The sequence below is a fragment of the Bubalus bubalis genome, chromosome 1 (assembly GCF_019923935.1).
Source record: "Bubalus bubalis isolate 160015118507 breed Murrah chromosome 1, NDDB_SH_1, whole genome shotgun sequence".
NCBI lineage: Eukaryota > Metazoa > Chordata > Mammalia > Artiodactyla > Bovidae > Bubalus > Bubalus bubalis.
Genome location: NC_059157.1, coordinates 200,670,697 through 200,742,785, shown reverse-complemented (window position 1 = coordinate 200,742,785; position 72,089 = coordinate 200,670,697).

Sequence of the window (72,089 nt, the reverse complement as noted above, 5' to 3'; positions counted from 1 at the left end):
GAAGCAAAGAGCTTCAACTTCTATTAATGGTAACTTCCTCCACTGTGGCATGTCTATCTCTGTACCCACAGATTCTGGGTCAGTACTGGTATGCGGGTTTAGCACGTAGTGTGAACTTGATGAATATTTGATGAGTGAATGGAAGGAGAAAGGAAGAAAAGAGGAAGGGAAGTAGGGAGAAAGGGAAACCCTGCCAAAGATCAGAGAACACGTAAAGATCATTTAACATCATGAGTGCATGCATGCTAAGTCACATCAGTCCTGTCCAGCTCTTTGTGACCCCATGGACTGTAGCTCGACAGATTCCTCTGTCCATGGGATTCTCCAGGCAAGAATTCTGGAGTGGGTTTCCTTGCCCTCCTCCAGGGGATCTTCCCGACCCAGGGATCGAACATGCATCTCCAATGTCTCCTGCATTGCCAGGTGGATTCTTTACCACTAGCTCCACCTAGGAAACCCTGACATCATGAGAGTCTCTGATAAAACCTAAGGACATTATGTAAATGCCTAATGACGTGAGACATGACCTCTCAATTTTTTTATGAATTTTTGAGGCACCAAATCAAACCCAGTATATCTTTTGCTCTGACATCTTCTAATTCTTCATCTTTATCCCATAGTGTAAGCAAAAGACAATCTGGTATTTGCATGTGTGAGTCAGCTTTCAGTAACAGTTGTCCGGTGCGTTTTCTGTGAATGCAGGACCCATCTGAACACTAACATGAAGGCCTGTCTACAGTCAGCCAGAACCTGCCGTCAGCTTCTGCAGGCTCTGCTTTTGTGAATTCAATCAACCACAGATTGAAAATATTGAGGGAAAAATCCCAGAAAGTTCTAAGGGCAAAACTTACATTCGTCACACCAGTAATTACTCACATAGCATAAATGTATTTGATATATAAGTAATCTGCCACTGCTGCTAAGTCGCTTCAGTCGTATCCGACTCTGTGCAACCCCATAGACATCAGCCCACCAGGCTTCCCTGTCCCTGGGATTCTCCAGGCAAGAACACTGGAGTGGGTTGCCATTTCCTTCTCCAATGCATGAAAGTGAAAAGTCAAAGTGAAGTCACTCAGTCGTGTCTGACTTTTAGAGACCCCATGGACTGCACCCTACCAGGCTCCTCCATCCATGGGATTTTCCAGGCAAAAGTACTGGAGTGGGGTGCCATTGCCTTCTCCTATAAGTAATCTAGAGATGATTTAAAGTATACAAGAGAATATACATAAGCTGTATGCAAATACTATGCCACTTCCTGGGTTGGCCAAAAAGTTGGTTTGGATTTTTCTGTAAGATTCTATATATAAAATACATATATAGGACTTGAGCATTGGCAGATTTTGATATCAGAGGGGGTCCTGGAACAAATCCCCCTTGGACATCAAGGGATGACTCTATAGAGACAAAAATAGTCAGAAAATGAAGCAAAGCAGAGATGGGCACTGTCCTCTGATAAACTGAGAAATGTTGAGGAGAAGATAGGTGTTTGGAGTCTAAACTCAGTCCAGGGCATTCGTACAGTTCACATTTACTGTGTCTGCATAGACACAACAAAGATGTCCTTCCCGCAATCAGAAAAACAGCACTTTTCATCTGCCATTGACATGTGCCCACTGCATGGTGTCAGTGGCCATTAAGAGAAGTTAGCCAGGTGGAGTTAGGTTAGACTGAATCCTTTGGGGAGAGAGGAGGAAAACCGGATTACTACAGTATGAAGGTAATTTAAAATCCATAATAAATAAAGTAATGAGATTTTCAGAGAATCACTTAAGCAGGAAGAATGGTATGAAGTTACTAAATCTATAGCAAAATAAGGGTTCTTTAAAAGTTTTGGCTCTTAATTTATTAAATAGTAATTTCATGTTTATTTCCTAATAAAAAATAAAAGATCTATCTTTCTTGGATTTGTGTAAAATCTAAATATTGTTTCATTACATGTATAAATTTACTGCTGAAATTTTAGTGTTGAGAATCTGCATAGCATGGCACATTAAATGGATATTGATCTAACATTAGAAATAAAAATACCCATTAAATTAATCAATAAGGACTTAATTCCTGATGAACTCAGCAGCCTAAGGTAGGGTATATTTGTTTGCTTTTCCCCTTTCCAAGTAAACTATTTCATGTTATAGGAAATAATCCAACATTTAAAAGATTATACTGGGGGAAAACAGCATTGGTGAAAGCTGCAGTTTGTAATTGCAAAGTTAATTATCTTTCCTAAACCATCAGTTGTCACTTAGAGAGACCAGATTCTTGCAGACTCTCCAGGGATTGCCTTTATTTCATTCCTAATGGCTTGGGACCCACCATTTTGCTGTCTCTGAACATTTGGTCACTGAATGCACCATTTATGGAGTATTGTTTAATTAAGGACAAATTAAGAGAACTGTGCACAGAATTTAATTTCATAGACTCTGTAAATTCTTGTAAAGAGGACTCTAACTATAGGCATGATAAGTTTTCATTATCCATCGCTTCTATACGGTATTGACAATTTATTGTTTGCCACAGTTCCAAGTTTTGTTTACTCTTTAGGGGATTTTTTTTGGCACCGCACTTTTTCCTGTGTGCTTTTTTCACAGTGCTTCCCAGCAATCCTATGGAGACAGCCGGCTCCTCGTTAACCCCTCCGGTTCTGAATCAGCCCAGAGGCAGAGGACCGCGTGCTTGGAAGACTGCGTCTGACTTTTGTAAAGACTAGTGATTTATGGCAAGGGTCAAATAAAAACTGACATCATTAGAACATGTGCTTAATGTTCTAGATCCTGGGATATAAAATATCTCAAGTGGATACTCATTCATTTATTCTTTCATTTGACAAATATTTATTGAGTGCCTGCTATGCACCAGGAAATATTCTAATGCAGAAAGTACCATTTACTAAGAAGTAGTTCAGTTCAGTTCAGTTGCTCAGTTGTGTCTGACTCTTTGCAACCCCATGAATCGTAGCACGCCAGGCTTCCCTGTCCATCACCAACTCCCAGAGTTCACTCAGACTCACGTCCATCGAGTCAGTGATGCCATACAGTAGAGGAGTTCTCAAATATTTTGGTTTAAACATTTTTGAGAATAAATTGTTTTTTTTTCAGGATCGCCTCTAAGAAGTCAAGTGCAAATAATGCTTTTTCTGCTGTTGCTTTGATAGAATAATTTTGTATTTGATATGAAGTGGACTCTTAGAGATCTTATTATCCAAACTCCCATATGTTACTAATGAGTAATTTGAGTTATAGAGAAGTACTTTTACCTGTCCAAGTTCATTCAACCCATTGTATCTTACCAGATACTTCAATGTTCTTGCCTGGAGAATCCCAGGGATGGGTGAGCCTGGTGGGCTGCCATCTATGGGGTCGCACAGAGTTGGACACGACTGAAGCGACTTAGCAGCAGCAGCAGCAGATACTTAAAGCCTCACATATAAAATTACTTTAAATTAACTATAATTATAATATAATAATAAATGTCTGTAATGTTAAGGCTCTTATATTTGCATATAAAAGAAGCTCAAACCAAACTCTAATCAGTGAATTTGTCATAAAGATATAGAAGCTCCAGGACAAATTGACACCAGGAATCTGATCATAAGGGTTCTCTGCAATCTTATATCTCTGCCCCTATGGACAGCTCCTTTTTTTCCTTTTTAAATATTTTCTCCTTCCATTTGGAAAACAGAGCTGCCAATAATTCCTGGATTTATGCATTATATTCTAGCAACTCAGAGACATACTCCCTCCTGTTCCAAATCAAAATTCCCAGGAATTTTTGGAAAAACTTGAGGCCAAATATCTTCTGGAACCAGTCCATCTTGAGGACACTGTGATTAATTCATGCCAGAGGTTCGATCGAGGATCAATCAGCTAACAAGAGAGTCCATCAAGTGAGTATAGCAGGGACTGGGGAAGTGTGGAGGGCCTATGTGCATCACTTTTGAAACTGGGTGCTCCTGCTAACGGAGAAGGCACTGGCACCCCACTCCAGTACTCTTGCCTGGAAAATCCCATGGATGGAGGAGCCTGGTAGGCTGCAGTCCATGGGGTCGCTAGGAGTCGGACACGACTGAGCGACTTCACTTTCACTTTTCACTTTCATGCATTGGAGAAGGAAATGGCAACCCACTCCAGTGTTCTTGCCTGGAGAATCCCAGGGACGGGGGAGCCTGGTGGGCTGCCGTCTATGGGGTTGCACAGAGTCAGACACGACTGAAGCGACTTAGCAGCAGCAGCAGCTCCTGCTAAAGTCATAGGACTTTTATTCAAAGAACTGAAAGCAATACAAATGTCCTTCAATGATAAAATAGCTAAATATGTTGCGATGTTTTGTAGACTAGCACACCACACAGCAATAAAAAATGAATGAATTGCAGCTACACACAATCATAGGCATCAGTTTCCCAAGCTTAATTCACAAATGTAAGTTTTGTGTGTGAGAAAAGCCACAGATGAAAAACATGTACCATATTATTCCTTTTATGTAAAATTTGTAAAAGAATCAAAGCTAGTGTTTAGCAGTTCACACTCAAGCAGTTGAAAGTATTAATAAAACCAAGAAGAAATTATTGAAAAATCAGGATCATATTTGGGTGGAATGATGAATGTCGGGAGGGTTTTGGGGATCTGGCAATGTTTTACATTTTGAACCGCAAGGTTTCACATAGGCATTGACTTTGTGAGGATTCACTGAGCTATGTATTTACGTCTTGTGTACTTTTATAAGCGAATTATGATTCATAGTAGAAAACAAGCCAATTTTTCTAATAAGGGTCTTGGCCCATGCACTTACCCAATCCCAGGATATTGACAAAGAAAAGGAGACAGGATAGAACCATTTAAGGGCTCTCAGAGCGGAGGGGCCTTAATCTTATTTCTGCTCTAGTTTTCCAGGTGTTAGCAAGTCTCAGCAGATGGTCTTCCTGCTCATAAATCGGGAGCGTAGGGAGGGGCGTTTGACTTTGCTGGATGGACCAGCCTAAGAGCCCTGCAGAGGCCTCTTGAGTCCCCGCCGGTCCTAAGAGAGTGTGGGGTGAGCAGCCCTTGGAGCCGCGGTGGAATTCCGGGAGACAGTCCACCGGCGGGGCGCATGGTAAGGACGTCGGAGAAGTGGTGGTGAGGCTCCTGGACTTCAGATGCCGCCTCTTGATGATATTCCACAAACCCACATCCTCACCACTCTTTCTTTAGTTATTATTATTTTATTTTGGCTGCACTGGGTCTTCATTGCTGTGCGTGGGCCTTCTCCAGTTGCGCTGAGCTGGGGGCTACTCCCGGTTGCCGCACGGCTTCTTACGGTGGTGGCCCCTCTTGCTGCTGAGCTCTGGGCCGCAGGCCTACGGCATGGGCTCAGGAGTTGTGGTGCGCGGCTTAGCTGCCCTGCAGCTTGTGAGATCTTCCTGGACCAGGTTTCGAACCCGTGTTCTCTGCACTGACAGGCAGATTTTAGCCACTGGGCTGCCAGGGAAGTCCATCCTCGCAACTCTTAATCCTCAGGGTTCATGAGACCCACAGGCCCCTCTGGACTCCCTTAAAAGAGAAAACTGCTTTTAGAGTGCAGCAGTTTCAAATCTAAACCTTCCTTCAAATCCAAACCTTCCTTCAAATCTAAACCTTCCTTCTAACCTTCCTTCCTTCAAATCTAAACCTCAGTGGATATAAGATTTTGAAGGAAACACCCAAGTAGTATATTGCAAACATCCTTATGTATCAAAGCACAGAGTTTGGTACCTACTTGAATAGAAGAATAGAGAAAAGTACAGGCAAACCAATAAGAACCACAGAAAGCTTAACTTCAAAATTATAAATTTAATATCCACAAGTGAGCTCTTTATGTAAGTTCATTTAAAGTAGTTAGAATTGGCTGATAGCAACAAATCTGACATAATAGTTGAAAGAAGTAGAGAGTTGCTGTTATTTTAGTTTGTAATAAATGTCAGAAGAAGAAAGTGTCTAGCATGGACTCAACAGTTGCACATTGCCAGGGCCTTGGGTTGGTAATTTATATTAACCTTTTCCATATAGTCACAAGGTGGTTGCTACAAATTAGCTCCTACAAACTCATTCAAGGTGGCAAGAAGGGAAAAATGCTGGGGACTGACATATCCAAGATATGACTCATGGATCTCTGCTTACAAAACTCCTGTTCAAAGCCAGGTTCACTCTTAACTGAAATAAAGAACATGGACATTTAATCAGACTCGTACTATCCCAGTTGCCAAGAAACAAGAGTGAATTGGTTGTGGAATAGGTAACCGAGAACATCTTCAGCATTGTTGTGTTCTCTTATTATTTATAAAAACAGTGTCACATCAAAGGATGATCCCTGTGGGGATAGAAATCATTTAGGAGCACTTATTGTCTACCTTATTAGAGATGAATTTTGGAAAGGCCCATGACTTTAAAAGAGGAGTCATATTCCTATCTAAAACACTGAATTTGTCAATATGCATTTGTTTTCATTTAATTTGTTTGAATAATATTATATAACTTCTGCATTTTCAAGGAAAAATTGATATACAAGAGCAAGAAAACATTTAAAGTACCTCCAATTCCTTCTGGGCTTCCCTGGTGGCTCAAATGGTGAAGAATCCCCCCACAATGTAGGAGACCTGAGTTTGATCCCTGGGTTGGGAAGATGCCCTGGAGGAGGGCATGACAACCCACTCCAGGATTCTGGCCTGGAGAATCCCCATGGAGAGAGGAGCCTGGTGTGCTGCAGCCCACAGGTCACAAAGAGTTGGACACGACTGTGCTCCAAGCACATAATTTCCTTCTGGCCCCATTTCCTATTTTCATCTATTAATAATCCCACATCATTTTCAGTATATAGAATCCTGAAGTTCTAACATCATTACAATATATGACTATTTCTTTGCTACTGAAGCAACCAATCCTTATCTGTTTTTCACCAATCTGAAAAAGTCTTTTGTAGAGATAGCATCATTCTTTACCAAGTTATCATCTATTTGGCAGCCCTTCATTCACCAGAATAAGAAATAAATATACCCATTTAAAGAAAGTAAACACATTTTAGGCAGTGTGTGTGTACCTGTGTGTCTCTGTGCAGGCGTATACACACTTATTCATAAAGTGGAGCCAAGACAGATTTTATAAAAGGCTAGATCACTGAACACAAGATCTGGGACTAAATTCTTGCAATTTGCATTTCTACCATTACAGAAGAAATAAGAGAGTAAACATTTGGGTATGGGAAAGAAAAACTTAATAAATCCATATTGAGTAGATAAAGCTCTGATATGTGCCCTCAGATTTGCAGGCAGACAAGAGGGTTTTGTTTTATCATACTTCATAAAGAATCCCCTAGCCATGAACTAAGTCCTAAAATATTTAGATAAGATGGAGTGTATACAGAGGGAGGGGAAGGAAAGAGGAGGCTTGACGGGGAAGAGAGGGCAGACTTGGAGGGGAAACACTGAAGGGCTCAGGCATGAAACATCTGAATCACAGCTAACGGATTGCTCGCACAACACTCAAATGCTATAGAAAAATTATACCAAATCCAAAACCTGTCAAAGGAGATTTAGCCACACAGTTCAGAAGTTATCCCCCATTGGGTAACTGTCTATAATCTTTCAACAAACGCCAGAAGTATGCACGGTGGTTATTCCATATGCTAAGGGTAGCATAACATTTCAGAGCTGCCAGTTTTAATTTCAGCTTTATTAATTTTACCATAAGCCCACAGACGTATATTTCAGAAGGCATATATCACTAAGATCGTAAACTCCCACAAAGAAGCTGGTGATAGTTATAGGTTATGTCACAGGTTTGATGGGAATTAGATTCATCAGGAGCCTAGTAACAGGTTTAATGTATATGTCAAAGCATGCATGAAGAAAATAGCCTGTCCACAAATTGACAGTTAGGACATGTCCAGGTGATTAAACACACTGTCCAGAGCTGTTTTTTTCTCATTAACAACACATTGTGTTACAAAAATGTGAGCTTTACAGCAAACCTAGGGGCTTGTGATGAAAGGTTTACTTTTTAAAAGAAAACTATTTTTATTTCTAAAAGTACTGCTTCTTACCTCAATATTTCTCAGTAACTTGATTATTTTTGTGAACAGGAATCAAAATTTTTATGGTGTATTAGCAAACATTTTTCTATCACTGACTGGTTGATGTCTATGGGCTTCAAAATATATATACTGAAACATATTGTGGTAAATTAAAATATTAAAATTGCTGCACATTCTTTGCCACTCGTCCAACTGAAAGAATCTGTTTCCCTCTCCTTGAATTTGGGGTAACTTTGGGACTTGTTCCATTCAGTAGAATGTGGGAAGAATCATTCTATTTAGCTTTCATGGATGATGAGTCTTAAGATATCTTGAAACAGGCTCATCTATGTGAAAGCAGTCATGAAAAATTATTAAGTTATTTATTAAAAATTGTTAAATCTCAAAGATGATCCAGTGGCAATTGCTGGGCCCTTTGATCACTGTGACATAACAGTGGAGAACCTGAGTGCTCTCACCTTCACCTCTTAGCACCTTCACTCCGGAAGCCAGCTACCACGTGAGACGTCCAACCCCCGTGCCACCTGCACGCTGTGAGGAGGCCCGAGTACTTGGAGAGAAGCTGCTGGGAGGACAGCTGCAGTCAGTGCCAGGTGCGCGAGAGAAGCGTGCTTAGACCTTCCGGCCTGGCCTTAGCAGGAGCTGAATACAGCTAAGTGAATTTTAGCTGATACCATGTAGAAGTACTGCCCAGAAGAGCACCATCTAAATTCCCAATTCACTGTATAAGCTACTGTGTCTCGAGGCAGTTTGTAGCAGGACCACCAACAGATAAGCTACATAGACGCTGCGTATGGTGTATGCGTGTGCTTGCCCTTCTATGCCGTTTGTATCTTCATGAGAGGAAACTAACCAGGGCTAGGAGCTACTCCTTCAGCCCTGGCCCCAGGCTGAAGACAAGAATACCAGACCTAGGACCAGCTGAAATGAAAAACACCAGACCCAGCTGGACCTACAGCCAGATCCAGCTGCCAGAGCTCAGCCTAGAGACGCCAGCCTCGGCCGATGCACATACGGGGAGAAGCAAATGCCTCTGGTGTCTGCTGCTGTGATTATCATGCAGCAATATCTGACTGATACCATTTCTTAGAAGATTTTGGGAGAACGGGATAAGTGGGCTTTTGAAGAGGATTTGCTGAATACTCCCTGAGTACTTGGATGGCATCCCTGACTCGATGGACATGAGTTTGAGCAAGCTCAAGGAGATGGTGAAGGACTGGGTAGGCTGGTGTGCTGCAGTCCATGGGGTCGCCAAGAGTCAGACACGACGGAGCGACTGAACAACAACAGCAACCCTGTATACAACTGAGATTTCTGGCTCCACTGGGCAAACACTAGACAGAGAGAAAATACCGTGGGGAATTGATTAAAAAAACAATCTGATGAAAGGAAAAAAAAAATCTGACTGGGGACCAGTGTAAAGGAGAAAGACAAGGTTAGAAAATGAGCAAAGGAAACTCACCGTGGACAAATGGACGTGGTCTCATCACACCCTATCAGTAGCTAGGATTGTGATGTTAATCATGGAGTCACTCACATTTCTATTACCCTTTACTCCAAAAATGAAAACCTATCTAGTATATATAATAGCACTTTTTGTTATTTGACCCTCACAATATGCAAATGAAGAAAACAGGGAAGGTATTGTTTTTATTTCATAAATTAGACAAAGCTCAGAAAGGTTAAATGCCTCATCTGCTGCAAAAAAAACTTGTCTCTGAGACTTTTCCTCTGAGATCTAGCCCTTTATACAGCAATGCTTTTCATCTCATTTTTACCAGGAAAAGCAAAAAGGCTTATCCCAACCTGGAATTCAATAGAGCACCTTGTCTAAGAACCGCAGAATGCTGCCAAGCATTAGCGGTTCTTGTCTGAGGACCTTGCCTGTGTGCTGCCATGGGTTCATTTGGTTTTGTTTGTGGTACTGATGTGCAATCCAGGTCAGTCCTTCCCTCTCCTTAGTGGTTGGCCTCCTACCTAATGGTACTGACTGAAACCGAGTCCCAGCAATGGATGAAGTCAGAAATTGGGGGGAAAAGGCACAGTGTTGGCTCCTATGTAATCGATTAAGCAGAAGCAAAATGCCAGCCGTAATTAAAAATATATCTTGCTCCTAGGTTGATATTTAGTATCTCGTCCATTAGCTTACTGGCTTGAGAGTTCATAGCCTTTGTGGTCATCCCATTTGAGGGTTCTGATTTGGGCATTGTGGTAAATTCCATAGTCAGCACTCATTGGGGCTATTAACAGTAAAATCTACAAAGTTCTTTTGTATTAGATTTTCTTGCTTTGGTGTATTCTTCCATGAGAGTAACAGAATCACTGCCTTTCTCATTAAAAATATTCTATGCTGATATTCCTTTAGCCAAACACATTATTAGTTGCTCAACTAGTTTAGCATTTTGGCTTCTCTGACTAAACGCCTGGTATTTTATTCTACAAACAAATATCGCCTGTATATGCCAGGCATTTTGGTACAGGTTAAATAATACACCTAGCGGTAAAGAACCCACCTGGCAATGCAGGAAACACAAGAGACATGGGTTTTGATCCCTGGGTCAGGGAGATCCCCTGGAGAAGGGCATGGCAAGCCACTCCAGTATTCTCGCCCAGAGAATCCCATGGACAGAGGAGCCTGGTAGGCAATAGTCAATGGAATTGCAAAGAGTCGGACACAACTGAAGTGACTTAGCATGCACATGCAAATTCCAAAAACATTTCTTTGGCTGGGATATTTGCTAATTTTTATGATAAGAAAGTAATTAAACCTTCCAAGTCCAGTTAAGTAAATTAGATTCATCTGTTTGATGATTTGTATTTTCAAGAGACTTGTAGATCACTTCCAATGAGAAAAATGTTCTAGAAGCTCATTAAGGGATCTTTTCCAATTAAAATATGGGCAGAAGGGAGACAAGATACACATGTATGTAATATATGCATGCACTGCTCTCTCCCTCATCCCACAAAGTATGCTTAGTTCATCTGAGGGGTCTTCAGATCACGTGGTGCCAGAATGCCTTCACAAGACTATTCTCCTTTCCAAAATCCCCTCCAGATCCTTCTGCAGACACTGGATCTTCTGCAGATCCATGGGAACGTTAGAAAGAGGTGTTCCTTATCCCATTGCACTGCCTCTTCACCTGGTTCCTAAGGCAAAAGTTCCCATTCCTAAGTTTCCCAAATCTCTCCATCAAAATGGCCTCAAGCTAGCCTGCACCTGTGTGATATGGTGCTATAAGAAATATATATATATATGTATATATACATATATTGGTTTCTGTTCCCAGATCCTGGACAGAGCTCCTAAAACCTATTGCAATTTCCTAAGCAATAAAGGTGCTAGATGTATCTTTTATTTTAATAGTTGATCTTGGACCCAGGTTTCTGACACAGAGCTCCTAAATTCCTTGGAATTTCCTGACTGATGGGAGGGACTTTAGCTCAAATGACTCTTGGTGGGATCCTGGATGGGGGCTGGTCACCAGAAAAACCAAGTCAGGATTAGAAGCTTGGACTTTCATTTCCATTCTCCATCCTCCAAAGAGGAGAGAAGGGTTAGGTTACGTTGACCTAATAATTGATCACAGCTTTGAGATGAAGCCTCCCTGCATAAGAAACCCTGCACTATAGGGTTTGGAGGACTTCTAGTTTGGTGGACATGCAGAAAAGGAAGGTGGGTGCCTGGAGAGGACATGGGTTTAGCCTAATACCTCTTAAACTATATCCTCTTATAACAAATGGTAATCTAGTAAGTAAACTATTTTCCTGAGTTTTGGGAGCCATTCTAGCAAATTACTGGACATGAGGCGGGGGTCATGGGGACCTGATTTGCAGCTGGTCAGTCAAAAGTACAGATGCAAACCTGGGACTTGCAAGTGGCGTCTGATGTGGGTTCAGTCTTGTGGGACTGAACCCTTAGCTTGCAACATCCGTTGCTAACACCATGTAGACTGTGTCAGAATGAACTAAACTGTAGGACACACAGCTGGCATCAGAGAATTGGTCAGTGTGAACAAAAGCCCACACATCTGCTGACGTAAGTTAGTAGAGCAGACAAGAAAATCATCAATCACCTAACGCTTATTATACAAGTACATGAGGCATCTGACAAATCCAACATAGCTTCTGAGTGTCAGACTGGACAGGATAATTAATAAAGAATTTCTTCCAACAAAAACTCACAAATATGGACATTTCCTCCAGCATCTTGAATATGGTTACATTACGAATAAAATGCATTTGAAAGTTTTCAGTTAAAAAAAAAAGAAGAAAACAGTGCATTTTTCATTGAATCCTTGCCTCTCTCATCTAGAGTCACACTGTCCAATATATGTCCACACACGGCTATTGGGCACTTGAAAAGTGACTAGTCCAAATGGAGATGTGCCTTAGTGTAAGAGACATACACTTCAAAGATTTAATATGGAAATAATGTAAAATATTTATCAATAATTTTATATTGATATGTTAAGATGATAGGATTGATAAATTGGGTTAAATACATTATTAAAATTAACTTCACCTGTGTCTTAGTATTGCTTTAATAGGCTACTAAAAATAAAGATACATGTGTGGTTTACATTAAATTCTATCAGACATCAGTGCCTCGGGCTCTCAGATCAATACCTGGGAAAAGCTCATTGATATGTATGGTCCCAGTTTTTTCCTCTTCCTCTTGTCTCTGTCTGGCAATCTCCTCCTTCAGCTTCACACAAGAATCTAATTTCTGCAAACATATCAAAGAATTAAAACAGATGTCTGGGGGGTAGGGTGGGTCCTTCGAAGTTAATTAAGGTTTAAGCAGATCGTCCTGTCTCACCTGGTGGAGGTAACCCACTGTACTAGCTTTCTGCTGCTTCCATACAAACGAACACAAACAATGGTTCAGACAAAATGTTCATTGTTTTACATTTCTGTAGTTTGAGGCTGACTCAGATCGCACAGGGTGAAATCAAGGCCCGAAAAGGCCTGTGTTCCTTCCTGTAAACCCTGGGTGGGACCTGTTTCCTTCCCTTTTCCAGCTTCAAGAAGCTGCACACCTCCCTTGACTCAGCTCCTTACTCCTTCTTCAAAGTCAACAAAAACAGACCAAGTCCACATGCCACATCCCTCTAAACTCCTCTGCCTTTCTCTTTCAGTTTAAAGCCTCTTGCAATTTCTCTGGCTGTTGCCTGAAAAATAAGTGTACAACCTGAAATTTGAGAGTTATGTTTTATTCAGTGAAAAATTTTAGGACTTCAAGCCTGGGAGGCAGCATCTCAAGTAACTCTTAGAAGACTGCTCCGAGAAGGCGAGGGGGGAGGCCAGGATGTATAGTTTTGCAACAAATGGTAGGCAGTCTGAGCATCAAAAACTTACTATTAATTAAGGAAAATCTGGTTCTCAAGGAATTTCATGCTTTTCTTTGTATAAGAAAAAGAGTCTGGGCTCACTGAAATCATTCCTTTGACATGCAGCTCACCTATCTTGGGCCAATATCCTGTTTTTACATCCTGAGTTTCCTGAGGGCTGGCTGATAGCTGCTAAATGGCAGGTATTCTTTCCTTCCTGAATTCCCTTAAGCCTCACCAACTCTCAATGATGACATCATTTGCTCACTGATATAGCAGGCCATATTCCATTTCTCAGGGCCACCCACATAATCCAGGATAATTTCCCCATGGCAAAACTTTTAACTTAATCACATGAGTAGAATCCCTTTCGCCACAGGTTCCCCAAATTAGAACATGGATATCCTTGGGAAAGTCAAGAGCAATATTCTTCCCACCACACATACCAACCTCCACTCAGCCGGAAGTGAACACAGGCTTTACTTTTGTCCACATTTCATAGGAAGGGTGTCTGCAAGGGAATGGAAGAGCTTGGGCATCTGATGGGCAAAAGGTGTCACCTTCCTGTTTGAGGAATAGATGATCTTATGAATTAGTGTAAGGTCAAACACAGGCTCAGAGGATGCTGTTTCTAGAAATCTGATCATTGTAACCTCTACTCCAGATGACTGATAACAATATCTTGTAACATATATAGGGTTTGGTTTGGTTTTAAACAGGGCTAATCATCATTCCCAGAAAACTAAATCAGGGCATCATTGCCTAGCTAAGACGCTTTAGAGCAGATTGGCACACAAAAAAATTTCAAGTAGGTTAAAAATTGTATGTGGCTTCCCATTCTTGTCTTTTTACCCTCTTATCTTGCAATGCCATATCTCTAGATTGGAGTTTCTCAAGCTTGGTGCTATCAATGTCTGGGGTCAAATAACTCTGCACTGCAGGCTGTTTAACAGTATCCCTGCCTCCATCCAGTACATGCCAATGACACACACCTCCCACCCAAGTTATGACAACCGAAAATGTCCTCAGACACTTCCAAATGTACCTGTGCAAGGTGAAATCATGCCTTGTTGAAAACTATGGTTCTGGATGAAGACTATATAAGCATACTCTAATGGAAATGGAATCTGATTCAACTACCCTATTCTTTCAAACCCTCGAAGACTAGATTTACTCTGATAGAAATTACTAGTGATTTTACTACAGTAAAATTTTGTTTTTCTAAATGATTATTATCTAAATTAACTCTCTCCTCAGAAGTCTGACTAGGTCTCTCTTCATTCTCTACAAATCATCATTTAGTAACAAACATGAGCTTGCTCCCAGGTGGTGCCAGCAGTAAGGAACCCACTTGCCAATGCAAGAGATGAGAGACAAGGGTTCAGTCCCTGTGTCCAGGAGATCCCCTGGAGAAGGGAATAGCAACACACTCCAGTATTCTTACCTGGAGAATCCCATAGACAGAGGAGCCTGGCAGGCTATAGTCCATAGGGTCGCAGAGTCAGACACAATGGAAGCAGCTTAGCATACATGCATGTATGAGTTTTAGAGTCACAGAAACTAACAGTGACCTTGCTTGACGTTTCTGAACTTTAATTACATTAAGAATGAAGTGGTTAATACATTTCCTTGTATGAAAAATATCTAGCACAGAACTCAACAGCTGTTGCTTCCTTCTCCTAGATAACTGCAACATCCTCACAGTCTGACAAAAATCTGCTAAAATAAGAAGATGCAAAGCTCCTGTAAGAGTGCAGACTATCTCACACATGTGTGTATACACAGACATACACACAGACATGAAATCTCCAAAGTCACAGGCATACACAGCTTCACTCTGCTTAAATCACAGTCTGGGTGTTCTGAGCCAAACTCGATATTATGAGACGACTACAAAGGAAAATTGAAGACCTAAATTGAAGAAAGTAGGGGAAACCATGAGACCATTCAGGTATGGCCTAAATCAAATCCCTTACGACTATACAGTGGAAGTGATGAACAGATTCAAGGGATTAGATCTGATAGAGCGCCTGAAGAACTATGGACAGAGGTTCATGACATTGTACAAAAGGCAGTGATCAAGATCATTGCCAAGAAAAAGGAATGCAAAAAGGTTGTCTGAGGAGGCCTTACAAATAGCTGTGAAAAAAGAGACGCCAAAGGCAAACGAGGAAAGGGAAGACATACCAATTTGAATGCAGAGTTCCAAAAAATAGCAAGGAAAGATAAGAAAGCCTTCCTCCGATCATTGCAAAGAAATAGAGGAAAACAATAGAATGGGAAAGACTAGAGATCTCTTCAAGAAAATTAGAGATAGCAAGGGAACTTTTCATGCAAAGATGTGCTTGATAAAGGACAGGAATGGTATGGACCTAACAGAAGCAGAAGATATTAAGAAGAGGTGGCAAGAATACACAGAAGAACTGTACAAAAAAGATCTTCATGACCCAGATAATCACCATGGTGTGATCACTCATCTAGAGCCAGACATCCTGCAGTGTGAAGTCAAGTGGGCCTTAGGAAGTATCACTACAAACAAAGCTAGTGGAAGGTGATGGAATTCCAGTTGAGCTATTTCAAATCCTAAAAGGTGATGCTGTGAAAGTGCGGCACTCAATATGCCAGCAAATTTGGACAACTCAGCAGTGGCCACAGGACTGGAAAAGGTCAGTATTCATTTCAATCCCAAAGAAAAGCAATGGCAAAGAATGCTCAAACTACTGCACAATTGCACTCATCTCACAAGTTAGCAAACTAATGCTCAAAATTCTCCAAGTCAGGCTTCAACAGTACGTGAAACATGAATTTTCAGATATTCAAGCTGAATTTAGAAAAGGCAGAGGAACCAGAGATCAAATTGCCAAATTGTTGGATCATCGAAAAAGCAAGAGAGTTCCAGAAAAACATCTATCTCTGCTTTATTGACTATGCCAAAGCTTTTGACTCTGTGGATCACAACAAACTGTGGAAAATTCTTTAAGAGAGGGGAATACCAGACAATCAGACCTGTGTCCTGAGAAATCTGTATGCAGGTCAAGAAGCAACAGTTAGAACTGGACATGGAACAACAGACTGGTTCCAAATCAGGAAAGGAGTATGTCAAGGCTGTATATTGTCACCTTGCTTATTTAACTTACATGCAGAATACATCATGAGAAATGTTGGACTGGATGAAGCACAAGCTGGAATCAAGATAGTTGGGAGAAATATCAATAACCTCAGATATGTAGATGACACCACTCTTATGGCAGAAAATGAAGAACTAAAGAGCCTCTTGATGAAAGTGAAAGAGGAGAGTGAAAAAGTTGGCTTAAAGCTTAACATTCAGAAAACGAAGATCATGGCATCTGGTCCCATCACTTCATGGCAAATAGATGGGGAAACAGTGGACAGTCCCATCACTTTATGGCAAATAGATGGGGAAACAGTGGAAATAGAGGAGACTTTATTTTCTGGGGGGCTCCAAAATCACTGTAGATTATGACTGTAGTCATGAAATTAAAAGACCCTTGCTCCTTGGAAGAAAGTTCATGACCAACCTAGACAGCACTGTAAAAAGCAGAGACATTACTTTGCTAAGAAAGGTCCATCTACTCAAGGCTATAGTTTTTGATGGATGTGAGAATTGGACTATAATAAAAGCTGAGCGCCAAAGAATTGATGATTTTGAACTGTGGTGTTGGAGAAGACTCTTGAGAGTCCCTTGAACAGCAAGAAGATCAACCAGTCCATCCTAAAAGAAATCAGTCCTGAGTGTTCATTGGAAGGACTAATGTTGAAGTTGAAACTCCAATACTTTGGCCACCTGATGCGAAGAAGTGACTCATTGGAAAAGCCCCCGATGCTGGGAAAGATTGAAGGCAGGAGAAGGGGACGACAGAGGATGAGATGGTTGGATGGCATCACTGACTCAATGGACATCAATATGAGCAAACTCCAGGAGTTGGTGATGGACAGGGAGGCCTGGCGTGCTGCTGTCCATGGGGTGGCAATGACTCAGACATGACTGAGTGACTGAATTGAACTGACTGACAATGGAAAATGCTTCAAGGCACATCTACTCCAAAGATGAGACAAATGAATACTTTGGTTTATCCTTGCAGATCATCTTGCCCAGCAGCTTTCAAACTGCAAGTAACAGGGAAGAACAAATCTGACTCCATATTGGACCTGTTCCTAGTACTTTAACCTTTGTATTCTATTGTTTTTGCTACAAGTTAATCATTAAAGTCATAGTGCCCATTTCTTAAAGTATATATAATGGACCATCCTTCAGAAGCCTTCCTCCAATGGCTGAGCTAAAATACCTTTGTTTAGCTCACTGGAGTCATTCTGACCAGGCTCACCAAGAAATGGCTGCAGTCAAAAAGAAATTAGCACCTCCCTTCCAAAGTATGGCCAGAACCAAGAAATATTTGCAACAACTTACCACTGTTTAACTCTTCCTCCTCACCTCCAGTCTGTTCTATTAATGAAATGAGCACCCAAACCCTGGCAAGGTGGTTCTTTGGGTCACGAGTCCCCCACCTTAGCAATGTGCTGGATTTCCACATAACATCTATATTCGTTGCCTCAACACCTCATCTGTTGATTTACTGGCCTATTGTGCAGCAAGCAGTACAAGCTTGGCTTTGGTAACATGTGTTCTCCTGGAGTCCTTTAGGGTTTTTTGGGTGGTGGGAGACTGGGTCAAACCCTACACTTTGAAACTTGCTTCAGTGAGAGGCAACACACTGGGGCTTGTTTTATATACACAGCTCCTACATAGAGTTTGTCTGATGGAGGCGTTCTATTGAATTTTTATTTCCAAGTCATTGGTTTAGTTCAGCCCCTCATGTATAAAAATGAAGTGAGCTGACCGTTGATGCTCCATGAACTGATGGTACCCTTTTCACCTCAGCCTGCTGCTTTTCCGGGGTTTGCCACGGCAAGAACAGAGACAGCTGGAGATCGCTGTCAGACCCAGCATCAGCTGTTCTCTAGTCAGCCAAGGGCATTGTGCTGAGAAGCCATCAATTATCCCCACTAGTCAATGAGAGTTTGCTGTTGTAAAGGGACTCAATTGAAGATAATCCATAAAAAATCAATTACATTATTATTTCTTAATTAGGGCACTTGACAATATAGCTTTCCTCAGCAAAGCTATCAATGAATAAGCACATAAATACACATGAATAAATGCTGCTTCCATCCCACCAAGCTCCTCTATAAGATCACGGTGACCTTTATCACCAAACATTCTCCCAGAAAAGAACACTTGCCTGTTTAAGAAAACTCCCAAGCTGTTTTTCTCTTTGGGATGGAAAAATGAACCCACCACAAATGCTAATAATGCTGACAATAATATTTGGAGACTATTAAAATATCATTTAATATTTGTGTAAGTGTGGTCACAGTTCACCTCCTCTCTTTGAAGCAGGAGTGAACTTAACCCTGTGCCTTGACAGGTACCAAATACACTTGCACAAGAGCCAGTAAGGATGTGCCTCAGTGTGGCACTTCCAATAGCCCTTCTCCATTTGCTGATTTTATCCCATTTCAGCTGCACTTCTTTCCAATTCTCTGTTTTGCTTGTTTTAATTTTTTATTTGGCTGCATATCAGGGTATGTGGGATCTTAGTTCCCTGACCAAGGATCAGATCTGCATTGCCTGTACTGAAAGCATGGAGTTTTAACAACTGGACCACCAGAGAAGTCCCCTCCCCCCAAAATTTCTAGTAATTACTATATCTCTCATTTGCAGCATTGAGAAAATCTTATGGACTTAGTGTTGCATTAGTTTTATTTGCTTATTCAGCCATAATTTATGGGATGTTTGATATGCAGCAGATATTCAGTTCAGTTCAGTTGCTCAGGTGTGTCCAACTCTTTGAGACCCCATGGACTGCAGCACGCCAGGCTTCCCTGTCCATCACCAATTCACAGAGCTTGCTCAAACTCATCGAGTCAGTGATGCCATCCAACCATCTCATCCTCTGTTGTCCCCTTCTCCTCCTGCCTTCAACCTTTCCCAGCATCAGGGTCTTTTCCAATGGGTCATTTTTTCACATCAGGTGACCAAAGTATTGGAGCTTTAGCTACATCACCAGTCATTCCAATAAACAATTAGGATTGATTTCCTTTAGAATTTCCTTTAGGTTTGGTCTCTTTTCTGTCCAAGGGACTCTCAAGAGTCTTCTCCAATACCAGAGTTCAAAAAATTCAATTCTTTGGTGCCCAGCTTTCTTTATGATCCAACTGTCACATGCATACATGACTACTGGAAAAGCCATAGCTTGGACTATGTGGACCTTGTTAATAAAGCAATGTCTCTGCTTTTTAATAAGCTGTCTACATTTGTCACAGCTTTTCTTCTAAGAAGCAAGCATCTTTTAATTTCATGGCTGCAGTCACCATCTGCAGTGATTTTGGAGCCCAAGAAAATAAATTCTGACACTGTTTCCATTGTTTCCCCATCTATTTGCCATGGAGTGATGAGACCAGATGCCATAATCTTAGTTTTCTGAATGTTGAGATTTAAGCCAACTTTTTCACTCTCCTCTTTCCCTTTCATCAAGAGGCTCTTTATTTACTCCTCACATTCTGTCATAAGGGTGGTGTCATCTGCATAGCTGAGGTTATTGATATTTTTCCCAGCATTCTTGATTCCAGCTTGTGCTTCATCCAGCCCAGCATTTTGCATGATGTACTCTGCATATAAGTTAAATAAACAGGGTGACAATATACAGCCTTGATGTACTCCTTTCCCAATTTGGAGCCAGTCTGTTGTTCTATGTCCCATCTAACTATAGCTTCTTCACCTGCATACAAATTTCTCAGGAGGCAGGTAAGGTGGTTTGCTATTTCTGTCTCTCTAAGAATTTTCCACAGTTTATTGTGATCTACACAGTCAAAGTCTTTAGCGTAGTCAACAAAGCAGGCGTTTTTCTGGGGTTCTCTAGCTTTTTGTATGATCCAATGGATGTTGACAATTTGATCTCTGGTTCTTCTGCCTTTTCTAAATCCAACTTGGACATCTGAGAGTTCTCAGTTCATGTACAGTTAAAGCCTCGCTTGGAGAATTTGACCATTACTTTGCCAGTGTATGAGGTAAGTGCAATTGTGTGGTAGTTTGAGCATTCTTTGGCATTGCCTTTCTTTGTGATTGGAATGAAAACTGACCTTTTCCAGTCCTGTGGCCACTGCTGAGTTTTCCAAATTTGCTGGCATATTGAGTGCAGCACTTTCACAGCATCATCTTTTAGATTTGAAATAGCTCAACTGGAATTCCATCACCTCCACTAGCTTTATTCATAGTGATGCTTCCTAAGGCGCACTTGACTTCACATTCCAGGATGTCTGGCTCTAGGTGAGTGATCACACCATTGTGGTTATTTGTGTCATTAAGGCCTTTTTTCTTGTCTTATTCTTCTGTGTATTCTTGCCACCTCTTCTTAATATCTTCTCCTTCTGTTAGGTCCATAATATTTCTGTCCTTTATTGTGCCCCTGTGCGTGTGAAATGTTCCCTTGGTATCTCTAATTTTCTTGAAGAGATCTCTAGTTTCCCATTCTTTTGTTTTCCTCTATTTCTTTTTATTGATCAGTGAGGAAGGCTTAAGGCTTTCTTATTTCTTCTTGCTATTCTTTGGAACTCTACAATCAGTTGAATATATCTTTCTTTTTCTCCTCTGCCTTTCACTTCTCTTCTTTTCTCAGCTATTTGTAAGTCCTCCTCAGACAACCATTTTCCATTTTTGCATTTCTTTTTCTTGGGGATGGTTTTTATCACTGCCTCCTGGACAATGTTACGAACCTCCAACCATTATTCTTCAGGCACTCTATCTATCAGGTCTAATCCCTTAAATATATTTGTCACTTCCACTATGTAATTGTAAGGAATTTGATTTAAGTCATAGCTGAATGGTCTAATGGTGTCCACTACTTTCTCTGATTTAAGCCTGAATTTGGCAATAAGAAGTTCATGATCTGAACCACAGTCAGCTCCTGGTCTTGTTTTTGCTGACTACATAGAGCTTCTCCATCTTTGGCTGCAAAGAATATAATCAACCTGATTTTGGTGTCGACCATCTGGTGATGTCCATGTCCAGAGTCTTCTCTTGTGTTGTTGGAAGAGGGTGTTTGCTATGATCAGTGCGTTCTCTTGACAAAACTCTATTAGCCTTTGCCCTGCTTCATTTTGTACTCCAAGGCCAAACTTGCCTGTTATCCCAGGTATCTCTTGACTTCCTACTTTTGCATTCCAGTCCCTATGATGAAAAGGACTACTTTTTTTGGTGTTAGTTCTGGAAGGTCTTGTAGGTCTTCATACAACCATTCAACTTTAGCTTCTTTGGAATTAGTGGATGGGCATAGACTTGGATTACTGTGATATTGAATGGTTTACCTTGGAAACGAATAGAGATCATTCTGTCGTTTTTGAGATTGCACCCAGGTAGTGCATTTTGGACTCTTTTGTTGACTATGAGGGCCACTCCATTTCTTCTAAGGGAGTCTTGCCCACAGTAGTAGATACAATGGTCATCTGAGTTAAATTCCCCCATTCCAGTCCATTTTAGTTCGCTGATTCCTAAGATGTTAATGTTCACTCTTGCCATCTCCTGTTTGAGCACTTTCAATGTACCTTGATTGATGGACCTAACATTCCAGGTTCCTATGCAATATTGTTCTTTACAGCATCAGACTTTACTTCCATCACCAGTCACATCCACAACTGGGCATTGTATTTGCTTTGGTTCAGACTCTTCATTCTCTTTGGAGTAATTTCTTCTCTCTTCTCCAGTAGCATATTGGGCACCTCCTGACTGGGGAGTTCACCTTTCAGTGTCGTATCTTTTTGCCTTTTCATCCTGTTCTTGTGGTTCTCAAGGCAAGAATATTGAAGTGGCTTGCCATTCCCTTTTCCAGTGGACCATGTTTTGTCAGAACTCTCCACCAAGACCTCTCTGTCTTGGGTGGCCCTACACAGCATGGCTCACAGTTTCATTGAGTTAGAAAAGGCTGTGATCCAAGTGATCAGTTTGATTAGTTTTGTGTCATTGTGGTTTCCATTCTGTCTGCCCTCTGATGGGTAGGGATAAAAGCTTGTGGAAGCTTCCTGATGGGAGGGACTGGCTGTGGCAGAATCTGGGTCTTGCTTTGAGGGGTGGGGCCATGCTCAGTAAATCTTTAATCCAATTTTCTGTTGATAGGTGGGGCTGTGTTCCCTCCCTATAGTTTTTCCTGAGGCCAAAGTATGGTAGGGGTAATGGCAATAATCGCAATCTTCTTCCAAAGGACTTGTACTAGGACTAGTGTATCCAGTGCCCCTGACCACACGGCAGGCCACTGTCGACCCACGACTCTGCCAGAGACTCCTGGACACTCACAGACCAGTTTGACTCAGTCTCTTGTGGGGTCACTGCTCCTTTCTCCTGGGTCCTGGTGCACACAAAGTTTTGTTTGTGCCCTCCAAGAGTCTGTTTCCCCAGTCCTGTGGAAGTTCTGTAGCCAAATCCCACTGGCCTCCAAAGTCAAATTCCCTGAGGGGTCTCAGTTCCTTTGCCAGATCCCCAGGTCGGGAAATCTGTTGTGGGCCCTAGAACTTCCATAACAGTGTGAGAATTTCTTTGGTAGAATTGTTCTCCAGCTCGTGGGTTGTCTGCTCGGTGGCTCCAGGTCAGGCTCACGTGCAGCGCCTTCCAGGTCTGCTGCAGCAAGAGCCCCTGGCCCTGTGGCAGGCCACTGCTGACCCATGCCTCTGCAGGAGACACTCAAACACTGAAATGCACGTCTCACTCAGCCTGTTGTTGGGTCCCTGTGTCCTGGTGGGCAGAAGGTTTTTACTGACAAGTGAGGACAATGCAGTGTAAGCACCAAAGCATTGCAAGTTTCTTGGGACTGGTGATCAAAGCACCTCACCCATCCTGAGATGAGAACAGAAGTCTTTCTAAATGAAGTACCAGATACACTGAGATTGGAAAAATGAACAGACCAGGAAGGAGTGAGCACCATGTCCAAGGGCCCAGGAATAAGAGAGACTATGGTGTAATTCCAGATCTAACAGCAGAATGAAATGACAGAAGCTCAAAATGGGATGAGAGACTTTGATTATAGCCTAATGTATAAGAGGGAGAGGAGGAGAGCGCTGGAGAAAAGGTGTTCAAGGCAGGAAGTCCAGTACATGCAGTCTCAGAGAAAAAGGAAAACCAGAATGAAACAGTTGACTACAACTGGTAAAGTATGAAGGATAATGATGAGCAATGAGGTTGGAGTCAGAATCAGACCACAGAGGGCCCTGCAAATTCTGTTAAAGGGCTCAAACTCTATTTTAAAAGCTTATCTGTATTCTCCAGAGAAACAGACCCATAAGGGAGTATATACAGTTGACCTTTGAATTACACAGGTTTGAATTTTGTGAGTCCACTTACATGCAGTTTTTTTTTTTTTTCCAATAGTAAATACTGCAGTATCCATGATTGTTTGCATCTCCAGATGTGGAAGATACAGAGGAATCATATATACTTGGAGCTGCCTACAATTTTTATACAGAATTACAAAGCAATTTATTATGAAGCAATAGATAAATGGAACAGAATCAAACTTTGATCTCCTGGCTCACCAAATAAAACACATACCAAGTGTTTTAAAATGCACATATATAAAATTACAAATGTAAGCATATTTATACTATTCTGATCATGGTGAAAAAAGTCACTTTCTTAGATGGTTGTCATGCTCCAGAAGGTTATAACATATCTTCAGATATCAGAAGAAGCAAGTACAGGGATCAAATGATATTCTTTTCTTTCCTTTTCTATTTTTTTTTCTGAGAGTCCAGGATGATACGAATAAAAAGAGTACAGGTTTTATTCTCTTGAGGACCTGCCCGCAGCAGCCAGTGTGATCCTGTCAGTTGGACTCTGTCTTAGTTCACAGTTTTTTTCTCTGACTGTGGAATGTGAGGCACATGGTCACAGTGGGAATAAAGTGCCAGTTCCACTTTCCAACACACACAGGCTCTCCTGATCAGTCCATTTGTTGTGGCACGCATCCACAAGCTGTTTAACATAAGATCATTTTCATAAAGCATTAGTTATCCCCCCCCCCCAAATTAGTTATTCTTATACAAGACTGTGAAAGCAGCATACTATAGAGCAGCGGAGCAGGAAACAGAATCACCTGGTAGTTTTGTTAAAAATCCAGATGATGAGCACACCACAGATTTTCCAGCTCAGTTGATCTGGGGTGAGGTCTAACACTCTTCATTTCTTTCTTTTTTCTTTTAAAGAGTCATATGGTTCAAATTGGTTTGTGTGTGTGTATTCTTTCATTTTTTATATTTCATTTTCTCTAGCTTAATATTGAGATGTGATTGATACATAGTGTCAGCTTAACGGGTACAAACTGATGAGTTGATAGGTGTATATATTGCAAAATGCTGACTACAGAAGTTAGTTAACAGTTCCATCATCTCAACTAGTTGCAACTGTGTATGTGTGTATGTTGGGAACTTTTGCTCCCTTAGCAACTTTCAAAAATACAATACAGTATTGTTAACTGCACGGGTCATGCTGTAATGTTGCTGTTTCTCAGTCACTAGGTTGTGTCTGACTCTTTGCAACCCATGGACTGAAGCACACCAGGCTTCTCTGTCCTTCACAATCTCCCAGAGTTTGCTCAAACTCATGTCCATTGAGCTGGTGATGTCATCCAACTATCTCATCCTCTGTCACCCCCTTCTCCTCCTGCCCTCAATCTTTCCCAGCATCAGGGTCTTTTCCAATGAGTCAGCTCTTCACATCAGGTGGCTTCAGCTTCAGAATCACTCATTCCAATGATTATGCAGGGTTGATTTCCTTTAGAATTTACTGGTTTAATCTCCTTGCAGTCCAAGGGACTCTCAAGAGTCTTCGCCAACACCACAGTTCAAAAGCATCAATTCTTCCACACTCAGCCTTCTTTATGGTCCAACTCTCACATCCATACATGACTACTGGAAAATAGCTTTGATTAGATGGACCTTTGTTGGCAAAGTGACGTTTCAGATTTTTAATAGGTTGTCTAGGTTTGTCTTAGCTTTTCCTCCAAGGAGCAAGTTTTTTAACTTCATGTCTGCGGTCACCATCTGCAGTGATTTTGGAGCCCAAGAAAATAAAGTCTGCCACTGTTTCCATTATTTCCCCATCTATTTGCCATGAAATGATGGGGCCGGATGCTATGATCTTTGTTTTTTAAATGTTGAGTTTTAAGACAGCTTTTTCACTCTCCTCTTTTACCTCCATCAAGAGGCTTTTTTGTTCCTCTTCGCTTTCTGCCATTAAGGTGTTGTCATCTGCATATCTGAGGTTATTGATATTTCTCCCAGAAATCTTGATTCCAGTTTGTGATTCATCCTGCCTGGCATGTCGCATGATGTACTCTGTATATAATTTAAATAAGCAGGGTGACAATATACAGCCTTGACATATTCCCTACAATGTATTCTTCTTGTAACTGGAGTTTGTAGCCCACCTTTACCTATAGCTCCTACCTCTAGCAACTACCAATCTCTGTTTCTATGAGTTCATTTTGTTAAGATTCTGCCTCTGAGATCATGCATTATTTGTCCTTGTCTGACTTTTTTCACTTAACACAATGCATTCAAGGTTTACTCATGTCACAAAACATCAGAAATTTTTACCACTGAATAACAGTTCATTGTATGGTGTGTATGTGTGGTGTGTATACTCACATGTATGTATGTACATGTGTATCATATATATTTATATATGTACATATACAAAACAATAAACTTCTGCCTTTCAATATATGTATATATCTCATTTTTTGTATCCAGTCATTCACCAATTAACATTTAGTTAGCTTCCATGTTTACTATGAATAATGCTCCCATGAAAAGATATATCTTCCAGACAGTGACTTCATTTCCTTCAGATATTACCCAAGACAAATTTCTGGATCTTACAGCATTTCTCTTTTTAACAAATATTACTATTTCTGTTTTTAAAATTATATGCAAACTGTTTTCCGTACTAGCTGTGTCAATTTCCACTCCCACCCAGAGTACACACAGATTTCCTTTTTTCCATGGCTTGTTAGCTCTGGTCTTCTCCTGTCTTTTTTGAAATAACAATTCTAACAGTTATGAGGTGATAGCACTTAACAGTTTTAATTTGCCTTTCTCTAAGGATTAGTGAGAGCTTCCCAGGTGGTGCCGGTGGTAAAGAACCTGCCTCCCAATGCAGGAGACATAAGAGACACAGGTTTGATCCTTGGGTTGGGAAGATCCTCTGGAGGAGGGCATGGAAACCCACTCCAGTATTCTTGCCTGGAGACTCCATGGACAGAGTAGCCTGGTGGGCTAAAGTCCATAGGGTCACAAAGAGTTGTACACAACTGAAGTGACTTAGCATGATGGCTATTGATGCTGAGTATCTTTCAATGTACCTGTTGGCCATTTGAATAGCTTCTTTGGAAAAATGTCTTTCTAGGTCTTTTGCCTGTTTTTTATATTGGATTATTTGATTTTATGTTTTTGAGTTGTATGAGTTCCTTATCTATTTTACATTATATACTTTGTGTATCAATCTCTTACCATATATGTGATTTGCAAATATTTTCCCCCATTCCATAGGTTACCTTTTATATTTGTTGATTGTTTCTTTTGTTATGTAGTAACTTTTTCTGGCATACTCCCACTTGTTCGTTTGTTTTTATTTTGCTGTGTTTTCTTTTCGTGTCATATCCAAAAATTCATTGCCAATACCAATGTCAAGGAGACTTTTCTCTCTAAGCTTTCTCTGGGAGTTCTATGGTTTCAAGTCTAACATTTAAACCTTTAAACCATTTGGAGATATTTGTTGTGAGTGATTTAAGATAGGTGTCTAGTTTCATTCTTTTGCACATGACTATCCAGTTTTCCCCAGAGAAGGCAATGGCATCCCACTCCAGTACTCTTGCCTGGAAAATCCCATGGACGGAGGAGGCTGGTAGGCTGCAGTCCATGGGGTCACTAAGAGTCAGACATGACTGAGCGACTTCACTTTGACTTTTCACTTTCATGCATTGGAGAAGGAAATGGCAACCCACTCCAGTGTTCTTGCCTGGAGAATCCTGGGGACGGGGGAGCCTGGTGGGCTGCCGTCTGTGGGGTCGCACAGAGTCGGACACGACTGAAGTGACTTAGCAGTGACTTAGCATCCGGTTTTCCCAACACCACTTATTAAAGATCCAATTCTTTACAATGAGTATGATTGCCTCCTTTGTCAAATATTAGTTGACGACATTAGTGTGGCTTTATTTCTGGCTCTCAATTCTCCTCTACTGATTGATGTCTGTATTTTTATGCCAATACCACGCTATTTTGATTACTATAGCTTTGTAATATAGTTTGGAATCAGGGAATGTGATGCCTCCTGCTTTGGCCTTCTGAGGATTGCTTTGGTTCTTTTGTAGTTTCACATGAATTTTAAGATTTTTTTTTCTATTTTTATAAAAATGCCAGTGGAATCTTGATAAAGTTTATATCAAGCCTATAGATGGCACTGGATAGTATGAGCAATTTAATCACATTAATTCTTCCAATCCAGGAACACAGGATATCTTTCCATTTGCTGTATCTTCAATTTCAGTCATTAACATCTTATAGATTTTAGAGTGCAGGTCTTTTACCTCCTTTGTTAAATTTATTTCTAAGTATTTTGTCATTTTTCGATGCTCTTGTAAAGGGCATTGTTTCTTTATTTATTCTACAGAATTCATTGTTAGTGTGTAGAAACACGGCTCCTTTATGTTGACTTTGTGTCCTGTAACTTTAATGAATTCATTAGTTGTTCAAACAGTTTTTTGATGGTCTTTGGGATTTATATTTATATATACATGTGAAAACATTGTCTACAGAAAGAGACAATTTCACTTCTTTTGTTCTGATTTGGATGTTTCTTTTTTCTTGCCTGACTGTTATAGCTAGGACGTCCAGTACTATGTTAAATGGAAGTAAGGAAAGTGGGCAATCTTGTTCTTGATCCTGGAAAAAGCTTGCAGTTTCCACCACTAGGTATGATGTTAGCTGCGGGCTCGTCAGAGTTGGCCTTTATTATGTTGAGGTATGTTCCCTCTATACCCAATTTGTTGAGAATGTTTATCATGAATGGATGTTGAATTTTGTCAAATGTTTTTTCTGTGTTTATTGAGAAGATCATATGTTTTTAACCTTTCATTCTATTCATGTGATGTTTCACACTTTTTGACGTGTGTATATTAGTTCAGTTCAGTTCAGTCACTCAGTCGTGTCCGACTCTTTGCGACCCCATGAATCGCAGCATGCCAGGCCTCCCTGTCCGTCACCAACTCCATCATGATGGAGTTCACTCAGACTCACATCCATTGAGTCGGTGATGCCATCCAGCCATCTCATCCTCTGTCATCCCCTTCTCCCCCTGCCCCCAATCCCTCCCAGCATGAGAGTCTTTTCCAATAAGTCAACTCTTGCATGAGGTGGCCAAAGTACTGGAGTTTCAGCTTTAGCATCAGTCCTTCCAAAGAAATCCAAGGGCTGATCTCCTTCAGAATGGACCAGTTGGATCTCCTTGCAGTCCAAGGGACTCTCAAGAGTCTTCTCCAACACCACAGTTCAAAAGCATCAATTCTTTGGCACTCAGCCTTCTTCACAGTCCAACTCTCACATCCATACATGACCACTGGAAAAACCATAGCCTTGACTAGACAGACCTTTGTTGGCAAAGTAATGTCTCTGCTTTTCAATATGCTATCTAGGTTGGTCATAACTTTCCTTCCAAGGAGTAAGTGTCTTTTAATTTCATGGCTGCAATCACCATCTGCAGTGATTTTGGAGCCCCAAAAAATAAAAGTCTGACACTGTTTACACTGTTTCCCCATCTATTTCCCATGAAGTGATGGACCAGATGCCATGATCTTCGTTTTATGAATGTTGAGCTTTAAGCCAACTTTTTCACTCTCCACTTTCACTTTCATCAAGAGGCTTTTGAGTACCTCTTCACTTTCTGCCATAAGGGTGGTGTCATCTGCATATCTGAGGTTATTGATATTTCTCCCGGCAATCTTGATTCCAGCTTGTGCTTCCTCCAGCCCAGCGTTTCTCATGATGTACTCTGCATATAAGTTAAATAAACAGGGTGACAATATATGGCCTTGAGGTACTCCTCTTCCTATTTGGAACCAGTCTGTTGTTCCATGTCCAGTTCTAACTGTTGCTTCCTGACCTGCATACAGATTTCTCAAGAGGCAGATCAGGTGGTCTGGTATTCCCATCTCTTTCAGAATTTTCCACAGTCTGTTGTGAGCCACACAGTCAAAGGCTTTGGCATAGTCAATAAAGCAGAAATAGATGTTTTTCTGGAACTCTCTTGCTTTTTCCATGATCCAGCGGATGTTGGCAATTTGATCTCTGGTTCCTCTGCCTTTTCTAAAACCAGCTTGAACATCAGGAAGTTCACGGTTCATATTAAACCATCCTTTAATCCCAGGGAAGAATCTGACTTGATCATGCTGGGTGGTTCTTTTAATATGCTTTGAATTAGGTTTTGCTAGTACTGTATTGAGAATTTTTGCATCTATATTCATCAGGCACATTGACCTATAGTTTTCTTTTCTTTGAGTATCCTTATCTACCTTTAGTGTCAGGGTAATGCTGGCCTCATAAGATAAGTTTAAGAGTGTTCCCACCTCTTTAATATTTGGAAGAACTTGATAAGAATTGGTATTAATTCTTTTTCGATACTTGGTGAAAACCATCAGTGAAAAGCCCATCAGGTCTTGGTCTTTTCTTTGTTGGGAGATTTTAGGTTATTGATCCAATTTGCTTAATCATTATTGGTATGGTGAGATTTTTTAGGTTGTCAAATATATTGCATATAATTGTTCACAGTATTCTCTTATGACCCCTTTATATTTCTGTGGTATCAACTGTAATATCTCCTCTTTCATTTGAAATTTCATTTATTTGATTCTTCTTTCTTGTTTTTGGTTAGTTTAGCTAAAGGTTTGTCAATTTTTTTTTTTCAAATAATCAACTCAGTTTTGTTATTTTTTTCTATTGTTTTCCTGTTAACTATTTCACTTGAGGTATAAAGTTAGGTTTTTTAACGTGAGATCTTTCTTCTTCCCTGATACATGCATTCATTACTGAAAACTTAGCTCTTAGAACTTCTTTGGCTACATCCTGTAAGTTTTGGTATTTTGTGTTTCTGTTATCATTTGTCTCAAGACATTTTTAAATTTGCCTTTTGATTTTGTCTTCTATCCATTTGTTGTTCAATGTGTGTTATTTAATTGCCATGCACTTTTTAATTTTCCAGCTTTCCTCCTGTTATAAAATCTGTGTTTCTAACAAGCTCCCAAGTTTGGCTGCTGCTTTTGTTCCAGAGCTCACACTTTGAGAAACACTATTTTATAGAATGGTGTTAAGTGGTATTGCTGCTAAAGCTGCAGATCACCTGGGTTTGAATCCTGGGTCTACCACCTACTCTTCTTTTGACATTGTGCCTATGCTTATTTGCAGCAAAGTACAGACAGTAAGAATTAACTATGTTATGGAGTTGTTGAGAATACTGAACAAGAAAATACTTGTAAAGCATTTAAAATAAATCCTGGCATATAGCAAGTAGCCAGTAAGTGCATCTTTCCTTATTGACAAACTATTTTACTCAAATTTAGGCTTTAGAAGTTATTCTGCTGTGCTTAGTCACTCAGTTGCATCCAATTCTTGCAACCCCATAGACTGTGGCCTGCCAGACTACGCTGTCCACGGGATTCTCCAGGCAAGAATACTGAGTGTGTTGTCATGCCCTCCTCAAGGGGATATTCCCAACCCAGGGATTGAACCCAGGTTGCCCACATTGCAGGCAGATTTTCTACCAACTGAGCCTCCAAGGAAGCCCTTAAAAGTTATTAACTATTAATAAAAATTAGTGTGGACATATTCAAATTTATGCCAAGTTTTTTAATGATGTTTTTAAATTTTTTCTCTGCCTTCTTTTCTGACCTCCCCTTGTTCTTGGTTTTCTTTTCAGATAGTATAACACAGTTAAAACATATTCCAGATCAGTTCAGTATTTAGCTTGCTCTTGTTGATCATTTCAAGAACAACCAAGCCCCACAGAACTGTGATTGATCATCTACTTAAAGGACATTATCTAATTTGCCACTTTTACATTTTAGTATGTTTCCTTATTACATATGAAAGACTTCATTAATCACTTTTTCTAAAAGGAACACAAGAACAAAAAGTTTTTTAAAAATAATTTCATAGGCTCAAAGTTTACTTGCTATCGCCTGAAAGATGAAGTGTTGTCAAGAGGAAATGTCAGCAGAAGCGAGAAATGTTTACATAGTAGAAATGACTCTTAGAATTCTTACAACTGCAGAGAACATTTTATTTTGGCTGACAAGGCAATCAAATATTTTCCAAATGGTTTTACTCCTTACCCTGAGCATTGCCAATGCTGATCTGTTCACCCACTTTATAATCATTTGCCCTCAATCTGGTTTCTGTTTAGATACATTTGTGCTACCCCTTTGCCTTGTTTCATTTTCCAGAGGTTTTGCCCATGAAATACCCCATGTCAATATAAATCACCAATGGAGCTTATTTAAAGTTCAACTGCCTTGGCTGATCTTGATGAATGCTGAAGCTGAAGCTCCAGTGCTTTGGTCACGTGATGTGAAGTGGTGAATCACTGCAAAAGATTGAGGGCAGGAGGAGAAGAGGGTGGCAGAGGATGAGACTGTCAGATGGCATCGTCGACTCAGTGGACCACAGGAGACAGTGAAGGACAGGGAGGCCTGGCGTGCTGTAGTCCATGGAGTCACAGAGTTGGACATGACTGAGCAACTGAACAACAGTGAAGCTGATCTTAGCAAGCCACTAACTCGGTTCAGCTCAGTCACTCAGTCATGTCCAACTCTTTGTGACCCCGTGGACTGAAGCACACCAGGCCTCCCTGTCCATCAGCAACTCCCAGAGTTTACTCAAACCCATGTCCATTGAGTTGGTGATGCCATCCAACCATCTCATCCTCTGTTGTCCCCTTCTCCTCCTGCCTTCAATCTTTCCCAGCATCAGGGTTTTTTCTAATGAGTCTAATGAATCCGGTGGCCTAAGTGTTGGAGTTTTAGCTTCAGCATCAATCCTTTCAGTGAATATTCAAGACTAATTTCCTTTAGGATTCCAACAAACTGTGGAAAATTCTTAGAGATGGGAATACCAGACCACCTTATCTGCCTGCTAAAAATTCTGTATGCAGGTCAAGAAGCAACAGTTAGAACTGGACATGGAACAACAGACTGGTTCCAAATCAGGAAAGGAGTACGTCAAGACTGTATATTGTCACCCTGCTTATTTAACTTCTATGCAGAGTACAACATGTGAAATGCTGGGCTGGATGAAGCACAATCAGGAATCAAGATGCTGGGAGAAATAACAATAACCTCAGATACGCAGATGACACCACCCTTATGGCAGAAAGGGAAGAACTAAAAAGCCACTCACTATATCTCCTTATTTAACTTTTCAGACTAACTTTGTCAAAACTGCCCCTTTCGAACAAGCTGAAGGCTGAGGAGTGTTTTAACATTTGGCTCTCTGAAGGAAAGCAGCAGCCACAGCAACACTGCTTTACGGCACCAATTTTGCCAGTGCAAACACTCCCACAGTGACCGATGGCAAGCTCCCAACACGGCATCAGTGGGTGCAAAGGCAAGAAACGATGTCAACAGTTGGCTCTTATGAGGGAGCTTGTGTGAGCTGATACCGGCACACCCCTGGCACTAACACACACACATTTCATACCATAATCACAGAAGGGGCACTAAACTCCGTGAGTACAACAGCAGTTCCTGAGCACAAAAGCCCCCCTGCCTCCGGTTATGCTGTGAACACTGCCAAAGATACCCACCCATGTGTGAACCTAGCAAACTCCTACGTAACCCCTAAGGTCCAGGAGACATGTTAAGTCTTCATAATTTCCCTGCTTCTTCTAAGAGATAAGTTAATTATCACTTTTCCCTTTTTATAAAACAACTTTTTTGAAATATCTTTGACATATAACCCTGCATATATTTAAGGTATACTTGGTGTCCTGATACACACCTACATTGTGAAAAGATCACCGCAAGCTAGGTAACTCATCCATCGCTTACACGTAGTTTTCACTGTGTGTATATGTGTGTGTCGTGAAAATATTTAATATCTATGCTCTTAGCGAATTTCAAGTATATGACGCAGCATGAATTGTCATCTCCACACTGTGCGTTAGATCTCCAGAACTCACTCTTGCATAACTGAAACTTCGTACCCTTGACACACCTCTTAACTTCCTCCTCCCACTCCCTGGCAATCTCCATGTTACTCTCTGCTTTTACGAATTTGACTATTTTAGATTGCACATGTAAGTGAGATCATGCAATATTTGCCTTTCTGTGTCTCAATTCCTCCTTTCTCTGTGTTCACTTCGGTAGTGCTTTAATTTAACACTATCACATTGCCTATGCATGTGTGCATTTGTATATGCCTGGGACAGTTCCTGGTGCCTATAAATAATCATGACATTTATATTGTATATCCAGAAAGATGCTCCAAGTAGACAGAAGTCCACGGTTTAAAAAAAAACAATGACAAAATTTTCAAATGATTAAGTCAAGGGGAAGAGCTTAAAACCTATTAAAAAATACATTACAACCCTTTGAAGGTAAAAATATTCAGGGAAGGGAATCAATCACATAGTGTTTTTATTTATAGAATATAATATTTACATATTTAAGTATATTCCTTTACTTAATTCTTACTACATTAAAAAAAAGGCTAAAAATCTAAAATATACAGAGGTAAGGTAACCTACCCCCTAAATCAGCAACCTAATTATTAACAGAGTTAAAACTTTAAATTTTTCTAATCTGCCTTTTCTACTGAAATATGAAGTCAATTTACTCTACACCCAAATGCACTATAAGCTTCCTACAGCAAGGTGCACTCAACAATCACAATAAATATTACTGACTTGACCAGCCCAAGCCTGGTGAAAAAGGAATTCAGCATTTAATTCATTTTAGTCTTTTACTCCATTTTAATCTTTCAAGTTTTGATAAACTAACATAGAAATATGACTTGAAAAACATGTTAAAATAATAAAGTGTGTGATTTTCTGATTCAGTGAGTGCTCAATTGTGTCTGACTCTGGCGACCCCATGGACTCAGCTCCTCTGTCCATGGATCTTCCAGGTAAGAATACTGGAGTGGGTTGCCATTTCCTACTCTAAGGGATCTTCCCGACCCGGGGATCGAACCCACGTCTCCTGTGTCTCCTGCATTGGCAGGAGGATTCTTCCCTGCTGTATCACGTGGGATACAATACTAACTCAGTCCTTCATCACTGCATATTGAGTGCCCACTATGAAACAAATGTGTTGTCTGCCTAATATATGCCAGGCACTGTGCTGAACACTTTGCATATATCATCTCTTTGCTCTTACAGACATTTAAGGCAGGTACTATTGTCATGTACTTTTTTTTTAAATTTTATTTTATTTTTAGACTTTACATAACTGTATTAGTTTTGTCAAATATCAAAATGAATCCGCCACAGGTATACATGTGTTCCCCATCCTGAACCCTCCTCCCTCCTCCCTCCCCATTCCATCCCTCTGGGTCGTCCCAGTGCACCAGCCCCAAGCATCCAGTATCGTGCATCGAACCTGGACTGGCAACTCATTTCATACATGATATTTTACATGTTTCAATGCCATTCTCCCAAATCTTCCCACCCCCTCCCTCTCCCACAGAGTCCATAAGACTGTTCTATACATCAGTGACTCTTTTGCTGTCTCGTACACAGGGTTATTGTTACCATCTTTCTAAATTCCATATATATGCGTTAGTATACTGTATTGGTGTTTTTCTTTCTGGCTTACTGTCATGTACATTTTTAAGATAAGGCTTGAAAGTGAAAGTCGCTCAGTCATATTGGACTCTTTGCGACCCCATGGACTATACAGTCCATGGAATTCTCCAGACCAGAATTCTAGAGTGGGTAGCCTTTCCCTTCTCATGGGGATCTTCCCAACCCTGGGATCGAACCCAAGTCTCCCACACTGCAGGCAGATTCTTTACCATCTGAGCCACCAAGGAAGCCCAGATAAGGCTTGGCAAGTTAAAATAACATGACCAAGTTCTTACAGCTGCAATGTTTGTCTCAAGTCTGATAACTGCACTCTTAACCACCATGAAAGGTTGCTCTCTTTCTGTTGTAGAAATAAATCTATTGAAGACTCTTGGCATCAACAGCAACAAATACTCTGTTTGGTTTCAGGGATTTAAGAGTCAGAGAGCTAGTCCCTGACTTCAAAAGAACTGAAGGCTGCTCAGCAAGACAGATATTGGCACAAATATATTTAGATAAAGACACTTTTGTATTTATGCATGTTTCAGAAATTCATAAAAGATGGGACTTATTGGCAACTAAGGCAGACAAATAAAGAGTGGTAGCTCAGATATGTTGAGTCTGCCAGCAATGTGGGAGACCTGGGTTTGATCCCTGGGTCAGGAAGATCCCCTGGAGAGGGAAATGAAAAACCACTCTAGTATTGTTGTCTGGAGACTCCCATGGACAGAGGAGCCAGGTGGGCTACAGTTCATGGGGTCACAGAGTTGGACACGGCTGAGCGACTTTCACTTTCAAAGCAGAAAAATAAGTGTCAAATTTGGTAGGCACCAAAGGTTGAGCAAGAAGAAAGAATGGGAGGCAAGTGTTACAATGGAGGAGAAATATCACACTTGGAAGCAGGAATGCAAGGTAATAATATGTTGTGTGTGCGTGCTAAGCCACTTCAGTCACGTCCGACTGTTTGTGACCCTATAGACTGTAGGCCACCAGCTTCCTCTGTCCTTGAGATTTTCCAAGCGAGAATACTGGAGTAGGTTTTCATGCCTTCCTCCAGAAGATCTTCCCGACCCAGGGATCAACCTCAATAATTAGGATCACCGTACCTGGATGTTTAAAGAATAAGATTGGGATCAAATGGGAGAGGGTCCTGAATATAAGGGAAAGGAAATTGAAACTTATTCTTTAAACACTATTTATAGAAGAGAGATTAGCTGACCCCAAAATGGTATTATAATTTCTCTGGTATGAATTTGTCAGATAGATTGGTGAGAGAGAAGGTCTATAATTTGGATCTAGGTGCTGAAGGCTTCCTGCATGGCTCAGCGGTAAAGAATCTGCCTGCAATGCAGGAGACACAGGAGATGAGGGTTCAATGGATCCCTGAGCCGGGAAGATGCCCTGGAGGAGGGCATGTTGACCACTCCAGTGTTCTTGCCTGGAGAACCCCATGGACAGAGGAGCCTGGTGGGCTACAGTCCATGGGGTCGCAAAGAGTTGGACATGACTGAAGACGCTGAAGATTGGAGATGGAATTGTAGTGGGAAATGCAGTTAAAAAAAAAATAGTATGCTGTAAAAGTCATGAAGACGGAAGACTCAAAATTATTTCGTGGGTTTGGATAAAGGAGCTCTAGAATTTGTAGCCCCAATATATAGGCGAACAATAAGAATGCATGGGAAAGATATACCAGTTTGTGAATATGAACAAGATCTTTGTTTGAAGATATTCTAAGTGTGATATGGTAGAAAAACTTACAAGTATAAATCACCAGTAGCCAGCCAGAATTATGTGGAAATGAAATGTAGATGAGTGTTCTAGACCTATAGTGAGAGGCTTGTCCATCTGAGTTAATAAAGTTTCAATGGAGGAACATATCTTGACTCAATACAACTACCGAAAAGTAAGATTTAAGTGTTTGAGTAAATTGACATTGAGGGGATGGGAAGGAAAGTGCTACCAATAAAGCGGAGATGAAGAAACGTCAGCAAGTGTCAAGCATGGCAGAGTGAGAACAGGTGCAGAGCCCTCCACTGACTGGCCATGTTGAGGGTGCAACAGGGTCCAAGTAGGACAAGAACTGAACAAGACTCTTGCTTTTCACACCTGGTTAAAGGATTCGTGGAGAGTCCTAACACAGTGAGATGTACAGAAATTGCATTGCTTTGAGTTAAGGACAGTGAAGAAATGAAGACAGGACATAAAGATGTGCTTCAGAGTGAGCTTAGAGAAGAAGCAGCCAGATGTGGGAAATGCTCATGTCAAGATGGAGGAGGCTTGGATAGAGCAGAGGAAGAAGACCCAAGAGTGGAGGAAGGACAGACAAAGGAAGACAGAGGGGGAAATGTCCTTGAAAAGACAAGAGTTGATAATGAAGTCCAAGGAACAGTTGGAGGAACTAACAGTGGACTGGAGGATAACCCCCTTCCCCTTCCTGGGGGACTCAAGACAGGAGACGGGGGTAGAGAAAGGACTGTGCCGTGCAGGGGAGGGGAGCGCTCCTAGGGGAAAATGTCTTTGATAATCCACTTGCATCCAGACCCAGTCTGCCTGCCAAGTTGTCACAATCATTGTTTAATGGAAAGGCTTCCCCTAAAGGGAGCAGGTGTGGTTGGAACCAGTTCAAGAGTGAAGGAGCTGGCGCTTCCTCTGGCAGCCGCCCACCTTTCTTCTCATCCTGCAGGTGCCCAGTGGCTCCCCAACTGGGGGCTGCACCCAGGCCTGCTCCCTGGGGACAATTCTTAAGACTGTGTTAATTAAAAATACAGGTCATTGTTCACGCCTGTCTAGCAAGAGATTTTTTTGATAAAATACTAGATGGCCTGGCAGCTGATATATTATTTCTTCCCCCATGTATTGTTTCCACCAAAAGATTTTCTATCAAGACCTTTGTCCAAAGAAATGAGTAGAGGAGGGACTTCCCTGGTGGTTTAAGAGTCCACCTTGCAATGCAAGGGACATGGATTGGATCCCTGGTCAGGGAACTAAGTTCCCACATGCTGTGGTGCAACCGAGTCCGCATGTCTCAACTACTGAGCTCATGCCCCACAACCAGAGAGTTTGTGCACCGTGGCAAAAGATCTCTCAGGACACAATGCAGATCCCTCTTGCTGCAGTCCAGACTCTGAGTGCTGCAACTAAGACCCTATACAGTTGAAAAGAGTCAATCAATCTATAAACAACAGCAACAAGAAAAACCCACAAAGGAATGAGTAGCGTTTCAAGTGCTGAAGCAGTGTACTTGTGGATGTTTTTTGACAGAGGATGAGGTGGTTGGATGGCATCACCAACTCAATGGACGTGAGTTTGAGCAAGCTCTGGGAGTTGGTGACGGACAGGGAAGCCTGGCATGCTGCTGGTCACAAAGAGTCGGACATGACTGAGTGGCTGAACTGAACTAATCCTGACAAGGGTCCCTTCACAACTGTATAATCCAGACTACAGAGGGGTGGTTAAATAGAGGTAGACAGCAGGGTGTAGTAATAAAGACTTGTCTGATGCCACCAGTGTTGACTAAATAATAGCCAGTATTATTCGTAATAATGAGTGTTATAAATTATTGCTGTAAGTTTTTTTCCTCTGAAGTCTGTTTTATGACAGAAAATGAATGGGAACTTTCAAGTGGGAATGGGGCGGGCTTTGGTAGTTGGTATTCTCCAGAGAAATAAAAGCAATAGAATAGAGAGATGGATAGATGATAAACTGATTATTTATTTACTTGAGGTGGCTGAGTGGTAAAGAATTCGCCTGCCCACCCAGGAGATGCAGGAGACACAGGTTTGATCCCTGGGTCAGGAAGATCCCCTGGAGGAGAAAATTGCAACCCATTCCAATGTTCTTGCCTGTAAAATTCCATGGACAGAGGAACCAGACAGGCTACAGTCTGGGGACGTCGAAAAGAGTAGGATGTGACTGAGTGACTGAGGATGCACACAGTTATTGGGTAGGGCTGGTACTCAGGCTGCAACTCCAATGTTACTGTGGTAGGAAGATCTTCTTTTTAGAAACCTCCTTTTTACTCTTAGAACTTAACAGAGTGGCTGAGGCTCTCTCACATTATTGAGGAAAATCTCACATCTACAAAATACCTTTCCAGCTATACAGCATTTGATGGAATAATAAGCCTAGCCAACTTGTAAAACACATTACAGGAAGTAAGTAACGACCTGTAGGAATAAGGATGCTGTGGGTACAGTTTTAGACTGAAGGTTGTGTTGCCCTGTTGCCATGCCTTCCACATCTGCTTTGCATAAGTGGTGCTTTAGGGAAAGCCAGGACAGGAGGTTTCTCCAGGGGTTGGTTTCTTCACTGGAGAAACATGAAGGATTTGAAAAATTCAGTAGAAGCAGGAAATAAAGTCAGTTATTTAGGAGAAATGACCAGACTCCAAGAATCCCCCTGGGGGGCTTTAATATTCACAGGGTGGTTTCCAAACTATTTTTATTTAAGCAACTAAAAAACAATGATTCCACAATACTGGAAGATTTTAGGGCACTCAGATACAGAACATAAGTTACATAGGCAGGAATGAACTTGAGTGAAATAACATTCCATCCATCTGCTATATTTAGTTCTTTTGTGTTGATTCTTTTTCTTTGCATATAAATTATTTCTTAAATTTACGATGTAAAACCAGCATTAATTGTCCTATTAATTTGTTCAACTTGGCAACCCTGAGTAAGAAACATAGCTTATTAAGAGGAGATAAAGCTAATATTGATTGTGTATTTACTACAATGCCAAGCTTGTTGTTTTTGCTCAGTCACTCAGTTGTGACCACCTCTTTGTGACCCCATGGACTGCAGCACGCCAGGCTTCCCTGTCCCTCACCATCTCGCAGAGTTGGCTCAGGTTCATGTCCACTGAGTCGGTGATGCTATCTAACTATCTCATCCTCTGCCACCCTCTTCTTCTTTTGCCTTCAATCTTTCCTTCAAGCATCACGGTCTTTTCCAATGAGTTGGTTCTTCATATCAGGTGGCCAAAGTATTAGAGCTTCAACTTCAGAATCAGTCCTTCCAATGAATAGTCAGGGTTGACCTTTAGGACTGACTGGTTTGGTCTCCTTGCAGTCTAAGGGACTCTCAAGAGTATTTTCCAACACCACATGCCAATTTTCTTACTCTCATTTTCCCCTCCAGAGAGCTCTTTTAAGTTAGATGTAATTATCAGGATTTTGCATATAAGGGAGTGGGATTAAAGAAGTTAGATTTGAAACCTATGATAAATGGAAGAGTTCAAAACACATCTAGGTCTCAGAATAGGGCCTCCAAGTCCAGACGCTTGACCAGTGAGCTACAGTGCAACTTCAAGCAGTAGGAACACGATTCTGCAGGAGTTCCTGTGTGCTTCTGTTTGCCACCAACTTGCCTTAGGGGAACTTGGGATGATCAGAAGAAAGCTTTGGATTTCAAAAATTAAGCCAGGAACCCCACTTCAGCTAGATCAGGCTCTACACTTATCAAGTATCTTTCGCTTTCCAGCACTGAAAAAAACACATAAAAACATTGTTTTGGACGATTCACTCCAGGTGTCTTTTAGATAAATTAGTGACTTCAATTTTTCTTGAATTAACATTTATGACCTAAAGGACTCAATGTGGTTTTCAGTTTGGTGATTAAGGTCCTAACACAGTACAGAGGACTCTCCCCATTTAAAACAAAGCCACTTCACTAACAGTGCCAAAGTCAGGTTAAAACAGGATAAACGTTCTCTGAATAGGAAGGCTGAAACAAGTCAAACTAATTTTTAGACTTCATTTCATCTCAGGCTGCCTATAGAAGTCCAGCCACAAATCAGGTCCTATCCTTGCTGGGTTTCTTTATAAATTAAGCAATATAAGCCTCAGCTTCCACTATCTTAGGTAGTACAATTCAAAAATCAAAACATAAAGAGTCTCCAAGTGTTATCGAATCTATTAAGTCCAAAATAGTTCATTGATGACCAATTTCCAAGTGCTTAAATGATGCAACTGCATCTTAGCTTATGTGAAAATCAATGCAAAAGCATGAATCACCAGGCAGTATGCAGAAGTCTTCCAAAGACAGCTTGTAATTAGCAAACGATTGATCCGAATAGACAGGACCCTGAAAGCTGGAGAGACCAGGCAGGTGAAAAGCCAGGGTTCCTGTCCTTTGTAATTGCTCATCACTCCTCTGCTCACTCTCAGCATTGTATAAGGGACTTCCATCCAGACTGGAATCTTGGCATTTCAGTTGGTCTGGGGGCAATAACTCAACTCTGGCACCAAAGAGAAATATACATACTATGAAAGGGAGCTCATTACATAACTTATATATGCTTCATTATAAGGCCAGCACTATCATCATTAATATTTCTCATATCTTTTTTCTACCACTCTGTATTCTGGTGACTCTTATATAAATCCAAATGAAGATTGTAATTCAGAGAATTACAGAATCTTGGAACCGAAAGGAAGCTAAGAGGTCATTTCGTCTAACCACTTCATATGCAGAGGCGATGAGACAATTTCTCTAGGGTTATAGAGTGGTAGGTATGAGGCTAGAATCATGTCTCATTCCCATCAGTGCCTTTCCCACCACATCTTATAGACTAATAGCACAAGAGGTTTAACCTGGTGGTCTTCATCTTTTATCTTAAAGTGATTGATCTAACTATTAACACCACTTTCTAAAAAAAGATCTCATCTTTTCAAGAGAATGCTCTGGTCAGGCCTGGACTCCAGCCATCAAACTGATATGCATTCATAGTTTGTAGACTAATAAAATTCCCATTTTCTTTGCTTCCATATTCAAATTGCTGTGCAGATTCTACCCGAGGCTGACCGTTCTACCGTTCACTAAGATCCAGTTTCCTTCATGGAAAACTGTGCTTCATTATCTCTTTGGAGAGAGGCAAGGTCATGATTACTTCCTGGTCCATCAGGGGCTTGTCAATGGTAGGCAGCAAAGAAAAGTGTCACATTTTGGGCCAAATCACTTAATGGTTATTGTAAGATTCTGTACCTTGCCTGTCTTTCTAATCCAGACCACACGAATCAAAGTAGATTGTCCATCAGCCTGGTTCCTGTGTAACTCGAATGAGCAGAGCTGACCACGGCTGGGCAAGCCATGTGAACCACCGAGACTTGGGGAGCTATATGTTACTGCGGAATTACCAAGCCTATCCTGACTAACACATGGACACTTGGTCGTATCAATCTTCTCTTGGTTTGTTACAGGGTTTGAAAAAAACATACACACACATTCACAGTTAAGCTAGACACAAAAATGTGGTGAATGATGCATGCTTGAGCAAGATAAGGACTTGTTCCTTTTTTGCTCTGTGTGCTTAGCTTGAAAGCACAAACTTATTTATTCATCTACCGATTTTATTGCACACTTTTGGAGACCTGCCTAGACTACTGATAATTATTTACCTGGATTGTCATGACATATATAACAAGGGTCATTAACATTTGATTTTTGCTTGTGAGTATGATATTTCTTTAAAAATCAGTTTAAGTAGTGTTGAGAGTAAAACTAATTGGGGGAGGGGGGTTCTACAATAGTTACCTGAGAAGACTAAGGGGATAATCATCATTGAGTCAGTCAAATGTTCCAGCAGCCTGGTCACAGCACGAATCAGTGCACTCCTCTGTTTTCCATATCAAGGGATCCTCTCAAAATCGTCAACATTTCTGAAGGGTGTAACTGCAGAGTGGCCTGATTTTAACACCCAAGGGGCCCGGGTAGGCTTCCATCATCACTTTGTTTCAACCCACATCTTTCTGTGAGAAGCAGAAGGAGAGAGAACTTGTAAAAACTCCGCTGCACTAGTAGAAAATAAAAATAGAAAGAAAGCTAAACACTTCTGTCTCTCTCTGTCTTCTCCACCCCTAACAATGGTACATTTTGCTACACTGGACAGATCCTGTCATTGGGGAACAATAGCAGGTATCTAATGGATGCATGTTTATCAGATTTCTTTGGCTTTGAACCCATTAATCACTGAGCTGTTTATGAAGCAGTGGTCCCATCACATCTCCGAGACCTGTGAACAGAAATCCTGGAGTTCCAGGACTTTTTCAGCAAAGCAGGAACTTCAGGTAACTGTGAATCTTCTAGAGTGTAGCACAGTGCAACTCAATGTGTGGTCCGCAGGCAGCAGCAACATCTCCTGGGAGCTTGTTGGCAATTCAAAGGCCCAAGTGGGGCACTCCAGACCTACTACATCAGAGTTCTTAGAGTCAGGTCCAGGGACCTGTGTATTTAACAAAATCTCCAACCAAAGCTGGAAAATAACTTGTGAAGAGTTTTTAATCAGCCTCCACGCGTCTCTGTGCATTTCCACTTTCGTTTAGAACTCAGATAGCATGTATCTCCAGGGCCAGCAGACACCACTGCACATTATTCAGCTGTTTTGATGCCTCTGTCCGATTAGACCCTGTTGATGGCAGTACAAATAGCAGCTTCAGCTTTGTGAGCTGAGGAGGCGCCAGGCAATTGCCTTTCCTTAGATAATTCCAAGATTAACGGGCTCGAGTGGCTCAGATGAGCAGTGATTCCCACCCTGCAGCCACTGCGAGAGGGAACACACTGTCCTCTCCGTGGGCCAAGGGGCTGGCTTCCCAGCCATCAGCTTGGGCAGGAGAGATGCTGATCAACATAAGTCACTGCCTGTTCCCAGATTGTCACCATTACCCAACCAGTGAGACATTCCATGCTGGTGCTCAAGCGAGCCTCTGCTGGCCTGCCTGGCTCACGCTGTGAGTGGGCAACGGCTGCCACCGCAATTGCAGAGGGTGTTCTGTCCAAAAGGGAGCAGGCAGACAGGGGAAATCCTTGCCACCTGATTCTGGGAGAAATATCAGTGCCGTAAAACGGTTGTTGACAGAGAGCAAGGGTGAGATGTGTTAGGATCGTCTCACGTGTTCCATGGAAAGTGCAGCTGGATCTTGAAGTACTTCCTGCGTTTCCCAGGAGGTCACAGTGCAGACCCTTGACCTGCCGGGGAGAGGGGCAGTGTAGGGAGAGATTTCCCTTCTCCTTTCTTGCATTTCACTTTTAAACTCTCTTAATTTTTATTCTGTACTATTTGGAGCTAGTGTCAGTATGTGTAAGTTGCAGGAAGCCTTCGAAAGGAAATAGGTAGATATAATGAATCTGCAGTAACAAAAATACCGGGCCACAATTTCTACCCCAAATCTCCCAGAGGCGGCGATCACAATTCAGGTGAACCCCAGTTCGGGTCTCCCTCTCTTAAAGAAAAGAACATTAAGATATTTTTACATCATCATTCTTTGAAAAGAAGGCTGCTCATTTTAAAGCCCCTGGCAATAAGATAAAATAATATCTAAGTGTTCAAATGTGCACACGTGACCCTCCTAAAATATACAACTCTGCCCACTTTTGTTCAAATGGCTTAACTCTGTCCAGCCCCATCAGATGAGATTCCGAATGGTTGTACTAGAAACAATAGCAAAAAAATGTTTTGCTACAAAACTAGCAATGACAAAAGTCTGGTTTCCTCTCCAGCTTCTCGAAAAAAAAAAACAAAAAAAACAAACGATCCCGGCTGCCCATTATAACACCTGCTGCTCACAATGAAAGCCCAAGCCAAGGGACTCATGCCCTTCCATCCAAATATCCAGTCTACCCGCAGAGAATTCAAGCTGTCCAGCCACACACCAGCTGCTTGCTTAGTCACTGCAGAAGGCTCAGCTTCCATTCCCTTCTCTCTCCTAATGTTTTTTTTCTCATTTTCCCTCTTCTCTGTCTCTTCCATGAAACAAGAGTCATTAACACAGTCTCAGAATCCCCCATGAACTCCTGAACCAAAATTCACAGTATATCCAGCAAGGATTATCAAATTTTATCCTTCTCTTTCACCCTCTGCTTCTACACCAGAATGATACAAACCAAGCATTTCTAAAAGGTGAGGCAGAAACAGCATATTCCACTCAGCGCTTAGGGTCAGTCATGGTGCTTGGAACGGACAATTCATGGAAGGGGATGAGCTGGAACCCAACCTCACTCAATTTTCCAATTTTACCTTCACCCCACTTTCCAGTTACCAGATGACGGGATGCCTCTCATGATCTCAAAAACCCCGTAAGGAACTCCCATCTTCGTTTGGCCGTATTGCTTCCTTGGGGCTTGACTCACAACACGAGTTCGCTGTCTTTGCCCAAGTCATGACTTGTCTTACCTTACAGGTGTATTTTTAAATCAACACATGCAAACCTTCAAAATTCAAACTGCATTTGCTCATGAATACGCATTTTTATTCCCAAGGCTCTTGGATTATTTCAGTGATTGATATTGGTCAGTGATTCTTAACATTTTAACTTCAAATGCATGCTACTCAGGCAGGGACCGCAAACCCAGATGCTCACAGTACCCTCAGGATTCCTCTTTATGATGTAGTGGGTGATTCTGTGATATAAATAATGACTCCCACCTGATCATGTTGGCAAGACGTGGCAGCTTCCTGGTAGTTCTAATAGCACACTGTCCCGTTTGGAACACAACCAAAGGGAAGTTTAGCACCAGGTTTGCCGGTCAAGCCAGGGAGCCCAGTGGAAGGGCATCCCTTGCGATTCAACTCTTCACAGATGGGGGTCCTTTTTAGTTCACACACAGGTTCTGTGTGCGCAGCAGTGGCCTCTGCACCCAGAACATCATTACTCGAGCCATAAGCAAATGTGGTTCCCCCACCTTTTATTTATTACTCCTCAGAGAAGCCCTCTTTGACCATTTTACTTAATCAACCTTGCTATTGTTCAGCCACAAAGTCATGTCTGAATCTTTGCCACCCAATGGACTGCAGCACACCAGGCTTCCCAGCCCTTCCATTTCCCAGAGTTTTCTCAAACTCATGCCCATTGAATAAGTGATGCCATCCAACCATTTCATCTTCTGTCACCCTCTTCTCTTTCTGTCTTCAATCTTTCCTAGCATCAGAGTCTTTTCCAATGAGTTGGTTATCCTCATCAGGTGGCCAAAGTATTGGAGGTTCAGCTTTAGCATCAGTTCTTCCAAAGAGTATTCAGGGTTGATTTCCTTTAAGATTGACTGGTTTGATCTTCTTGCTATCCAATGGACTCTCAAGAATATTCTCCAGCAACACAGTTTGAGGTGCTCAACCTTCTTTATGGTCTAGCTCTCACATCCACACATGACTACTGGAAAGACCATAGCCTTGACTATACGGACCTTTGTCGGCAAAGTGATGTCTTTGCTTTTTAACACACTGTCTGGATTTGTCATAGCTTTCCTGAAAAAAGGCAAGTGTTGTCTGATTTCATGGCTACAGTCACCATCCGCAGTGATTTTAGAGCCAGGAAGAGGGAATCTGCAACTGCTTCCACTTTTCCCCTTCGGGGATCACCACCTTGTTTTGGCGAAGGGGCTGCTGTAACTTAATGAATCTATGAGCCACGCTGTGCAGGGACACCCAAGACGATGGGTCATAGTGGAGAGTTCAGACAAATGTGATCCGCTGGCGGAGGGCGAGGCAGACCAGCCCGTATACTTGCCGTGAGAAGTATGCTTCCCATGAACTACATAAAAAACTAACCTTTCCTCACTCCAAATACATTCTCTCTCAACTCTCCTTTTAACTCTTAGCAGCAAAACAAAGCAGTGATTAAGTTAGTGGCAAATTTTAATGCTGACTCCAGTTTTTTAAGCCTTCCCAGTTTCCATGATTTTCCCCTGTAGTTTCTTCCCACTTGGTCCTTGTCCCCTTTGGTCAATAGAATGAGGAAGAAGTATGATCACAAATGCATGCTCAAGCCTCTGTTTGTGTCAGTTTCATACCATCCCATTGGCCAAAGCAAGTCACGTGTCCCTTCGTACAGTCAAGAGGGGGCTTCCCAGGTGGCCCTAGTGGTAAAGAATCAGCCTGTTAATGCAGGAGACACAAGAGATGTGGGTTCCATTCCTGGGTCAGGAAGATCCCCTGGAATAGGAAATAGCAACCCACTCCAGTACTGTTGCGTGGAGAACCCCATGGACCGAGGAGCCTGGTGGGCTACAGTCCATAGGATTGCAAAGAGTCAGACATGACTGAAGCGACTTAGCATGTGGTCAAGACAAGGGAAAGTAGGGAGAAATGCAAAATTCCTTGACAAAGGGCACAGACATAGGGAGGGACAAACACAGGAGCTAATGACTCAGTACATGGCATTGGCCAGGTTCTACCAGTTAGTTGCCTGACCTCCTGGAACACTGTGTTGGGAAGGATTCCAAAGTTTCAACTGGGCTCACTGAACGATAGGTCATGACTAATTGGGTGCATCTCTCATCCTCTATGGTATATCTGATGACATAACAGAAAGCTGAAGAATAGGAGTTAAGATCAGATCAGAGGAATCAAGAAAACATTTGTCAACAGTCCTTTGTCAACAAGACTTTAGGAAACGCCACTGGCCAGTAGCTTTGTATCCTATGCCTCCTGTTAATTTTCATACTCACTTTTCTCAGTCTGTGCTTCGGAGACCACTGGCTTTATTTGCTGTAGACAGATGTATTTGTTTCCTTCAGCTAAGAGCTGAGACCACTGGGGAGGGTAGAAAGAGGAGGACCAGTGTGGGGCACCAAATGCTGAAGTTGGACTGAAAGTAGCTTAATTTTTTGCAAGGCTAACTCTGGAATTGGTTTTCAAAAAGTCCATTGTTTTTCTCCTTTAATTTGGGCTCATCAAAGGATTTCTCCTATGTGGGCTCCTCATTAAGGTTTGTTGATAATTTGCTTAAAAGCCTAAGAAAATGATGGCGTAGACGTGTTGGCTTATACCTTTTTTTCTAACACACCATTATTTTAACACTCACATTAAATCTTATTCTCAAAATCATTTAAAAGTTTCAAATACCACCCACCTGTTTGTTTTTATTTAATAACTGTCTCACGGGAAATCTGTATAATTGGGGGATTCTGAGCTTCTGGTCTGGAGGAGCTTCTGATTCCCTCCTCACTGAGGTGGATTTTGTGTGAGATGATGCTAGCAGGCCCTTCATATTTTTGTTTTCTGAGAAAGTTATACAAGTATTTGACCAAGTATAATGGTATAGTTGCCATTACATAAGGACCAATCAGAAGGAGAAAATTAAATCAAGAAGGGTTCACATATGCATGTTATTATATCTACAAGTGATAAGTAATAAGAACTACTGTGTGGCACAGGAAACTCTACTCAAAACTCTGTAAAGACCCAAATGGGAAGAGAGTCTAAAAAAGAGTGGATATATGTATAACTAAATCACTTTGTTGTACACCTGAATCTAACACAGAATTGTAAATCAACTATACTCTAATAAACATATTTATTAAAAAAAATATATATATATAATATTTTAAAAAAGGAAAGGCACCACAAAGCTCAGAAACCATGGACATGGTCAAGGATGACTCCATATCTTTTCCCCTCCAAACCTTTTCTTCCTTTATGTTCCTCATTTCAGTGAATGCAGTCACTCTCTGCCCAGGTACCCCAGACATAACCCAAGAGTGACTCAGTGTCACTTTCTCCTCAGACCTCAGGTCCAATCAGTCACCAAGCTGAGCCAGTTCTGTTTTCTAGAGAAGTCTCACATTGGTCACGTCTCTTGCTTTCCACTCCTACCCTCTGAGTTAAGACCACTTGATCTTTCACTACATCACTGCCTAGCCTCCTATATAGTCTCCTGGTCCCCAGTCATGCCCAATTCTAATGTGTTTTCCAAACAGCCAAAGTGATTTTCTAAACACCTGTTCTGATCAAGACCCTAGACCACATGTTTCATTCTTGCCTCCATTCTGAAGATGAAGATTGACTTTCAGGACTGGACTCCCAAGATTCTATCCTGCCTCTGTGCTGGCCACTTTCTCTAAGTGACTCAGAAAGCTCTTGGTTCTCTGAACCCACCATGCTCTTTCCAGGATTTTGTTCACATTATTCCCTTTCCCTTTCTCACTTACCCATCACCTGGCTACCTTCCACCAAGTCCTGGCACAAGCTTCATTGTCCTGCAAGCTCCCCCTGGGCTCCAAGAAGGGTTATGTGACTGCTCCCTGCTTTCTGCCAGCTTCCACAATGGAGCTGGAGCTCTGACCACACTGGATCGATAATGACAGCCTACCTGCTATGTGTCCCTGCTAGACTGTGAGCTCTAGAGCAGAAGCATCTGGGTCTGACTTGTTGACAGTTGTATCTACCCATCATCCAGTAAAGTGTTTGGCTCATGTTAGACATTCAACAAATATTTTTGAATTTCATATACATGGAAGGCTGTGTATCAATTTACCTCACGTGCGGAGAACAAGCCAATAAACTGATCATCAGGTCAAGAAGATGTTAAGAGCACAAAGTCGGGTACCAAAATGCCTGGGCCTGAACCCCACGTGCACCACTTACTAGTGTGTGACCTTGAGTAAGTTGCTGAGTTACCCTAAACCTCTTAAAGTGAGTATAACAATGCTTACTTAACGGGGTTGTCAGAGATCAGTTCAGCTCAGTTCAGTCATTCAGTCATGTCCGACTCTTTGCAACCCCATGGACAGCAGCACACCAGGCCTCCCTGTCCATCACCAACTCCCGGAGTCTACCCAAACCCATGTCCACTGAGTCATTGATGCCATCCAACCATCTCATCCTCTGTCGTCCCCTTCTCCTCCTGCCCTCAATCTTTCCCATCATCAGGGTCTTTTCAAGTGAGTCAGCTCTTCGCATGACGTGTCCAAAGTATTGGAGTTTTAGCTTCAACATCAGTCCTTCCAATGAACACCCAGGATTGATCTCCTTCAGGATGGACTGGTTGGATCTCCTTGCAGTCCAAGGGACTCTCAAGAGTCTTCTTCAACACCACAGTTCAAAAGCATCAATTCTTTGGCACTCAGCCTTCTTCACAGTCCAACTCTCACATCCATACATGACCACTGGAAAAACCATAGCCTTGACTAGATGGACCTTTGTTGGCAAAGTAATGTCTCTGCTTTTGAATATGCTGTCTAGGTTGGTCATAACTTTTCTTCCAAGGAGTAAGCGTCTTTTCATTTCATGGTTGCAATCACCATCCACAGTGATTTTGGAGCCCAAAAAAAGAAAGTCAGCCACTGTTTCCACTGTTTCCCCATCTATTTGCCATGAAGTGATGGGACAGGATGCCATGATCTTCGTTTTCTGAATGTTGAGCTTTAAGCCAACTTTTTCACTCTTCACTTTCACTTTCATCAAGAGGCTTTTTAGTTCCTCTTCACTTTCTGCCTTAAGGGTGGTGTCATCTGCATATCTAGGGTTATTGATATTTCTCCCGGCAATCTTGATTCCAGCTTGTGCTTCTTCCAGCCCAGTGTTTCTCATGATGTACTCTGCATATAAGTTATATAAGCAGGGTGACAATATATAGCCTTGAGGTACTCCTTTTCCTATTTGGAACCAGTCTGTTGTTCCATGTCCAGTTCTAACTGTTGCTTCCTGACCTGTATACAGGTTTCTCAAGAGGCAGGTCAGGTGGTCTGGTATTCCCATCTCTTTCAGAATGTTCCACAGTTTACTGTGATCCACACAGTCAAAGGCTTTGGCATAGTCAATAAAGCAGAAATAGATGTTTTTCTGGAACTCTGTTGCTTTTTTGATGATCCAGCAGAAGTTGGCAATTTGATCTCTGGTTCCTATGCCTCAGGCATCCTTATAAAGCACCCAGTAAGTACAGTGTCTAGGCTGGTAGATGTTAAATAATTAACTTACCATTATCAGGAATAAAAGAGTCAGTCGGATGGAATATGCATATTGAACATGCAAAAAGTATTAAAATTTAGTAGACAGAAGGAAAGAAACTTAGAAAACTGGATGGGGGGCGGTGGATATAGGAGTGACAGCGTTGATATAGCCCTTAATCTTGTGTCGAACTTTCATATGCAACTAATGTTCTGTTTGAATTTGTTCCTTGTCCACCCTCAGAGTCAGACATGTGTGCATATCTGGAGAGTCTTTCTACTTCACTCTGGACTCTTTCAACTCATGGCAAAAGTACAACTCACATGGCTTAAGCTCTAAAATGAACTGATTGTTTCATGTAGCTTATGATATAAAGATAACCCTGACTTCAAGCAAAGCTACATCCATGGCTTTAAAATGCCATCAAAAGCCCAGTTATTTTTATATCTCACTCCAAACATGACACCAGAGGCTCTCCAAGGACACTTGCGTCTACCTTCACGTTCAACAGAGAAGTCAGAGCTTTAAGCTGAAGTCTTCGCATGCACTCTGATGGTCCCAGGAAAGGACCTGTGACAGACTCCTCCACTGAGAGCTGATATTGGGGTGCTTAACTGTCCTTTAGTCAATTCACCATGATCAGGAGATAGGCTATACTGATTTGCTTCAACTAATCTAGATCCAGCAGTGAAATTGAATTACGGTCAATCTCATCAAACTGTAAGGCTGAAAATAAGGGAGAGGAAGCTTCCAAACGTCTTAGAAGTAGTGTTCTCATTAAGAGAGGGAATGAATATCTACCAGAAAACAATGGTGCTTGAAATCAGGAAGCATCCTTGGAAAAGATCTCATCTCGCGGGAGGGAGAGACCAGACTTCTGAGCTTCTTCCAAGGACCACACCCAGTAGAAGGCAAGGGTGGAGAGTATGGCTGGTGTCCTCTTGCAGGAATATTAGAAACTCTTCCATGACAGGTGGCATGATAATTGTACCAAGAAGAAAACCAAAGATCATCCAATTTGCCCTAAAACCTCAGTTAAGGGCTCAAATCCAAAAGGTCTGACTCTAAAATCACGGGGTCTTGCAGAGCCTCATAAATCGAAGTCCCAGTTGAAATAGCCAAACTTCACAGCCTCCAGAAAGACTTTATGACTGTAGACCCCAAAGCAGGATAGGTTTGTCTAAGTACAGTACATACAGAATAAGTACCACTCTGTTTCGTGTCTTCTAACCCTTTGCACACCTGAAATCAAAGACAATAGTGGAATATTACAAATCTGTAAGCCTCAAAGCTGTCTTTCCACTAAGTGTGTAACTCTCCTTTTTGTAGCATAAAACCTTCTATTATGCATTTTTAGGTACTTTGCACCAAGCTGCTTGCATCATGTCAATGTTTGCTGTGCTAACTTTGCATCTACAAGTTATTCAACACACTGAGATATGAGAAAACACATTTTTACCTTGAAGAAGGAGTACTTGGATTCTGCAGCATGTTCTAATGTGTTAAATGTGAAAAAAAAGTACTGGGAATATAAGAATTGGGAAAGGCACTGCAGCTCTTGCCCTAGACGGCCTGTGCAGCTAAAAGATGCAGGGACGTCACGGCACAGCATTTTGGGGTCAGCCCATAGATTTCAAAGAGGAATGCAAATGGAGAGGTGAGAAAATGCATTGGTGATTGTTTACCAGGGCCTGCGGTTCACCCAGTACCAGCCATCAGCAAAAGCAGCAGCAGCCACTGAACAAAGAACCTAGCAAGGACAGGACGACACGCCGCTCTTGGTTGTCTGAGCTGAGTACCCGCGTGTGTCCCATCTCCTTTCTCGCTCGCGTCTACCCTGCAAAGGGGGAATGTTATCTCAGTCCTGCAAATGAAGGACCTGGCAATTGGGCAGATCAAGGTATTGGCTACAAGGTGACTTGTGCCATTCTCAGGCTGGTGGCACAAGGAGAGCCCCGAATCACTTATTTCTGAGCCAACTTTCCTTTCTAGACCTGAGTCAGCAGTGAGGCCTCTAGCGTCTCCCCTGGCGGGAAGTCCCTCTGTCTCCGGGTCTCCTCAGTGCTTCGAACCTTAGACAAGATGCTGTTGGAGCTTGTGTTTCGATAATGCAACATGCTGCTCATAAATCAGCAGAGAAATAAACTTGCTCTCAGTCTCCCTTATTTAAAGACTTTGAGAAAGCAATGGTGGCTTGGAGAAGGCCTGGAGCTACAGCTGTGCATTTCAGTCACTATTTCACACACACATGGAAATGGTTGTACATCACATCAAGGAAGGAGAGGGAACAAAATTGAAATTAAACTTTTAAATCCTTTCTTTGTTTAGAAGTTATATTAGCTTGCTTTTTGTGTTTATACTTAGGAGTAAAGGGTGCTTGTATTTCAGTGTCTCCAAAGAGAAAAGAATGGAGCACTATTTATTTCTGATGATAATAATAGGCGCTATTAGCCTATTATAGCTAAAATAAATTGTTGCATTACAATTACCTTATAATTTAATAATACTGTAATATAATAAATATCATTATAACAAATAAAGCCATATTTTGCATCTGGCTGCCAATTTATGACCACATACAGACATGAGACTTCAGTGCATGGGTTTGCTTTCTCATTTATAATCACAAAGCTGACAGGTAATCTTCTAGATTGGGATCTGTCAACTAAGGCCCACAGGCCGGATTCAGTCAGCTCTGTTTTTAGACTTTTATTAGAACACAGCTATAGCGGTGTATTTTTGTACAGTCTATGGAGGCTTTCAAGTTATAAGGGTAGAGTTGGGTAGCTGTGACAGGGACTCTGCAGTGTGTTGTTCAGTCGCTACGTCTTGTCCGACTCTTTGTGAACCCATGGACTGCAGCACGCTAGGCTTCCAGAGCTATGAATATTTGTCTGGTCCTTTCCAAAAAAGGTGGCCGGACTCTGATCTAGATTATGTGACAGCGTTTATTTATTTTTATTTTGACAGGTATGCCTGGCAATAATTAGCCTAGCTTATCAATATAAAAATGATAAAATGATTCTACATCCATTATTTTGCCACCTTTGCATCCTTTATTAGCTCTATAATAAACTATAAGACATTTGTTGTTTAGTCGCTATGTCTGACTCTTGTGAACCCATGGACTGTAACCTGCCAGGCTCCTCTGTCCTTGGGAGACAAGAATCCTGGAGCACGTTGCCATTTCCTCCTCCAAGGGATCTTCCTGACCCGAGGATCGAACCCTCATCTCCTGCATTGGCAGGCAGGTTCTTTACCACTGAGACACCAGGGAAGCCCACGATAAGGCCTAACAATAGAAAAAAATATATTGTTTATTATTAGAAGAAATATTGTTTTCCTTTACTCAGACCTCTTAGAGACTTGAATTAGTGTCACTGACATTTATGAAACACCTACTATGTTCCAAATACAGCAAACCTTACTCAGATGCTAACACTCCTTGGAGTGGAGTCAACTCAGTCGTGTCCGACTCTTTGCGACTCCATGGACTGTAGCCCACCAGGCTCCTCCGTCCATGGGATTTTCCAGGCAAGGCTACTGGAGTGGGCTGCCATTTCCTTCTCCAGGGGATCTTCCCAACCCAGGGATCGAACCCAGGTCTCCCGCATTGCAGACAGACGCTTTACCATTTGAGCTGAAACAAGTGATGCCTAGTGTTGGTAATAGAGCATTATGAAAACTCCTCAGTGGACTTTGAAAAAAAAAAAACAGGTCTATTTGATGAATCGATAAATAAGTATTTTCTCTCTTTTGGTACCCAGATAGATTAGGAGCAAAGATGCAGAGCACCATGTGATATCTAGTGATGATGATCAGCACGCCCTCCCGAGCCATGGCCACATTCCTTTGATATTCCAAAAGTATATTGTTACCTTACAGCAATACCAAATAATTTTAACTCCTCTTTCACAAAGACTCCAATTATAAACCAATTCCTTTCAGATTAAGTACACTTTGATGGCAATTCCCTTATACCAAAAAATAAAGCCCAAGATAATGGGCTGTGAGTATAGTTTCAATGCTAATAAGAGGCAGTTTAACAGCCTAGAGAAGTTCATTCTGACTACATTTTCATTGCCGTGATAAACAGCATATAATGCCCCTCAATTATAGCTTTAATGTAAAAAAATTGAAGTTATAAGACAATTTATCCCAACTAAATTGTGATTTCACTTCTGAGATGTTGCCCTTTTTATAAATAAAAAATCCACTTACCCATTCCATTGTTCTCAGGTTGGGTTTTGACAGAGAGATCGATTATAGGAAAAAAATAATTACAGGTGAAATCAATGATACCACTATAAGGAAATTAAAGGGAGTTCAGTCAGGTCACCACAGTTGAAACACAGCTCTCCCCTGTACTCTCAAACCACACTGGAAAATAGCATGCTCCTGATGACTGCAACCTTCAGGGGAGTCAAGAATTGCAGCCGGCTGTGTGCAACAAAACGAAGGAACACTTCAGGGAAATTTTTGAATTGCAAGCAAATGTTCATTTTTTTTTTTTACTTTATTGGGATACACACACACACACACACACACACACGTACTTTTGGAATATCAAAGGAATGCGGCAGTGGCCTTGGGAGGGCATACTGAACATCATCACTTGATACGACATGGTGCTCTGCATTTTTGCTCCTAATCAATCTGGGTAGCAAAAGAGAGAAAATATTTATTTATTGATCCATCTAATAGACCTCTCAAAAGTCTTCTCCAACACCACAGTTCAAAAGCATCAATTCTTCAGCACTCAGCCTTCGTTATGCCCACCTCTCACATCTGTACATGACTACTGGGAAGACCATAGCTTTGACTAGACGGACCTTTGTTGGCAAAGCGATGTCTCTGTCAGCGGCACTGGAAAGCCACTGGTGGCCTCTTCTAGAGGGCAACCGCTATTTAGACTTCTGAAAGTATCAGTGCACTTTGTGTGTTTATAGTGTGTATAAAAGTGATCTAACCCTCATGACCGGCTTTAGTCACTCCCCATTATGTGTACAAGAGCCACTCAGATTGGGGGGTGTGTGTGTGTGTTCATTGTATAGGATGTGTCTAAATGTTTTTTCCCAGAGATTAACCTTTTTAACAATTTTAATAATTATGGATTTATTTATATTTAGGCAAAAGAACGCAAGAACTTCAAACCTATGGTTTCAAGGAAGCTTCGAGCAAAACCAACTTTAAGAAGACAGTGGCAATCCTGTACGTAAAATATTCATCACAACTTACTGGTAATAGTAAAATACTGAAAACAACCTGTCTTAGGCAACTGGGGGTGATATCCACGTGACCTCAACTAAGGCAAAGATACCACCTCCACTGTTACACAGGAGGGTAAGGCTTCAACATGTGATTTCTGGAGGACATAAACATTCAGTCTATAGCACACCTTAAATGTCCTTAGATGAGAAATAGTTGACCAGCTCCAGCATATACGTGCAATGGAACCTTATTCAGTAATAAAAAGAACTGAGTGGTACATACAATAATCTGGATGAACTTAAAGGTCATTATTCTTACTATTAATAGTGAAAAGTGTTCATCATAAAAGACTGCACATTGTACGAATTCATTTATGTAACGTTCTCAAAACCATGGAGCTGAACAGATTAGTAGTTTTCAGAGGACAAGGCTGGAGGAGAGGGGAACTATAAGACTGTGGTGAGCACAAAGGAGTAACCACTGTCTGTCCCAATTTCAAATTTAACTAAGTGCCCACATTTCATTTGGAAACCTTATCCCCATATTCTGATCCTTGTACTGATCTGTGCAATTGATTTTTTTCATTTTTTCAAATGTTTTTTGGAGTAGAGTTGATTTACAATGTTGTATCACTTTCAGATGTACAGCCCCAGTTGAATCAGTTATACACACATATATATGCAGATGTTCAAGCTGGATTTATTAGAAAAGGCAGAGGAACAAGAGATCATCAATTTGCCAACATCCGCTGGATCATCGAAAAAGCAAGAGAGTTCCAGAAAAACATCTACTTCTGCATTACTGACTACACCAAAGCCTTTGACTGTGTGGATCACTACAAACTGTGGAAAATTCTTAAAGAGATGGGAACACCAGACCCACTGACCTGCCTTTTTAGAAATCTGTATGCAGGTCAGGAAGCAACAGTTAGAACTGGACATTGAACAAACTGATTCCAAATAGGAAAAGGAGTACGTCAAGGCTGTATATTGTCACCCTGCTTATTTAACTTATATGCAGAGTACATCATGAGAAACGCTGGGCTGGAGGAAGCACAAGCTGGAATCAAGATTGCTGGGAGAAATATCAACCTCAGATATGCAGATGACATCACCCTTATGGCAGAAAGTGAAGAAAAACTAAAGAGCCTCTGAATGAGAATGAAAAAGGAGAGTGAAAAAGTTGGCTTAAAACTCAACATTCAGAAAATGAAGATCTTGGCACCCGGTCCCATTACTTCATAGCAAATTGATGGGGAAACAATAGAAACAGTGTCAGACTTTATTGTTTTGGGATCCAAAATCACTGCAGATGGTGACTGCAGCCATGAAATTAAAAGACGCTTGCTCCTTGGAAGAAAAGTTATGACCAACCTAGACAGTATATTAAAAAGCAGAGACATTACTTTGCCAACAAAGGTCCGTCTAGTCAAGGCTATGGTTTTTCCAGTGGTCATGTATGGATGTGAGAGTTGCTAAAGAAAGCTGAGCGCTGAAGAATTGATGCTTTTGTACTGTGGTGTTGGAGAAGACTCTTGAGACTCCCTTGGACTGCAAGGAAATCCAACCAGTCCATCCTAAAGGAAATCAGTCTTGAATATTCATTGGAAGGACTGATGTTGAAGCTGAAACTCTAATACTGTGGCCACCTGATGTGAAGAACTGAGTCATTTGAAATGACTCTTATGCTGGGAAAGATTGAAGGCGGGAGGAGAAGGGGTCGACAGAGGATGAGATGGTTGGGTGGCATCACCGACTTGATGGACATGAGTTTGAGCAAGCTCCAGGAGTTGGTGATGGATGGGGAGTCCTGGTGTGCTGCAGTCCACAGGGTCACAAAGAGTCGGACACGACTGAGCGACTGAACTGAACTGACCTGGACACATATATGCACTCTTTTCAAGGCTCTTTTCCTATATAGATCACTACAGAGTACTGAGTAGAGTTCCCTGTGCTGCACCGCAGGGTCTGATTGGTTCTCTGTTTCATACATAGTGGTGTGTATTAGTCCCAAACTATCAATTTGTCCTCTCCTGCTTTTCCTCTCAGTAACCAAACGTTTGTTTTCTACATCTGGGACTTTTCCTATTTTGCAAATATGTTCATTTGTACTATTTTTTTTAATTCCACATGTAAATGGTATCATACAATATTTGTGTCTCCATTTGACTTACTTCACTAAGTATATCAATATAGCTTTCAGGTCTTTTGATCATCAGAATCCTTTCCATTTTGCCCTTTAGCAAGCACTGTTGGCTACCACTGAATTCTAAAAATCTTCTGTCTCTTCTCATTTATCTTGTGTTTCAAGCTGAAACCAGGTTCTCTTGGGAACACCATTTCCCCTCACCCTTCTCTTGCATACCACCAGGCTGGTTGAGAGGTGATCATTGTCTTTAATTATCTTACCACATCCAATCCTTCCCCCCGCACCTCCTTGCTTTCTCTCCAGCTCTGACCCATTTGTCACCAATTTCCAAACCCCATTTTGTTATTTTCTAGAACTCTTCCCTACATTATTTCAGCGTCCCCTCTTGCAGTTGCATATGTCTTAGACCTGTAGCTAGCAGAATCTAGGACCTCATCTTAATTCACCTTTCTCTGCTCACCATCTTCAATCTTTCTTGTTTGCATCCTCTAACATTCCAACTCAACAAGGGCCTCTACAATCTATAGATCCTGTCTTTGAAACTGCCTCTTAACTCTTTACACCCTCACTTCACTTTTTAAAAATTTATTTTATTGAAGTATTTGTTGTTCAGTTGCTCAGTCGTGTTCAATTCTTTGCGACCCCATGAACTGAAGCACGCCAGGCTTCCCTGTCCTTCACTGTCTCCGGGAGTTTACTCAGACTCATGTCCACTGAGGTGATGATGCCAATGAAGCATAGGTGAAGTATTATTGAAGTATAGTTGATTTTCACTATTGTGATGACTTGTGCTATACACACACATACATTGTTTTCAGTGTTCTTTTCCATTGTGGCTTATCACAGGGTATTGAATAGGACCTGGTTGTCTATCCATTGTCCACACAATAGCTTGCCTCTTCGAATCTCACGCTCTAGTCAGTCCTCCCCACCCTCTGTCCATCTTGACAGGCACATGCCCGTTCTCTGAGTCTGACCCTCCGCTCACCTCTCACCCAGGTAAAACTCTGCAGCCAGTCTTTATTATCACTGCTTGGAATATGCTCTTTCCTCTGCCCTCTCCCTGCCTCTCTCTTTGGCTTACTCACTTGAACAACACGACTCGAGTCGAATCCAACTCTTGTCTTATCCTCACCTGCCCTCATGGAACTAAACGGAGCTGGAAATAAGCACAGGACCGCTGTTTGAATCCCTGCTCCCTCTTCAGGGAGAGCGTTTACTGTGGCTGGCTGATCACACAGTTTCCCCAGTCCACTCACTCTCCAGCTTTCCTAGATGACTGCTTTGTACCTCTTTCCCTCTCCTCAAATATGAACCGTTCCTCTCTTGTCCTCGTCCTCATTTTTTGAGGAAATGGAGGGAATCGGATGAGGAGCTCCGCAAGTTCTCAGCCCTACACCCGTCACCTCCCTGCGCCTGCTTCAGACGCCAACGACTTCTCCCCTGCTGCAGGAGCATCCCCTCTGCCAGGAAAGGCCAGTCCCTGCCCTTGGGCACTTGATCGCATCCTCTTTTGCCTCCAAATCGCTCTTCCTAAATCAACACCTCCCATCCCTCGAATTTTACTCATCTGCATATAAATGTCTAAAGGATAAACTATCTCAACCGATACACTTTCCTCCCCTTTTCTTTATAGGGAACAAGTGTCTGTACTCACACTTCTCACACTTTCTCCTCTCATTCTCTCCCAATCTCTAGACAAGTTTCATTCTCAGCACTTGGTGAAAAGAGAACCCTTGTCAAGGTCCTGAGTGGCCTTCATGTTGGAAACCTAATAGTCAAGGCTCGGTCTTTCTTTTTTGCTTAGTCTATCAGCGACCTGTTCCCCTTGCTCCCCGCCTTCTTCCCAAGCCCTCCCTTCCCATAAGATCTGAGAATCTTCCCTCCACCTCCTAGTCGCGCCCCCTCCATCTTGCCTGGTGGGTCTTCCCCATCCTTCCAGCCTTGGAATGCTGGGGTGCCCCTGCTTTGTTCAGCCCTGGAGGACTTCTCTCACTCTAAGCTCTCTCGTCTGTGGAGGCTCTGATAACTAACAAAGTTCTATCTCCAGCCAAGCCTCTGCTCTGAAATCCAGACTCACGATAGCCAAGGACCCATCTCAGATTGCTCCCTGAAGAGCTAACAACCATCTCAAATTCAACTTGTTGAAAACTATGTTCCCTCTAAAAATCTACTGTCTCCACTCTTCTGCTTGCTAAGACACAAAATCTTGGACCAAATCCGATTTTTCTTCTCTCTGCCGTATCTCTGATCCACCAGAAAATCTTGCAGACGCCACCTGTGGACTCCAGTTGGATAGTGGATATTGTCTTACCACTTTCACACTCACCATCTCACCTGGATTATTAGGGTAGTCTCCCAATCAGCCTACCTGCGTTCACTTTTGTCCCCTGCATGCCATTCTCAATCAAGCCACTAGAGTGACGTCAGTACAAAATAGGTACCTGTGTGTCCATCCCCTTCTCAATGCCCTCCAATGCTTCCAGTCTCATTGGGAGAAAAAGCCGGAGTCCTGTATGCACATAAGCTGCCTTTGGCCATGTATGTCTGCCCTTCCCATTGCCTCCCTGACAGCCTCTCCTGTTGATGCCCCTCCCTCCCACCATTAATTCACCAGCTCACTCCACTCCGTCCACCCCAGCCACACTGGCTTCCTCCAGCTCCTGCCTCAGGACTCCTGGATACGCAGCGTCCTCTGCCTGGAATGTCCTTCCTCTGGATAACCACTGACTGCCTTGCCTCCTTCCGATCTTTTCTCACATGTCTCCTTCTCCTTGGAGCCTTCCCTGACTGCCTTATTTAAGTGGTAATTCAGTCCTGCCCCACATCAGACCCTCCTTACCTGAGTGTTGTAGTTTTCTACTCTGCACTTTTCACCCACATGCTATCCCTTTCTCTGTTTCACTTACTGTTTATTTTCTGCCATAAAGGCAGGACTTTTGTCTGTTTCCCCAACCCTCCATCCACTAGTAAATTTCTAGACCCTCAGAGAATGTTGTGGCTGTAATATTCATATTAATATTTAGTAGGAAGACAGTATTTTCCAGAACCTCTGACAGTTAGATTAGAGTCATGTGACTGATTTATGGTTAATGGAGTGTGAGCAGAAGGGCTGTAAGCCACCTCTAGGGTTGGCCCATTAAGCCTTTCATGGGTGATCTCCGCCTCTCTTCCTGTTCAGCAAACTTGGAGGCCGTTTGTTACACATGGCAGCACCTGGATATAGAAGAAGCACGGGTCCCAGAGTGACCAGCACTAGAGTGTGACACAAGCAAGAAATAAATCCTTGCACTAAGCTACTGATAATTTAGAATTTTTAAAGGAATTAACATACCATGCCGCACTCAATAAATATTTGTTAATTAGGAAATTTAAAATTTTACATTAACACTTATTCTTAAGAGACATAACACTATTCCCTAACCTAGCAAACAAGATACACGGAGCACAATTTACCCATTAATGTAGAATATTGCTCTGCACGCTACCATCACACCTGTAAGGACGGCGGTGTGCACTGCTGCGTGCCCTTTGTACTTTTCAAAACCCAGTCTTCTCCTCCTGATTTCTTCTCTCTCCATTTTTCTGGCCTGACTTTTTTTGTTCACTATTGCATTGACTTCTTGGGGTTTCATTGTTAGTCCTCATATCTAATCTCAGATATAAGAATCCCCACTATCTTCTTTGTGGGTTCTTGCCTCGGCTCAAGTCTTGCCATGAACACTCAGATAAATACTCACAATAAAAAGCCTTTCAAATTCTTTTGAAATTTGAGTCTGTCAGGCATACAATCACCAAATAAAGATAACAGGATAATATAAATAAATTTTGGATAATGTTTTTTCCCTACATTTTCTGTGGATTCACTTTACCTCATTTTGCTGTCTATAAGAATTACTTATGCATATATTTATACATACATATATATGTGTGTGTGTGTATACATATATATATTTCCCCCCCAAATTTACTAGTGAACTAAAATAATCCTTTGAAGACTAGAGGAAATGGTATCCCTTGTGGTAACACTTGGGTTATTTTCAAACACAACCTTTTTAAAACAATTTTAATCTAATCAAAACGTAGTTATAGCCTGGAATTAAAATATGCAAGAAGTGGATTTCTTAATGGTTTATTTCAATGGGATGTGAAGTTAGAATTGTTAAGAAATGCAGAGTGCTAATTAACCAGAGTTAGAGAGCTGAGGATGAAATTAAATATCCTGACATGAACTCTTGATCAGCCTTCCTTTAAAATTCAGAGCCCAGTTGACTGGCTGATACAAAGCTGCAAGGCCATGCCTCTCTGACTCCCTGGGGTGGGTGCATTTAGTTATCCCACCAACCAGCAGGGGGAGACACAGGATGCTCCTTGTAACTAACCCAAGGTATGACTTCTGCACCCTGAGACCTCACCAGGCCTTTCTTTGTCCATAACAAGTAGAACAAGTTGGTCCAGTCTGACAAAGCTCACCCCTCTTGGTGTTTTTGGTTTCTTGAGTTACAGTTGATTTTGCATCCAAGTGACTCATTACAAGGAGGGACCTGTGTGTATTTGTTGCTTTTGCAGATACGGGATTATATCAGTTTTTTAAATATAAGTTTTGGCTTATGCTTCTAAAACATTAATAAATCTGATTGAAGTTCAGCCATTAATAAATTAAGCTTTACGCTATCACCTAATTATTACCTCCAATAATCTTAGCCCAACAGTTAAATTTTATAGGAACTAACAAAAGCAATTCTAATAGAGAAAATGACAAACCATTGAACTTTTAAACTGTCTTGGCAGGTTAGAAGGACTAAGCTTTGTGTCCTAGGAGCCAGATAACTTTGCCTTTATCTATCTATGAGTTCAGGTCTACGCAAACCTGGGGTAGGAAGACCTCCCAAAGAAGATAAATACTAGTTCCTAAGGTAAATGCTGGGGATAAAGGAAGGTCATGGCACTTGCCCTTTGGATAGAAAGACATTTAAGAAATAATTTCTGGACAGTATGATCCATGCAAAGCAAAGAAATAAATGTGGATGAGGGACTGAAGTGGCTTAGAGGAAGGAGAGACTCACGTCAAGTGGAGTATGGCACTGAGGCCAGCTTCTTAAAGAGAAACAGTGCCTGAGCACGGCGGCAAAGAATAACTGGGAGGAGGAAGACAGCTGATTTCGGTCAAAAGAGAATAGACTGTGAGACGACGTAAAAGACGCCACTCTGTCTGAGCAATTCCTCTCTGTTCATGTTCCCAGGAGTAATATGGTAGGGGACCACACAAGATAAAGCTGAGGAGGCAGGTGTGGGCTCCAGTGGAGAATCCTGGACCAGAGAACAGGCTCCAGGGTGAACCAGCAGAGAAGGCTCCTAGCTGATCAATGACACTAAAAATCAGGTGGTTACTCAGGCTCTGCTAACCTGCTGACATAAGTTGCATGTCATAAAGTAGCCTGAAAGAATATGGAAATATAGGCTAAAACTGAGCACCTTGAAGGGTCATAACCCATGCCTCGATCCTTCAGGAAGATCATCTTCACCACATTAGCAGAAGAATAGTAGATATGAGTAACTGGGTAGCACAGGTTCTCAAAAGTTAAATGATATCCTCAAAGATAATTTCAACTTCAGATTTATCCTGATTTGCAGCAATTTTTCCTTCTTTAGGCTTTAATTTTAAAGATGAAATATTGGTTTATGGAAGGGTCTCAGAAGAGTTCCTTAACACATCATACCTCGAGTTCTTAGATAACAGTAAAGGTAAAACAACTTAGAACAAACACCTGTTTTGCTTTTCCCACTTGATATCCTTGATTAATAATTTCTATCTAATCTTCTACTAATTTTATAGAACACTGGGTAGAGATGATGACTTTGGAGAGCTAAATTCCTACTTGTGCTTTGTTAAAAAGTAAGGGTGTTGTTGCTTTTTAATACATTATTTGAAAAAAGTAAAGATGGAGTGTGCCAGAGTCCCCACCCAAATCTTAACACCCCTTTCTCAAAGACAAATGAAACCCTTAAAAGTTTACACAAGACCTAATTATGAGTTTGCAAGCATTTTAGGGGATTGAAAATGTATGGTCTTGGGTGGCAAGAATGAGAAGTAAATATGTTATTTTCAGCCCAGAAAGCAGAGGTTAACAACTTCTCAGTTACAGGACAGAGCGCTTTTGAGAGGTCTCAGGTTTTGCCAGTAGAAAAGGCACAAAGACATAAAAAGAAAAGGAGTGAAGGAAAGAAGAGAAAGAAAAAAGCAAGAAAAAATGACTTTCTTTCACTCCCATCCAGAAAAAGCCATTTATCAGCAGTAGCAGGGCTCAGTGAGAAAAGAGGGACTGTACAAATTGCCGGGCTTTGGCTCCTTTGTCTGCTGGCCGCGTGACCCTGGCTGCTGTTGAGTGTTGCCAACACTTAACATCTTTGAACCTGCTCTGAAGCAGCGCAGTCACAGGTGCCCTAACCACACAGGCTTGTGGAGATTGTTAAATGAGATAATGCTCTAGAAGTTGAGGTACAATATCTGCACAAAGATGTTGATCCATAAATGTTAGTCCGATCACTTTCACCAACCCTACCGTAGAACCGTAAAGATTATCCAACTGAGAGGAACTCAAATGCATAACAAATTCTGCAAATTCTTTGGTCTTTAGACTAGAGATCAAGCCTCAAAACTGAGTCTTCAAAATTGAGTAAGCACTACATTGTCATGATGAAACCAGCAGCGAAGAATCCCTCATAAAGCTAGAAGAGTCTAGAACAGTCTAGAAGCGAAATAAGTTAATAATGATAAGAACACAAAGAAGGCTCTACAATGGGAAGCACAGGCTATGATGGATCAAGAGACAGGAAGACCCAGTCTTCTCTGTATGAGATGTCAAAGCAGACATCCAGGAAGGACTGGTCCAGGGGTAAGAAAGACACAAGGAGGGAGGAGCCATTTGGGCAGACGGGGAGTTCACCTGGGGAAGGGAAGAGGGGACAGTGAGCTCCTGACTAAAGGAAGTGCAGAGTGGCTGGAGTATGGAGATCACATGTCTTCAGGCCTTTGAATCCCAAGAAAGTAAGGACCAAGCCACTCTCTTCCTTCTTTCCATGTGATGCTCTTTATCCTATTTACTGAGTAACCTTCAGCTATAACAATAACAAAACAGTATCAATAAAACAGTCCTTCTCTTGTAAGTGGATGAATCTTAACCCCTTTTCACACTTACTAATCACTGCCTAGTTGGAAAAGATGCAGAAATTATCTAACGAGATAATTCTAGAATATGTACCAACTCTACATTTTGAGCCAAACACTCAAAAGACAAAAAAAGAAACCACCAAAAAGGGAAAAAAAAAAACAAACCAACACAGGTAGTGTTAATGTATTCAAACCATGTGGCTGAAAGTTGAGTGATTTCCTGGCTCAGAGCAAACAAAGACCACCTTTCTGTGTCTCACCCTCTCATCACTTTTCACCGACTCTCTGCAGCTCATCCTATATGTGGCAAAGGAGAAGGGGACCAGCCCCCCTTTTCTACAGAATTCAGCTTATGTGGTCATGCAGAAACCGGCCAGCCTCCACAGGATGACCAGCAAGGAGCCATTAGCAGTGAAAAGAAATTCCAAACACTCCTCTCACATTCAAGCAATTTCTTTGGAGTCTCCTGCTCTGGCCTGAAATTCTAGAGCCACTTTATTTCTTTTCTCTTTAGTTTTGGCCTGGCTTGACCTGCCATCTCACCTGTGGAGATTCCCCACCGTCCTGATAAACTTCTGAGTGACCCAGCTACTCAGCTGAGGCAATGGGTCAGATCCTTCGAACAGGATGTATCTCTCTGTTGTGAAGGTCACTCTGTTCAATAACTGCTGACATTCTTGATCGTTCACTATGGCCATAAAAGCACCAGGAATCACTAATATCCTCTTTGATCACCTGATCAACCTCAGAGTCCTTGCCTTTCAGTCTTCAGGTCTAAAAAATAGGGATGGGATGAATGAAAGAATAAGTCTTTTCTCAAAAGAATATGATGAGTATTAATAGATCAAGTTTTAATCATCAGTTTATGGACTCCTATACATCAGGGGTTGGCACACTTTGTCCTGTACAAGGCCAGTAGGAAATATTTTCAGCCTTGCAAGTTCCATGTGCAATCTCTATGGCAACTACTCAGTTCTACCATTATATCATGAAAGCAACCATAGACAACAGGTAAATGAGTGAACGTCACTGTTTCAATAAAACTTTACTAATAAAAACAGCAGTGGGTCAGATTTGGCCTATGGTCTATAGTTTGCTGATCCCTGTTAAACTTTAAAGTGCTATTAAAGTTACATTTTGCCTGAGGGGTAACTAACACGTGGTTAGAGATTTCAGGCCCCTGCCGCCTCTCCTGGCATTTTCTGTTACTCTTGCATTGCCCATGCTGACTAAGAGCGGAAAGAGCTGCCGCAGTCTGCAGTAAGGTAAGCCCATTCACAGAGGGCATTTCTACAATTATAATCTTGAACACTTTTCATAATCAAATGATGATAATTGTGATTTAACCTTGAGCTCATGTTTATTCTGACAAATTCCCAGTGATACCCACATTGGCATTGAGGCCGTATGTCACTTACCCAGGAATTTTGAAGGAACCGTTGTGTCTTTTCATGTAAATCTTGCTAGGCTCATGGATCACTGACCTGCTTTAGGTGGTGTGAGGCATATCAGTTCCTCACTGAATATCCAGAATAGGCCCATCCGTCCTATTTCCTTCTGAGACTTTATTTATAAAGTGAGTTGTGGGTACACACACACCAATTTCAAACCAAGGGAGCCTGACCATTTTGATTTTTTTCCCTGTCAAGACGCCAGAAGCAGGTAGAGCACTTTACCAATGTCCCACTTGCCGAATTTCTATTTTAACATCAAAGCTGTTAGAACCCAAAGACAAAGCACAAAGCCCTCTCAGCCAGGCAACCTCTATTGTTCCGTTTTACACTGGTTAAAAAAATAAATAAAGGAATGGTGAAACAGATTGTTTTTGAAACTGATAACACAATTTGTTCTCCTGCCTCATATGTTAGACTTCCGCCTGCAGCAAATATTTACAGCAGAGTTTTAACCCTCTCAAAATCAGCCTGGTTATGTAAGGGCTGCGATTGTCTTTCCTCCCATCATCCCCTTGGCAATGGGGCTTTAAGAAGGAAGAAGTAGCGACCTCAGACACTCTCCCGTGTGTGTGGCCAATGTTTAGTTATAGGAAGATGTGCAGATAGAAAGCGTAGTCCCAAACTTGTTGTTGTCAATTATTTAGCGTTCCCATAAACCATTAGACGGTCAAAAATACCTTTAATTGATTCCATCGCTACCTATGCTAGTCATTATTTATTACTATAACAAACTTCTCCATGGGAACAGCTAATTGTGCCTCCCCGGTGGCCACTTCAAGTGGAATAAGCCGCGCACAGTGCAGCCTAAGATACGCTGAAAGGTCTTCAGCTTTGGGGATTTGATTAAAACTGTATTACATGAACACATCAGCAACCATTGCCAAAACAAAACACTAATTTTAAAAATCCTTCTGCTTTACTGCTTAACACAATTGAAAGGAGCTTTGTGTGCATGTGTGCGTGTGTGTGTGTGTGTGTGTGTGAGAGATGGGGGGTGGGAGTGCAGGGAGGGGGGGGTCGCCTATGCTGCCTCCTTTGCAGACAACCACGTTCAATGGAAGCAAGGTGGCCTCTATGACACTCAGGCACAGGGGAAGGGCAGTCCTGCCAGCTGTGTTGTGGGGACCTGCAAAGTCTCTGACCTGCTAAGCCTGACAACTGGTGCTCCAGAAAATGACTCGTACAAGAAGCAGATATCTTGCCCAACCTCCCCTAAGCACACCCCCCACAAACACACACATATGCACACACACCTTTAAAAGGAGCATAATTGTTAATCTGCTCTTTAGTAGAAAAGACAGATGTTATGGAAATAGTAAGCCACACTCTGCTAAGAGTGTTCTGTGGAAAGAGATTCCATAGGCAGCACACTCTGCACAGGGAAGATTTAGACAATTAAGCAACCGTTGTGAGGCATGCAGATGAATAACACATGCTAAATTAAATCAATACCAAACACTGTGTTGGAAATAGGTTAATTGTTTATCTGAAACTTCATGGAGGAAAAAAAGGAAGCAACAGTAGAATTTGTCAACGACCGGAAGCAGTCTACTGGCCTAGATTTACCACGGCCCAGAGAGCAGGGTGCCCCATGAAATGATGTCCATGGGCCTGTTTAAAACATCATTTCCCCACCTAAGCAGAAATTCCAGAGTCATTTGAAAGAAGGTGGTGGGTGAGTGTGGCATCTGTAAAAATGTAAAGACCAACACATTGAAATACTGCTCAGTGATTATGGCTACCAAGGCTGAGCCTGGCTTCGCAGGTGACGCTAGTGGTAAGAAGCTGCCTGCCAACGTGGGAGACGTAGGAGGCCTGCCTGCCAACGTGGGAGACGTAAGAGGCCTGCCTGCCAATGTGGGAGACGTAAGAGGCTCGGCTTCAGTCTCTGGGCCGGGAAGATCTCCTGGAGGATGAGATGGCAACCCACTCTGGTATTCCTGCCTGGAGAATCCCATGGACAGAGGAGCCAGGTGGGGCTTCAGTACATGGGGTCGCAAAGAGTCGGACACGACCGAAGCCACCAAACACACACACACACACACACAGGCTGAGCCGAAGCCCCCAAATGAAACCTGCGTCTTCGTCTGCCACACCGATCCCTGCAGACTTACAGCTCAGGAGCAGAAGGCCTTTGTCGTTTCTTGTCTGAACTGGTTGATAAGCTGAGAGTGTCCACAATACTCTGTGAGTGAATTAAAAACAAGCCCTGTCCTTAATTTTTATGTTTGAAGGTTATATCGTCCCTTAAATAGGTGCATTTTCTAATGTGTAGTTTGTTTGTCAAAAAATAAACTTTTAAACTATCTTTAATGTTAACGATAAACTTTTTTTTTCAAATACAAAAATAAAAACAACAGTTGTCAAGAGATATCTCTCTGTGATTTGACTTCACTGAAGCATCACTCCATGGCAGTCAGAACGGCCACCACGAAGAAGCCAGCAAATAAGAAACGGTGCTGTGGAGCACAGGGAAGGAACGCCCTGCCCTTGGGGAGGAGTACAAACTGGCGTAGCCACTGTGGAAAGCAACGTGGGGGTTCTTCAAAAAATCAGAAGTGGACCTGCCGTAGGATCCAGGGCATATATCCAGGTAACACTGTAACTTGAAAAGATACATGTACCCCAATGTTCATAACAGTGCAACCCAAAGTGGGGTCCGGCTGCCCACTGCTCACAGCCATTAAAGAGAGTGCTGGGAAGCAGGGAGGAGGGTGGCCTCATGTCCAAAGGCCGACTCCCCCCACTGACAGTCAGCGGGCTAGAGCTTTCCTAGGCTGAGGGAGGGGCTATGTGCAGACAGAGCAGTCTGACGGTCATCTTGAAACTGGTCACCCAATGGTCTGACCAGTGCCATCTTGACTGTTTCAAGTGCAATTAATCTTCAGTTCCACGGTCGATTGTTCCCCATTTCCCTGTGGTCAGCTCTTGGATTGTGGCAGCTTATACACACACACATGGTCATGGCTACAGTTTTGTCATTATGTAGTAACTTATTCTGCATGTTTCAATATCTGCAAGACAGCTCATAGAGAATGGCTTAGAATTTTATCTATAGCCTTGAGGAGGAACTAAATTTCTCACCTATGCTTAATGGCTAAATGATTATTATTTAGTCTTGCTGGACTGTTTTCCTTTGCTTCTGCATTTTTTCACTTCTCTGATTAAACTTACTCCTTGGCTAAATTTCCACAGGCAAAAAGGGAGGCTGAGAAAAACGGGCAGTGGGGTTGAGGAGGACTCTAGGGTCCTGCTCCATTTTAGCAGCACTGTTTACAACAGATAAGGCATGGAAATAATCTTAATGTCCATTATAGACGAATGGATAAAGAATCTGTGGTGTACACACACACAATGGAATACTACTCACCCATAAAAGTGGAATTAAATAATGCCAGTTGCAGCAGCGTGGATGAACCAGAGGCTGTCATACTAGGCGGACTAGGTCAGAAAGAGAAAGACAAATACCAATGATATCATGTGCATGTGAAATCTAAAACACAAAACAAGTGAACAAAACCAGAAGCAGACACACAGACGAGAGAACAGACTTGTGGTTGATAGAGGCCGGGAGGTGGGGTAGAGGAGGGAGGGCCTGGGAGCTGGGATGAGCAGAAGCAAACTATTATATACAATGTGTAAACAATAAGGTCTACTGCATAGCACAGGGAACTGTATTCCATATCCTGTGATAAACCATAATTGAAGAGAATACAAAAAAGAATATGTGTATATGCATCACTGAATCACTTTGCGGCGCAGCAGAGATTAACATAACATTGTAAATCAACCATGCCTCAATAAAATTGTAAAAAGCGAGGCATCATTATGTCACTTGGAAATTATGAATTTTAAGTATTGTTATGTGCTCAAGGGCCAAGAACTGATGTAATGCTTCTTTAATGTAATGTTTATATATAGAGAATAACCAAATACAAACTCTTATGCTCAAACAACAGAGGAAGTGATGGGGTGATCACCTGGATGTTTGTGTATTTAGTCAACAGCCCCAAATGCTAATTTTTGCATTTGAGAAAAACAGGAAAGAGAAGGAAAACTCTGCTATTGAGTGTCTGAAGACCACTACCCTGCCTTGTGGATAGCTTGTTGGGCTTAATTCTCTTTGCAGGTCTGTGAGAGTGGAATTATTCGTCCCAGTTTACAGGTGAGAAAACCAAGGTTACCAAAGGTTACGTGACTTGTCCAATATCACACTCTGACCAGAGATGAAGTTGGGCTGTGAAACCTATGTCTGCCTAACTCCAGACTCCAGAATCTTTCCGTTACCATAGCAACCTGCTAAAATCAGTTTCCAAAGACACCTGAGCTTGCAGCTCTGAGTCTGTCTTACTTCTTAAAAAACTTTGTTACAGCAGGTTAACAATGCTGTGATAGTTCCAAGTGGCCAGCAAAGGGACTCACCCATGCATAAACGTGTATCCATTCTCCCCCAAACTCCCCTCCCGTCCAGTCTGCCAAGTACCTTTGAGCAGAGCTGCCTGCACTTTCAGCGCGCCCTGGTTAGTGACCCATTTTAAACACAGCCCTCTGTGCACGTCCACCCCAAGCTCCCCAACTGGCTCTCCCTCCATCCTTCCCCCCAGTAACTATAAGTTTGTTCTCCAAGTCTGTGAGTCTGTTTCTGCTTTGTAAATAAATTCATTCGTAGCATTTCTTTTTAGAGTGTGCATATAAAGGATAGTGCCTTCTGCAGCAACATGATGGGCCTAGAGATTATCACAGTGAGTGAGTCAGACTGAGCCTGTCTTTTCATCACCCATGCGCTGTGATGACTAGAGGAAGGCTCTAAAGTCCTCCCAAGGTAAGTGAGCATGTGTCCTGCACATCCATCCCACCACTTGATTATCAAGTTAATTTGGCCACATCGAAATATTGACATGGGACCCTTTAAGTATGGTGTATTAACTTTTATTCCTTCCTATATGTTTTTAGATTTCTACCCCTCCTACTCATGAATTGATTGTTATAGTATATATTCTATTATCTGTAATAATAGTTGATTCATTGAAAAAAATCAGATAATGTAAGAAATCATAAATAGAAGATATATACCTGAATAATTCTATTTTACCTTGAATGTAAAAATATACATTCATGCACCAGTAGCTGGATACACAATAAAAGTCTTTTCTTGGAATACGTGGTCATACTCATAATTCAGC